At 37.9% G+C, this 72,089-nt stretch overlaps 1 long non-coding RNA gene across 1 annotated transcript; it reads left to right on the top strand.

The window, feature by feature from the left end:
- Positions 1 to 21,067: 21,067 nt before the first annotated feature.
- Positions 21,068 to 63,599, top strand: LOC138151604 (uncharacterized). The gene is made up of 4 exons (XR_011165875.1): positions 21,068 to 21,173; positions 42,628 to 42,687; positions 43,633 to 43,728; positions 63,424 to 63,599. It is a non-coding gene; the product is annotated as an uncharacterized lncRNA (long non-coding RNA).
- The last annotated feature ends 8,490 nt before the right edge of the window (positions 63,600 to 72,089 follow it).

Below are 72,089 nucleotides of genomic sequence, written 5' to 3'. Positions count from 1 at the left end.
TGAAGGGAATGAGAGGGAGGATGATGTAAGGGAGGGTAGGCTGGGGGACGGAAGTTGGAAGCACCCACTTTTGAAAAGAGACAGGATCAAAGTAGAGAATAGAACAAGTGAGGGGTGGGATGGAATGGAGGGAAATATAGTCAAATTTTCACAATACACAAATTCACAATACACAAATATTCACAATAATATTATTATTAATATAATATATTATATTATTTATATATTATTATTTAATATATAATAATTATATATTATTTATATATTATTATTTAATATATAATAATTATATATTATATAATAATATAATATAATACAATATTAAATATTCACAAAAATTCACAATACACAAATTCACAATATACACACAATACAAATTTTCACAACACTGTGGAAATGTTTTGCATAGCTACACATGTACAACCTATATTGAATTGCTTATCTTCCCAGTAAGGGTGGGTGATGAGGAAGGTAGGGAAAAAATGTGGAACTCAGAGGTTTAAAATCAAATGTTTAAAATTTATTATTATTATTATTTGACATATAACTGGGAAATAAGATATACAGGTACCGGGGCATAGAGATCCACTATGCCCTACTGGAAAGTTGGAAGGGGATGGGGGAAAATATAGGGGACAGCATATGGGGGAGGGGATATTTAGTGGGATCATTGTTTTGGGGTGGTGGGTAGGGGAAAAATGGGGAGAAAATTTGTAACTCAAAATCTTGTGGAAATGAATGATGTAAACTAAAAAAAATAAACTACAAAAAAGAGAGTGTACATGATTTAGCTAAAACCCATCCCCATTAATGGAGTGGAATAATAATCCAAAACAAATGTTCTACTGATGGCAGATCAGGAGTGTTGTCTTCATATATGGAGGGCAATGCAACAATAATGTGGTAGGAGTAGTTGTGAGGTAGGTAAGGAAGTCTGAGGAGAGTGATGGGTCCTAAACCTTCTTTATGAGACTGGACCACGTTGTTAGCTTCCCTCAAGCTAAATGAATCACGATAGGAGATATAGGGGAGTAGAGAATTGAAAGAGGACTCCCTATCCCAAGAACTATGAAACACCAATACAAACAGATGAAGCAAAAACATATATGCTTAAAAATTTTCATTAGTAATTCATTCAGTCAACTTTTTTTAAGCACTTGCTCTTCACATGCCAGGTACCATGCTAAGAACTTGGATACAAAGATAGGCAAAAATAAAAACAAACCAAAAATACTGATTACCCAACATCAGTGGGAAAAAAGCCCAACCTATTAAAAACCAGTCAATTTGCTGAAGCTTTACTTGCAGCATCTTCCTCACTCTTTGTAGCTAGTAATTATCTTTTAGTTCTTTTCTTAAGAGGGAGGAACAAAATACTTTGCCTTCAAGTTCCGATTCAACTTTTGTATCAACTGTCAAATCTATAAGTAAATGTGCTTATGTGTGGATTTCCTTCAGTAGATCTTCTTTTCATGGTTCTCTCAGCTCTTTTGCTTCATAAAATAACACCCCTCCTCCATCTTTATATACCACCCATATGGCTCTTTAACTTCCCAGGATTCTATATGGAATTTTATGCTGATGGGCTTTTCTCATATCTATCCAACCTGTTTTTTTTTTAAATCCATATAAGCATCTTTAACTGGAATTCTTAACATACATAACCACATTTGATCCTCCTCCACAGTTTTATGTTTATACCCATCAGGACATGTTAGGCAGAAATATAAACTGATGCCAATTCTGTCATTTCTTTCCTTAATTTTACTAACGTTCCCATATCCTCTCACATCAGTTTCCTCCAAGAAAATGATAATGGCAGAGCCAGGAACAAAGAGAAAAATAAAAACACAAAACAAAACTATACTCTTCCACTTTAGTGAGCAAATGAAAAGAGAGACGTAGGAGGCATAAATTGCAAAGGGAGAAAGTCAACTACTTATAGAAACAATATTCATGTTCTTTATGATCTGAAGAAAAGGAAGGAAATAACTAGTTTCATGGAAAATGATAATGATGCTAGAAGGGAAAAATAATATGGAACAGAGGCTAGAGAAAGCTGGCATTGGAGTTATCAAGATCTGAGTTCAAGGTCCACCTCTCACACATACCTCTGATGAGACAATGGGTAAATCACAGAATATCTCAATATCCCCAGCAACTATCTAACACTATTGGATTTCAGTGAGGGAGGGCTGTGCAAAATCATCAGTCTTACTTTCTCATCTGGAGCCATTTGGGTACAGTGGCCAGATGTGGATCAAGACAACTGGATATGGCCCAGGATGATGTGGGAAACCTTAACTTTTCAAGCTAAGGTCTTTAACAGATCTTAGTTTGACTGAGGTGATGCCTATTCAGTGATTAAGGCTTAATAAGAAATGAGGCAGAGAATGGCCTTTTTACCTAGTTAAAGAAAATCTATGTAGGGGGAAAGACCCTCAGGGTTTCTGGCCAGATCAGAAGTATGCTGCAGAACAACTGTCCATCTGCATTGATGGATAGTGTTTCCTCACTGGGAGTTCCCTAGACCATCTATGGAGGGGGAAAGACCCTCAGGGTTTCTGGCCAGATCAGAAGTATGCTGCAGAACAACTGTCCATCTGCATTGATGGATAGTGTTTCCTCACTGGGAGTTCCCTAGACCATTGAAATCACAGTAGGTGTTTTTCCTTCCTTCTCAAAGAGGACCATGGTATCAGGAAGGTGATGTCATGACTTGCAAGTGAATAGATAAAGAAAAAAAGTAAACAAAAATTTGATAGAACTCTAACTCCTTTTGTTTATTTTTTTCTTTCAGAAACGCTTACTTTCAATTCAGTTCAATAAATGGTTAATGTGAATCTACCAGAGCAAGGTGTTGTTCTGGACATTAGAGCAAGCCTCATTAACCTGGGGTTTGTGAATTTTATTTTTAAAATTTATTGAAAACAGTGTTTCAATACAATTTGTTTCCTTAGTAATCCTATTTATTTTATTTCATACATTTGAAATAACTATTCTGAGAATGGGTCCATAGATTTCTCAAGATTGCCAGAGGGGACCACAGCACACCAAAATATTAAGAATCCCTACAAAATTAATTAAAAATTAACAAAAAGTAAATCCCTAGTGGATGTTCTGCCTAGTTCCTTGACCCTTTTTTTAGTGATAGGAATCCAGAAGGTAGTACTCTTATCCTCACCATGAAAACTGTTCCAACAGACACTAGGGATACCTAGGTGAAATGTCAGTTTCCATGGTTCTCAGAGAACTGTCGCTTCTGTCTATCAGTTCTGGGTTTTTGTGAGTGGAAGCTGTTCACCTTGTTAGTCAAAAGTGTGTGTATTCAATGTACATTTGTCTATTAGAATCTTAACTTAAACCTCCACTCACCAAGAAAGTTCTAACCTCCTCATTGATCTCTATTTCAATAAATTGTACTTAAGTAAGCATGACTTAACCAAGTCAGCTACATAATCATGTCTTAGATGTTTTTTCCAAATGGTGACAAAACAAAACAAAAATAAAGGAATGCAACCAAAACATAACAAAGCATCGATAAGTATGTGAGCTATTGCCTACAGTCTCTCCCCAGACCTAAGTCTCCCATAAACTCAGGAAGGAAGACATCTTTCAGATATGTAGTCTCAGCCTCCCTGGAGGCTGTTCCCACTGGAATCTGTCAACTTTTCTTCGTGTTGTTCACTCGTGGCCTTCAAGATGATTAATATTTATCTGGCTGAACTTGTGTTCTGGTGGTTTAGTTATCTCTGAGTCCTACTCAAGGGAAACCACTGACAATCTGGATTTAAATAATGGTTTCTCCTCACTTTTGTTTTCTACTACCTAGGTGCTGTAGGCCCATTATTCAGCAGTCAGACAGCAATTCTTATTAAGTATTTACTATGTTCTAGGCACTGAGTCAAACAGTTGGGGTATAAAGAAAGGTTAGCTCCCAACACCACTACTTTTTAGCTCACACTTAGTTTTTCAGCAGCTCCCCATAGGGAAAGAGATTGGTTAGAGGTTTTCCAACTCTTGTCCAGCAGCCAGGATGAAAACTCGGCCAGGCATGCTGACACCATTATCCCCTATTCCTCTCTTCCAGTCCTTGAACAACCCCAAGGTTATTGTCATTTCTTTCTCTATCCCTTTGGCTCTCCTCCCATACACCTCAGTAAAGACTGGCTACTCTCCTCTTTCTCCTTCTCTCTGCTAAGTCACAGCAGGAATAAGGTAGAGCAAATACATTACCAAAAAAAAAGAAAAATAAATAGTTGTTGCAATGAGGGTCTTCCATTGGGGAATTAGGTGGTGGTGATGGTGTGTGTGTGTGTGTGTGTGTGTGTGTGTGTGTGTGTATTTGGTGGGAGGGGGATGTAGTATGATAAAGTATATACATACAGATGAGTAAATGCAAAGTCAGTAGAAGAGGGAGAGAACATTAACAATTAAAATGATAAGATAAGTTAGTCTTTGTGGAAGTCTTCCAGGAGCTAGAGGTGAACTTAGAAGGAGTTCAAGAACTTGGAAAGAGAAACAAAGAGAGTAGTTCGTGTAAATGCATAGAAGGGTGAGTTCCGGCTAGTTTTTCTGCAACATAGAGTTTATGAAGGGTGATAACAAAAAATTAGGTAGAAAAGCAAGTTGGAGTCAAATAGTGCAGGGTCTTAAATGTCAAACCAAAGAGGTTTTTTTGGATTTGGGTTTCTTTTTCTTCATAAAGGCAATAGTGACACACTGATGATCTTTGAGTGAAAGAAAGAAATGACTACATAGCATAAATTTACAGTGGGTCCAGGAAGCAATATTCTATTTATCCCTTTCCTCAATGCATATAATGTTATAGCACCCCTTCTCCCTTTGCCACATTAGAGATGGAGTTTCATACAGGTTTTGGCCACCATAAGTTAGTTTAACAAATCAGAAATCAGAAGGAGCTAGGATACTGCTTACATATAGTAATAGCATTTAAGAGACTGGCCATCATTATATAATGAAACTCCTAATTCCCTTCCTCCTTTATTTTTTGACATACCAAAAATGTCCTTTAACACTTTCCAATTTATATAATTTGTTAACGACCTGATAACATTTTTTATAGTAGGTACAATTCTTTCTGGTAGAAATATCTTCATTTCCTTTTGTTTCTTACCCCTACACTTCCATTGGACTATGTTCTTCAGTTTGGTATTTCAAGCCATATTTACTTGGCAGCCTTGGTATAGTGGATAGAGAGCTATCTTGGGAACTAAGAAGATCTGAGTCCAAGTACCACCTCCAATCCATATTGGGTGTGTGAGCCTGGGCAAGTCGTTAGACCTTTCCATGCTGTACATGACTTTTAAATGCTATAAATTGCAGAGAAGGTGCCAATCTGTATTTGCAGAGTTTCCTTATCTGGGATTTTCCTAAGTCAATGAAATGACAGGTCCAGGCCCTAACACTGTCTTTACTTAGTTGATGCCAGGTGTTAAATCACTAAAGGAATGTAGCAACACTAATCAGAGAGCAGCTAATCTCCTGAGTCATTTAATCTGGTGACTGTTTAGGGTTGCTCACCTAGAGTATTTAGAGAATGTACAATTTCAAGCAACGCCTGCTAAATAATATGAAATGTCAATCAAACTCAAGGTTGTTTAGATTTTCACCCATGGAATGGTGGTACAGGTGCCACTATTCATGATGATCCATCACTGCCTACAGGATGTGGAAGCAGAATATAAAAAATAATCTCTTGCTTCTATGCTGATGAAAAAGGAAGGTGATTTCAAATTGCTGTTTTTCTGCAGATGAAATTTTGATTAGTGCCTACTAGTCCTTTATCTGCAATGGCTTAATTGAAACTCTTTCAATGCACGTGATTGAGGCAGCATCTAACAGATGGGTAAAAGTCTCTCACATCCTTTAGAAGGCTTAAAATAAAGGACATACTTAATTTTCTTTAAATCTTTGAAGTACTGCTATACAAATTGTGGTCTGGTGGCTAACAGGTTTACCAGTTTCCCCAAAGAACTCACAATTTTAAGATTGTGAGGGAAAAGATTGTAAAGTTCTTAAAGCACAAATGTACCTATTTTTAAAGTGTTGATTTTGCCCAGTGTGAAGGGATTCTTTTTAAAAATGGAAATGAAAGTCTGAAAAGCTAAATTATAGGAGGTGGCTTCAAATTAATGAAATTGTATATTGAATTAGCACACTTCCGAGAAAAGAAATGTAAATCAAATCAACTTCTTTGACTCAGGAATAATAATGATAATGATCATAATAAAAATAAAATAATAATCTATATAATACATAGCTCGCTAAGTACATGAGGTATAAATAAATCCTTAACAGACTAGATGTACTTGCACTTTTGGATAGCCTGTGCAGTATAAATTCAACAGATATGTTGCAATAGCAGCAGTGTTCTACTGTTAGCACAGTAAGGAAGGCAGTGCAGCTGAGCTTGGATGAGTGTGTTATGAAGCAAATAACTTCTATCATCAAACTCTTTCCCACATTTGGGCTGCAGATAGCCAAGATATAAAAGGATTGAAAAGCAGGGTGTACAAAACTACTTCTAATATACTAGATATGGAGAACCTTGAAGTATTGTTTCTGTAACACTGAAAGAAAAGAAAAAGATAACATCACAGTAGAGCAGAACCACTGTAAGGTTTTTGGGTGTTCATCTCTGTAACTTTACTTTATTCTTTGTGTATCCTTGAAAAGTGTTTTATTTAATCTGCTTAAAAGATGAAAAATTTGTATCAGGCCATGTTTCTAGATTCCCTGAATTCTCATTTGCAGAGGACACCAAAGGAATTGAAAATAATTAATATATTGAAAGGTCAACAATAACCATGGCCTTGGTGACATTTTTTGAGCCATTCATTCCCTCTACCTTAGGACTCGTCAATGTCTGAGATTGGGGGACCTCGACACCTATGATGATAATTTAACAGACGGGACTGACCAGTGCCAATAGCTACAAGAACAGGGTTGAGTTGAGAAGCCATTACAATTCAAAATAAATTAGGCTTTCTTCTTCCCACTTAGTAAGTATATATCTCCCTAAGCACAGAATCCGTCAGCCTTGTTGGGCTTACTTTTTCTGGTAGACTATTACTGGCTTGTATGTTTATGCCAAGGAAAGCCTCAGTACATCCTCTCTACAAATGTTCCCAATACCTCTGATATATCAGCATTTATGTATCACTGTCAATGTTGCTACCAGTACTTTCACAAGATGTTTACCTTCTTGTTTTATTCGTCTCACATACCAGCTGCTGACTGCTCCAAACAAGTCCCTCTGTAGTTGCATCTTAGGTAAGGCAGTGTTCCTTCAGTATCTTCAGTTTCTAGCCTTTTCAAGCTCTCCTGATGTCAATGGAATGCACCAATAACCACCTTAAAGTTCACAAGATATTTCACACATTTCATCTCCCATTTTACAGAGGAGGAAAAGGAGACTCAGAAATGTTAAAGACTTGGCCGTGATCAAATAACTAGGCAGTGTCAGAGGAAGAATTTGAAGCTAGGTCTTTTTGACATCAAGGCCCAGTACTCTGTCCACTATTCTATACTGACCCTGAATAATAAGTATAGCAACTCCACAGATCCCATTGTTTACTTTAGTTACACTACATATTAACCATATACCATACAATCTTCTCAGTTGCCATGACGTAACACTCTGAAAGACCTTGTCATTTAATAATCTTTTCCAGTTAGGGAGTTGTACATATAATTATCCAGGAAAAAGATATATGGGTTAGAACCATGCAGAGATAAATGCAGACTTTGACATAGGTTTTGTCCCTGTTTCTATAAAGAGAGACCCTGAAAGGGGCTGTAGAGATAAGAAAGTTGAGGGAAAAAATTTAACTCATTCTTGCCCTAGAGAAGAACAGAAATAGAACTCGGCTCTTTGTCTACACAATGAACTCAAATGCTAGGCCCATGCAAAGAAACTTCCCTCTCAGAGAAACCAACACTAGAAAGTTTGGTGGCTTTACATCTCACTTACAAATATACACTTCTCTAAATAAACTAATTCCCAGAGGAAAATATCAAATGCAGAAGTTTCACTCCCCCTCCCCCTCCATGCTGCTAATGGTAATGAAAATTCTATCAGCAAAAGCACGTTTGATTAATCATATACATGCATGAATTTTCTCTTATACCATCTGTTTAGAAGATGAAAAATGTATTCTGTTGGTACTTTGGTGTAAAGTATATTTATAGAGACATTTTATTTATAGTCTACTACTATATTCCAAGCCTGTCATGATATAGGTTTCAGAAGGAGGTGTGCTGAATGTTCAAATATTAAAGACAACAACACTTTTATCATTGAAACAGGAAAGGTAAAATGTTTTCATATCCAGTTCATATTTTGGACTATTTTCCCCCCTATGGCTAGGGACAGCACTATCTATTTGGATCAAAGCTTAACAAAACACTGAGCTAGAACTCAATAGCCTTGGTTAGTCTCCATGATGGATGGTATATAAAAGCTCTCTCTGATTCCAGTTAAGCAATTTTCATCCCAAGATAGCCAGTACTAAGGAAAACAAGGCTTATAATAAAAAAAAAAACATTTCAACAGGATTGAACATATCCAATCACTGATTTTAGCTGTGAAGAGGCTGTATTACAAGGACTTATTAAAAGGCTCCAAAGTTATCAATCCAATGGGGACAAACCATACATAGCAGGATACAGTTATTACTTTTGGAATGGCTTTGAGGTTTATATGCCATCTCTAAATAACAGAGGAGTCTGCAAAATAGCATGCTTTATCTGGACACATATCTACATCCATATTGCATAAATAAAAGTTTAGATACTATTCAATTGTGCTGTTAGCCCACAGGGAAGCCATCACAAGCTGCCTTTTCTTCTTCTTAATAGTAAAAATAATAACAGCTAGCATTTATGTAGCACTTTAAGGTTTACAAGGATCGGTATAAATATTATTCCTTTTAATCCTCACAACAACCCTGAAATAGGTTGGGTACTATTACTATCTTTTTTAAATTAAAAAAAAATTATCACAGTTGAGGGAACTGAGGCTGAGAGAGATAAAGTGATTTGTCCAGGATTGCACAGTTATCTAGTTAAATATCTGGGGATGGATTTGAACTCAGATCTTCAAACCTTGAAATTCAGTGCTTTTAATCACTGTGTTGCCAAGCTGCCCAATAAAGCTAAGAAGGAACCTTTTGAGTTTATGATGTAAATAAAAGCAGAGGGGAAGTCACTTGGGGGGAGGTACATACAGATAACAGCTATAGTACTATTCTTGGACAGTCTTGTGATGAGATAGAGTGAAGATCAGTTACAAAATGGAGTTGGTTTGGCATGGAAATCAGGAAAACCAATCATATTCTATCTCATCAACATTGACTCCATCTTGTGCTGCCACATGTATTCTCCTCAATTTTGTTGTTTTTCTGTAAATCATCCATGGGAAACTAGATGGTTGGTACAAGTCATCTATTGTTTCATAAATGCTTGTGAATCTCTATTCTGAAAATAGAAAGACCCCAAAATCTACTCTCCCCCCTCCCAACTTGACTAAAACTCACTCTTTCTACCTCCCAACTTGGAAATCCCCAAAACTTTCCTCCAACTAGAAATCAGATAACCTAATTTTGCATCCTGTTTGATTTTTTACATTAATTATTGACTAATTTGATTAGTTGGTTTTAATATATTTTTTAAAAAACCTGTCTCACTCTGTATTCAAGGTCTTTGGACTGACAGGGGAGTCCATTGACCTGTTTATTATGCCTGTTTTGCTAATAAGTAGTATAGCTCAGATTATTTCCCTTGGTTATTACTAATTAATCACAACAGTTGTTAATCACAAAAATATCAATGAGATCTAGAGAAATGGTTGCCCTTCAGCATTTCTGTGGTCTCCTAATGCCTTGAAATGTCAGAATCCTCTAGTCATTTAAAGAGATGATTCATAATGTCTGTAGACAAAAGGCATGAAGGTGATAGGTGAACAGGAAGAAAGAGTAGGTTTCTTGGTATGGACAAATGCAACCATTTGTAACTAACCTTTTTAGACCATATACTTAGTTGACAGGAATTTCTTTAATACTACAAGAGAAGCAGCCATGTGGTATAGTGGAGAATGTTGGACCTGGAGTCAAGAAGGAGTGAGTTCCAATCCTCCATTGGAGTGACCCTAGGCAAATCAATTAGCTTTCCTCAGCCTTAGTTTCCTATCCATATAGTGAGGATAATAATAGCTTCTTTCTCACATGGTGCTATAAGAATGTAAATTTTGAAGATCTTCCCTGCCCCGAGGCTTAAATGCACCTGGAGCCTGTGTTGGGAGGCTTGTTTCTCAGGAGATACTTTGTGATTGGACAGTGGGTCAAGAGGGTTGTTACATTCTCTGAGCCTGGAGAAGGTTACATAAACTCTGATGTGAGACTTTGTTTTGGGGCTCACTTTGAGAAGTGTTCTGTGACTTGACCAGATGAGACTCTGGGCAGCTGTTGAGAGCCCCCCTGGCTTTGAAAACCCAGATGTTGATGTTTCCCTCTCTGGTAATTGTGATTAGGTATGGATGTTTGTAATGGTTGGACAGTTTGGAAGCCTGTCTGCTGAAATGTTTCTCTGTCTTGTAACTTCTGCTTGTAACCTCTGTATACTCTGAAGTTCGGGGTGCTGACCTTTTTACCCTGAACTAAGTAAACGATATATATTTGATTGATTAAAGCAAGATTGTTAAGCCATTTTGAGTTGCTTTCCTTTAGAAAACCAGATCTAAGAACCTGTGTTGGCAGCCACCCTGGGTATGCTAGGGTGCTTGCTTCTACACATGGTGGTTGTGAGGACCAAATGAGATAATATACAAAAAGTTCTTTGCAAACCTTAAAGTGCTACATAAATACTAGATATTATCAATTCAAAAATCACAAAATTTCATTTATTAATATAGATCATAGCCCTTCTACTCCATGATGGGTAGTTTAATGAGATGTTGTGCTGAAAATCAAAACAAAATGGAACAAATACAAACAAAAATAATTACCCTGGTGGCCAGACATATCTTTTTTTTTTTTTTTTTTTGCTTTTTTGAACGGGGGGAAGGCAGGGCAATGGGGGTTAAGTGACTTGCCCAAGGTCACATGGCTAGCAAATGTTAAGTGTCTGAGACTGTATTTGAAGTCAGGTCCTCCTGACTCCAGGGCCAGTGCTCTATTCTCTGTGCCACCTAGCCATCCTGACTTTTTATCTCTTAATGATCTATTGTCTTTACTTTCTATTCACACGGTAAAGAAAAATAAATTTGAACAATTTGGTTGTCTAAAATATGTGAGGTGGCTGTACCGTGTCTCATTTTGCACCCTGACACCAGTGTCTCTCTGTTAGAAGGCATGTGCTCCATAATCTGTCCTCTGGAATCATGGTTAATCAAAGTGGCCAGTTTTTTAGAGATAAGGCCTCTAAGTTTGGGTTCATCCACAGACTCTAAGACAGCACAATTTATGGGAACTACCAGGGTCTACATTGAACTGAGATAGCCTTCAGAAGTCCAGATTGACCTTCACAATCAAGATGGAGAATAATGGAAGATCACAAATTATGTTTCCATCATAGGATAAGCTCTACTAATACAAAAAGTTTTTCTGAGAAGGGCTTCTTTTAGTAGGTGGTCCTGTGTAATAGCCCTATATAAGAGAATTATAGCATTTCTGTAGAGGTGGCTACTCCAAACCCACCCTTGAAAAACATACCCAATGAGAGTTCAGTCAATCTTCAGTTGGAGATCTGCAATGAGAGAGAAACTACTGCTTACTGAGGCAACCCATTTTACTTTTTGTTTGCTTCAATTTTTAAGTTTTCATTATGTAGGGCCCAAATATGACTCTTAGCAATTTTCTACCCATTCTTCCTTGCTCTGCCCGCAGAGGCCAAACCTGAATAAATCCAACTGACAGCTCTTCAAATGCTTAAATACGATTATTTTCATTCTCTAGACTTTTCTAACTTGATACGATTTCTCAGAACTTGCATTTTCTTGGCACACCCTTCAAGAATACTGGATGACTTCTAAGCTCTGAGGGAATATTAGAGGAATAATTTAGAAGATTCTATGATCTTATGAAAGTCTTATTTGAAGAGTGCCCTTTAAGATGAAATTGATATTTTTTTTGCCAGGATCAAGAGAAAAATGGGTAAAAGGGATGATAAAGATGTTAGTAATGGGTATGCAGGAAGAGAATATGCATTTATTAGGCAACTGCATTATGCCAGTTGCTTTACAATATCATCTCATTTGATCCTCTCAATGACCCTGTGAGGTAAATGTTGTTATTATCCCCATTTTATAGTTGTAGAAATTAATATAGAGATTAAATGATTTGTTCAGGGTCATGCAGCTCTTAAGTGTCTTGAGGCTGGATTTGAATTCATGTCTTCCTGACTTGAGACCCAGATCTTTATCCATTTTGCCACCTAGCATCTTACCAGCATTACCTTGTACTCCTTGGCTACTGTACCTTTGGGAAAGGCAGTCAGGAGCATGTGTGGCATTTCTGTATTTTTCTTCATGTCTTATATGGTTCATAGTTGCACCCAAGCTGCTCCAGAGTCAGGATATACAAAACACAGCTAAAAGGGAACTTCAGGAGGGATGATGTATTCCTACAGCCTAAGACCTACAATAGCTGACAGTCCATGACTGAGCTAGTTTCTCATTAATGTGCTAGTGACCCAACTTACCTGCCTATATATTAGATTGTCTCTAAGGGGAGAGCAGCCAAAAAACTTCATTCTAGATGTGCAAGTCAGTCCACATCCATGAGGAAAACCTGGTTGTTGACTTCTGTAGAGTAAAATACCAGATGAAATGCTTTGATGGTCCTCTGGGATAATTCATTAGTCCATAAATTCCCTTCATGGGTGAGCCTCCAGGAAATTCTTAAATGGATTTTTTTTTCATTTTCATTTTTTTTCCTGGGGGAGGGAAAGGAGGAGAGCAGCTAATGAAACATATTCTTTGCCCTATACAGAAAACCTTTCCCAAGCCTGTTCTTACTGGAACTAGAATTATATAGAAAAATTGGACTGAACTCAAAGAAGTGTAAGATAAATGATCAGGAGAACAGAACAGCTGAACATTGAGGAAAAAAAATAATAACTGGATGTATATAATTTGATGAAGCAAGAATGGGTTAGGAAAAGGGTTGGGGAATGAATGAAAGAGCTGTACATACCATATGCAGCTATCTGAGAAGCAGAAACAGCAGGCAGGCATAAATATCATGCAAGAGTGATAAAGTAATAGAGCACCAAGCCCTGGAACCAGGAGGACCTGAGTTCAAATGTGGCCTCAGACACTTAATACTTTCTAGCCATGTGATCTTGGGCAAGTCAGTTAACCCCAACTGCCCTGCCTTCCCCCCTCCAAAACAAAGACCAAAAAAAAAGTGACAAAGTAGGTTTAGTAATATGAAAATCTGCTACAGAGGCTTATTTTTGACCCTAATTACCTGGTTATACTTTGGAGCATTTCTCATTTGTCTATGTAGTCCCTGGTTTGCTTTTTGCCTCCTACTGTCCCAAGATGCTCTAGGAACTTCACTGTTGGATTTACACTCTGGGCATAGTCCTCCTTATAAACCAAAAGTCACTAGTGCTTCACTCATCAGTTCCTTTGCTGTCTGTACAGCTTTGTATGAGATCTTACTTTATTGGTTGCTGTCTATCTATCTATCTATCTATCTATCTATCTATCTATCTATCTATCTATCATCTATCTATCTATCATCTATCTATCTATCTATCTATCTATCTATCTATCTATCTATCTATCTATCTATCTATCTATCTATCTACCTAAAATCTTCATCTCTTATGTTCCCATTTAGCTTCTCACAGACACCTCTAGTTTCTGCTGTCTACCAAAGGTTGTTTTTTCCCTCCCAGCATTGTGTTTTGCAAGCAGTCCGTTCCTTCTACAGTTTTCTTTAGCTTCTAGCACATGGTGGCCAATTGATGTTACCTGTCATATGCTTCATTTACCATTCTCTTGTGCAGCTTCTTTCCCTGTAGTTCTCCTCAGTTCCCAGCAGATGGCTCTATTCAAAGTTGGCTGTAGTCTCTCCCCCGCCCCCAATTTTCCTTAGCCATAATTATTAATGATGATGATAATAAATCAGTTTTTACTGAGCACCCACTATGTGCCAAGTAGTAGACACTTACCAGAGAAAAGTTATTCTTCCTCAGGGTCTTTGCTAGCCTAGGTTACAGCTCCATTTCAGCTATATTCCTAGTGCCTTCTCTTTTACAAAAGTTGCTGACTCTAGGCATCACAGACAAGAAGTCTTCCATGGGCTAGAGGAACAATTTCTCCTGTTGTTCAGTCATTTCAGTCATCTTCATGACCCCATCTGGGGTTTTCTTGGCAAAGATACTAGAGTGGTTTGCCATTTCCTTCTCCATCTCATTTTACAGATGAGGAAACTGAGGCAAATAGTTAAGCGACTTGCCCAGGGACCCCAAGCTAGTAAATGTCTGAGACCATATTTGGAAGATGAATCTTCTTGACCCTGGTCCCAGGTTCTGGCCACTATGCCACCTAGCTGCCCTAGTAGCTTACAACTTAGTCTCTCTTGCCAGTTCCAAGTTAGCTCTTGGCAACATATCACAATATACATCCTTTTACCCTTGGCATCAAGGCAGTGTGCCTGTTACCTGAGTCAGCACTTCCTGTGGTTCTACACCCTGCCCTTTCTCCAACATCCTCAGTCTACCAGGACTCCCCCCTGGATGGTGGGGTAGTTATTCAAGTTACTCAGATCTTGAAATTGCAAGGGGAAAAGGGGGGAAGGTCATATACTCCCCCAAGCACTATCACCCTGGGAGGGCAGGATTTTTTTAAAGTTCCTACTATAAGAAGGAAAAAAAATAACTAAACAGTCCCTACTGGATTCTGAGAACTGTGAAATTATTTAGCAAGGGTCTCTGACTTCCTTTCAAGTGAGTTATTTCCACTGTTTGGGTCTAATTTTCATCTTCTGCAAAATAAAGGCATTGGATTAAATGATCTCTAAGTTTCCTTCAATTTTAAAATTCTGTAATTCTCTAATTAGCTAGGAAAACCCTATAAAGGAACCTGCTCTGACTCTCCAGATGGGCTTTAGCTACCTCCAAACACAGGTTAGTCAAACTCTTAGGAAGGCTGACCACTAGGTCGAATTTCCACTGGCACAGTGAAAAGAACACAGGTCACCTTAAAGATAATTCTAGATTGTTCTCTGGGGTAGCATACGCCAGCTCAAAGGACAGAACTGGCTACTTATTTAATTTCCACCTCATATATCCAGATGCTTCTTCCCCCAAGAGCAATTTTCTTTTTTTCCTGATCTTGTTCTTTCCACCTCAAGAGGGCACCAACGTCCCATGCCTGGCAAATGTAATCCTGAGGGTTGATTTCACACTTAATGCTACAGGAAAGAATCTTGGTTATAGACCAATAGACCAATAACGAGACTTCCTATTTTAGTTTCAAATATCTCTGAAAACAAATTGCATTTGTTTTAAACCCAGGCCAATCATTAAAAAAAGTCTGGAAGTTGAAAACTGTGAGACTAGGCTGTCTGAGCTCAAAATGGAAAAGGCAAAGTCCAGAACTTTGACGATTTCACATGATTGTATATTCACATTTCAGGCTATTTTTTTTTTCATCTGTTTTTCTTGGTGCAGGAAAAAAAAAAACCAGAAAGCTTCCCCTTTTGTACACTAGAGGAGTACATGAACAGCAATCACAGGTTAGCCTCACTGAGGAAACACATAAAAGAGGGCCAAATAACAATTCATCTCTGCAAGATGGCACAATACCCACATTTTGCCAAGAAATGTTATATACCAAAGAATGTGACATTCTTCAGCATTAACTTTTATGTTACAGATGTCATTCTGTTATATCTTAATACCAAATGTCTGGCTCTGTGGGGCCAAATACACACTGGACTTTAGTACCACATCATATTTAACTGTTTTTAATTAAAGACACAGATGGCAATGTTCCTTCTGTTTTTTTTTTAATGGGACTTGATCTGACCAACATGCTACACAAACAGAAGAAAATTATATATGAGCAAAAACTGATGAAGACTATGCTTATATGTAAAGAGTTTACTATTGTAATCCACTAAGATTTATAATTTAAATTAATTTGGTGTATGGTAACATGGCTTTGATGATGATTTTTATGATCAACATTTCTTTTACCCAAGTAGCCCAAAGTTTTAGTTTTTCTCTTTTCACTTTATGAGTTTTCTAGAGTTCAATTCAAAAAGGATTTAGGAAGAGACAGTTCTGTGCAAGGCATTGGAAATTCAAAGATGAAAAGCAATGAAAGTCCCTTTCTATCTTTCAATCTAACCGGAAAGATAACGATTTGATACAATATCGAATGCGATGCAATTTGATCTGATTCAACAAACAATAATATGCAATACATTACAATACACTACAACAAATGCAAGACATTGTGCTAGTGACATAAAGACAAAAACACCAGAGTCTACATATACGTATATACATGTATGTATACATACATATGTAACACATATCTTAACATGTATGCAGCATATGCAAAGTAATTGTTCATTAGAAAAACAGAAAAAATTACCAAGGGGTTGGGAATGAAGGGAAAGGAGAAGAGAACATTTATAGATCACCTATTGTGTTGGAGGCACTGTGCTAAATACTTTATCTCATTTGAGGCAATAACCATGCCAGGAGAGGTCTTGTGGAGGCAATAAGACAAAGGAAACACCTACACAAAAATATGTTAAGAAATATGGAGAATTCAAATTGCTTCCAGCTAAGGGGATGTCAGGAAGGTCTTGTGGTTGAGAAAACACTTGACCTGTGTCCTGAAGGAAAAGGATCTCAGTAGAAAGACATGTGGAAAGAATATATTTCAGATTGGGAGGATGAGGGAGGTCTCATGCACCTTTTCAATATGTGTCCAAAGACCAAGGTCTTGAATCTGACTCTTCAACAGTTTAAATCCCCATTGCCTTGGTCTCCTTCTTCTTCCCTCCCCAGAACCTTAATGACCTACAGCTGAGGTTTTGTTTTCTGGGTAACTTTGCTCCAATTCTGGTAGGCATCTCCCATACTTCCCTGCCCTGATGCATATACACACACCTGAGGGGTCTTGGAGGATCAATTTGGCTCAGTCTTCTTCTCTCTCCATTGGGCCCACTTCCCTGGGCTTGGCACTTTGAGCCACTAGACCATGAATTGGCTGAAGGTAAGTAGGAGTAGAGGAACCAGCATGATCACCCTGCTTCAGGAAGGAGAGGGATGGGGAACACACAGGTCACTGTGGAGGAGACAGGACACATTGGAAATAGGTTCTAGATACTCTGCCCTTGGGGAACTTCTAGCTAAATAGGTGAAAAAGGAACATTCAAAGAGGCTTAACTGTATAAAAAGCTAGAGATGATGGGATGTTTTTTCCAAACTTAGGAGCAAACAGGAAGTAGACCAGCTGCAGCTAGATTCCAGACCCACTAGAGGAGCAACATAGTTCCATCAGGTAAGTTATGAGTGGGAGACAGGAAGTTGAGGGAGGGAGGGGGAGTCTGGAAAAGACCTCAGAGAACTTCAGACCAACATTCTTGAACGGAATTCCTTCTATAATGCAGCCAATAAAAATTCATCCAATTCCAAGAGACAGCCCTTTCCATTTTTGGAAGGCTAATTATTAGGGGTGTCCCCCCTCCTTTACATCTCCCCTATACCACTCTGCTCATTGCTTCTATTGCCTTTCAGGGTCAAAAAGAATGAGTCTTTTCCCTTTTCTGTGACAGCTCTTCAAACAGTTAAAGACAATTCCCTTTAAGTCATCTTTTCTCCAGGTTAAATGCCCTTTGTACTTTTAATGGATAAAGGATCTCATTTTAATCAAAATCATCACCTTGGCATATGGAAGGGAGGGAGGTTTGACCTAATTTTTTTTCCTTCCAGGTCTTGTTCCTCAAACTCTTAGCGTTTATGGGAGGAGTAATCTCAGTGGGTGGGATATGGGGAGAGCAGGTTTGCTGATATGGTTATCAAGGAAGATTAGAGGAAGGCCTGAGATTGGAGGAAGCCAGCGGAACCCAGAAATGCTCACATCAAACATATGCTAAAGCTGCTTATCAGTATGTAGAAGTCTTCACCCACTCCCCCCCTCCCCCCCACAGTCCATTCAGTGGATAAATTCATATTTGTCGAACGAGTAATTCTGTTATGCCACTTTCCGTTATTCACCATGTCTAACCCTGATCCAGCTCTTTAGCTTGCAGGGGTGTCCTAAAATGAAACCACTATTCATAACTGTGCTAGTTTACATGATCAGCCTAATGTGTTATTAGTACAGTGCAAATGAATAAAACCATTTCCTTTGCAGCCAGTATTACTTATATGCCCCACAGCTGCAAAATCTCCCAGTCACCAAGCTTGAAATCTTGCAGTCATCTTCTGCTCCTCCCTTTTCTGCAATTCCTGTCACCAAGTCCTATTGAATCTTCCTCCCGGATAGTTCTCTGACTTGTTATTCCTGCTCTCCTCCATCCCGTGTGGCTGTCATCACATCTTTTCGGGATTGCTATAATAGCCTTCTAACTGGTCTCTTTACCTCCACATCCTCACCCCTAGCCCCAATCCTCCTTGCACACAGCTGCCCCATTAATCTTTCTAAAATGCTTGCTTTCACCAAGGTGCTCCCTGCTTAAAGTCTACAAGGACTCCCCACTGTCCATTGGAGCAAGTCCAAAGTCCTCATCTTACTAACCATGGTCCTACGTTACCTTGCCAACATTTCTGTATTATTGCTCCCTTATAATGCATTTTCCATTACAGTTGGGCTGGAGTCTAAAACTCCCATGTATGTCTTGAATGAATGAATGAAAAAAGAGCTTATTCAGTACTTACTATGTGCCAATCATTGCGTTAGACAATGGGTTGTAGGGTTGGGGTAAAGGGTTAATGAAAGGAAAGGGGATAGGAGTCATACTCATTCCTGAATTTATATCTTTACTTAAACTTTTTCCCCTCAACTTGGAACACTCTCCCCAATTTTATCCTTCTTTTCAAATCTTACTACTATTTCCTTAAGTCCTATCTTTCTTTTCACTTCCTCCATTCAGTCTTCCTAAATAAGCTCAGCCAGCCCTAGTCTTTTTGATTCCTAACTACCCCAATACTGCCAATATACTTGATTATATTTCATCTAGCACTCTATTGCATAGTCTTCCATCTTTCTTTGATAGTTTCATATCAGCATTATCAGCAAATCAATGTTTTATGTATGCATATCCTCTCTGACTCAAAGATTAACAGCTCCTTGAGATCATAGCATTTTGTATATTACTGAACCAAGACACAACAGATGCTGAAAAGATAAGGGGAATAGAATTGATCAAGAAAATGGATGAGTGGCGAAAATCATATATATGTTATGACTTACTTTGAGACATTTACCTGCAACTTCTTTCTATAGTTATCAATATTCACTAATTACCTAGGACTCAAAAATTAGGGTCACCAGATCACTGGGGCCATTATCGATTAGCAACTAGCTTTCAGTCTCAGGTACACAAATATCTATTTTTAAACTAATATATAATAATAGCTTTAAGTTATATGACCCTTTTCACAAGGTTGAAAAGTAGTTAATATATGTTATCTCATTTAATCTTCATGTCAACTCTGTAAGGTAGTTATTATGGGCCTAATTCTTTCCATTTTGCAGATGAGGTTTAATGGCTTGCAGAAGTTTAATGGCTTGTCTATGATTATATATCTAGTAAACACCAAGATGAAAAGTGATAAATTCAGACAGTCAGAAGCAGGATTTGAAAACAGGTCTTTTTTATGCCACTATGGCTTATTCTATTTACTATGGCTTATTAACTTGTGGGTTGTATGAGGTGTTCAAGGAGGACTGGCATCTCTGGTGTGAGGCTTGCCAAGTCCTTTTCAGAGCTTTTCGTTCCTTCAGCCCTTTTCATCCACCTTTGGTGTCTTCTTGCTGATCAACTCTCACCTGTGGCTCCAAGAAGCTATAGCCTGAGCAGTGGCTATACTCTGGTAAAATGTGTCAGTAGATGGGCTAAACTAGACTGCGGGTAACTGACGAGACCAAACCTGTTGGTGAGTTAGGGGCGTTTCTACTCCAAGTATATGATTTCCCTTGGTTGAATGAGTAAATGAGAACAATATCCCAATTCCATGAAGGTGGATGAAGCAGGCACTATGGACTGCTTAGAGCCTAATCAGACACTGAAGATGCCAAGATCATCCATTGCATCCTGGGCCACTGCCAGGCATCTTGATTTTTGTCTTACCACTGGATTTTGATGACTCTGGAAGAGAAAGGGAGGTTGATGCCTTTGCGCAACTCTGCCTCACTTAAATCTAATTCCCGTGAGTCAAGACATTACTCCATGATGTTATTTGGTCCTCTTCTAAGATGAAGGACAAAAACAACATTAATTTGAATCATGAGAAATAGGTGTAGGTGGTCCATTTACTACACCGAAGTGCAGCATCCTGTATGCCTTGACTCCCAGCTGTCAAGACCAGTGCTATGGTTTGGTGTGGTCAAGAATTACACATTTGTTCTGTTCTTCTTGTACTATGCCAGCAATCAGGGGACTTGGCTGCAAAAGACCCCAAGCTTCTAATTTCATAAAGCTCTTGTCTGGACAGTTGCCCTTATGTGGGAGTGGTCAGTTTTCACATTTCCTTCCAAGATGATTTTGTTCTGCAATTAAGTTCCTATCCCCAAAATTCCACTCCAGTTTATTCCAATAGAGTTAAAACATTTGTCTCTGTCTAGTTTCTCAAGCATAGTTTATAGCTCTCAGCTGTTGGCCAATGTGCACAATCACTCCCTTGAATAAGAACATTCTAAATCATATTTATTTTGGTTTAGTTATAGCTACCCTACTGAAAAACCTGTTTGAATAATATGTCCAGTGATAAGATCTCATACTTTATACAATTATCCTCAGCCGTAGATAATGTAACAACCCTCCTTAGTTTAGCAAGCATGATAATGTTCAGATTTCTCCAGCCTCATCGAAACCTAAGACAACAAATCATCCATTTCAAATGGTCAGCGGTGTTCCCAATGCCCCAGCAAATTAAATTAGAAAACTATCCAGTTGGTGAGTAAACATCCCACTCATTTACCTAGTGTCTGCTTCTTTTATTTGGTCTTTAGGAATTTAAACAATTTAAGGTTGTTTAGCTCTAAGGACAACCTTTCCTTTCTGGATATTTACTTGGGCCTTCCTGATATTTATTTAAGGATATTAGAAGAGTTTGGGGGAGGATTTTTTTTTCCTGTTCCAAAGACTTGGGAGATTGATTCAGCTCTTCTATGGAGCTTGTAATGATGAGAAAAAGAATGAAGTTCTGGCCTTGGGGTTATGAGATATTTGGGTTCAATTCTCAGCTTTGGCATTTGTTAGCCATGTGACCTTGGGCAAGTCCCTTTCCTTCCCTAAGCCTCAATTTCCCCATTTGTAAAAATGAGGTTAATCATACTTGTAGTACTATATAATTGCCTTTTAAAAATATTTTAATATCCCAACTAAAATCCCACCTTTCCCAAGCTTTTCCTGATCCTCCTTAAGGCTACTCTCTTCTCCCATTGATTATCTTCTGCTTCTTCTATACATACCTTGTTTGTACATAGTTGTTTTTGTGTTGTATCCCCCATTAGATTAGCTGGTCTTTTGTTTTTTTGTGTGTGTGTCCCTAGTGTTTAACATAGTTCTTGGCACAAAGTAGGTGATAAATACTTATTGATTGGTTAATTGATAACAGATTTGCAAGAGTTAAACATGGTACAGTGGCAAGATCCCACAGAAAGGGGTTAAGTGCCCCAGTTAGGAAGGAAATTTAGGGGGTCACCTGACCACATTCATGGTGAGTAAATAAGTAACAGGGAGTAGAAAAACAGGAACACAATCAAGAAAGATCCGAGACAGGCATCCTTGAGACAACACATTTTCTCTCGTGGACAAAACATAATGTCTTTGCAAACTGGCAGTTTCCTGGTCAATTGGCCTAGGTCAGTATATTTACAATCTTGAATGTTCCCCAAATAAAGGATGGGGCAGGAAACTTTTCTGCATTTCTGTGTGGAGAGAAATATAAAGAACTTAGGGAAGAAAAAAAGTAATAAAAATTCCAGTATTAACTTTAAAAAAAATTGGTATATAAGAGATTTAACAGACCTTTCTGTTCATGACACTATTGGCTTTGTTTGCATAATACAGAAACAACAAGGTAAAAAATGACAAACCCAGACAATCAAATGTTCTTCTGATTACACAATGACAAGTAATTACTTTGGCTGATTTTTCCATTGATTTATGGGATCTTCTGACTGAAAAGACTGATTGTTCTGATGGCTCATAGCTTGTTCTCCAGCACTATAATAGAACTGTGGTCTCACTGATCTTGGAATGTTTTCCTAGGATGCAAATTGTGTCCAGTCTCTGCATTCTAGGCCATGCTTGTTCATGTCTTCCCATAAATCTGCTAGAAGAGGGGGTCCAACCCAAAGTTCTGAAAGCCATTCTTTTATTCACTTCATATATAATATAGCACCTAGCTCCCAAGTTCCAGGCATCAGGCTCCCAAGCCTTCAACAATATGTTTCTCTTTCTAACCAATAGTTAAAGGACAGTTAATTTTTTTTTTTAAAGTTAATCAGTCTAGGCAATAAACTGTTAAGAAAGGATCCTCCCATGCACACATAGGGAACACTCTTCTTTAAGTTACCATACCACCAGTGTGGAAAGATATGAAGAAAGGAAATGTAACCAGGACATATGCATAGAGAAAATACATATAAGAAATGTGTTGGTAGGATACATAGCTGGTGAGGGAACAACCCTCTCACACTGCAGAGCTGCTGATGTCTTTTGGTGATGTCAACACACTTCTCTAAGTTAGCTGACATGTTTCTTCTCTTTACTTAGAGCTAAGCCTGATGAACATCATGTCTCTGCTGGATGAGTGATGGTTTTTTGGTCACCAAGCTCTCTCTGCTACCATCTACAGGGTGGGTTGTCTGTTCCCATCTACCAACATGTGATGGTCAAAAGCTTCTCTCTGATATGATAGATCAAAGACATGCCTTAAGAGCCATTATACATATCAAAGGAGAGCTAGTACAAAAACCCCAACAAACTCAGAAACAAACAAAACACCTGCAGGATACTCCCCAAACTCAGGTTGAGTGTATTACTTCAACTGGTAATTATTGAGGTTCGTGGTCCAGGTCAACTGCTGGACTTAGGATAAAAATTCTTTATAAACTCCACTTACCCCTTAATTATGACTTCGTGTCTCTCAAACCTATTTGAAGGCTTTTTTGGGGGAAAAATCTCCTAGGAACTGGGTGGAGGTTGGAGCATCTCATTCCTAAGATCATTTTTACTTGGCATACAAATGAATTAGGGCAAAAAAAATCACACACACACACACACACACACACACACACACACACCTAGAGAACCAATGGCTATATATTCCTTCCTTTATTATGCATATTTACAAGCAAATAAAATTTAGATCCTCTTTTGTTTATCTCCAGCTAACAAAGAAATGCTGGCTCCCTTTCTGGGGCTATCACTTGTACACTCAGGCTGTTCATCCACTCTCATTATGCCTTGATCTCATTATGTGACTAGTCTATTTTTTCCCACCCCAGTTATGACAACATCCTTTACATCATTTCTGCATATTCCTCATTGTGATATTTTGCAGTCTGCCATACCCACCATGTATTTCTATATTGCCATTTAGGTGACCCATAGCTTTAAGTATTTGGAGACTTAAATAATTCATCATCATACAGTATCACCAAAAGAATATTGGTGCAAAAAAAGATGAATACCTGTTTCAGGAGGAAGTTTGGGTCATTAACAAAATTGTAGTTTTCCAAAGACCACCCAGCCCCATCTCCTCCCCTTTCTGTTCAACTCTAGGTCTAGCTCATTTTCTGTTTAAGACCAATGGATCAGCACTAAGGATTGTCCATTCACCTGCATGTCATGGTCTGGAAATAGATTTGTTTCATCCTCTAAATGGATGAACAAGCAAGCACCCTGATCTATGTTATTTTTAAAGTTCATACATAATTTTTGCAAATAGCTTCTCTTTAAAAAGAGTGAAAACAAATCAGAATAAAAAATAGTTTCCCCACCCCCAAATTTCCTTCTTCACAGAACAAAAGAATACATACATGTCTTTATGTTTTGTTCTTTGTCAGATGAACTTTAAGAATATAACTATTGACTTCTTTCCTGCATGTAGCAATTATTTTTGGATTTGCTTGCTTGGCCTTTATTAGGAATTTTTAATAAGAACCAGAGATAAGCTGAAGAGACTCAGAAAACATGTTTCCTTCCAAACTGGCAGGTGTTGTGAGACCCTCTTGGATGGATATTTGAATTCAAATTATGTCACTTCCTAATGGCCCTGCTGTGGTTATCTTTCTGAGTACTGTTTCCTATCACCCCAAATAAGGCTTCTGGGAACTCCAATGAAGCCATGAAAATGCTCATTGGCTGCTCAGCCTCGATGTCGTTAACACAAGTTCCATCTTCTGAAGGTGGTTATTCTGGAAATTATAGTGAGTGAAATTAACAATCATGCTTAATTACTTGTGCTCATGTATTGCCTACATTCCAACCCTGTCAGCCCGCCCTTTCCTTATTAAGGAGTCATAACCTTAATCTGGCCATTTCCTTTGGTTCTGGCTCAATGCCCTCTTCTCTTCTCCTAACCAGGCAGCTCATACGCTCATCAGTAAAATGTGAGAATTCAAATCTAAGGCTGAGTCTTTGTGACCCTCTGGTGAAAGCTCAATCCCAGTGGGAGCATTTCTTTTCTCTTTTTTTGATAGATTATTCCTAATTTTTTTTTAAAAAAAGATTCCCCTTTCATCTCTCCTCCCTTATTTCCACCATATACCCAAACACCTTAAATTTAAATTAAAAACAGAGGAAAGGAAGAGAATCAGTCTCCTAAGAATGACGACCATCTTCAACCTGACCCAGTCAGTAGACATGAGCCTAGATCTTAAAATCAAGGATGCCAATTAGCCTGTAAGAAAACAGATTCCATTTAACAAAGAAATATACACTTCCCACACACTTCCTCCTTCTAAGAAGCTCTCTTTGATATGTTGGCATTTACTTTATGTGTAAAGGCAAAAATCTATCTACAGGTTCATATAAAAGTGTCTATTCTCTCTGCTGAGGTTCACAGTTGGTTTTTGAAGTGATGTGTTTGCCTCTGGTATGAAATTATAAGCAGAGCAGGCATCAAGAACAAGTAGCAGGGGGGCTAAGACGTTGCATATATTGTCAGATTTTTTTGATGTATTGATTGGTTTGTTGATTTTTTTCTCTCCTTCCTCTTCTTATTTTTGAAAAATATTCTTTATTGTATGAGATGGCTCTCTTGGAGGAGTGGGGGAAGGATATGGAGAGAATTAGGGCTATGTAAAAAAGAGCAGACATCAATAATTTTTTTTTGTAATGAGCCAGGGTCCTCCTTATCAAGGACTCTTGTGGATTGAATACCTATGCTTCAGAAAATCCAGAATAAAGACTCCTATCACCTTTAAAAAAAATAAAGAGGATGTCACGCCCATTGCTTTTAATGATGCTATTTCCATTTGGCAACTGTTCAAATACCTTAATACAGCAATCATTAACCCCCTAACTCTTCTCTGTTTTAAGCTAAACAGCTGCAAAACCCTTCAACCATTTTGTTCACATGGCATGATATCGAGACCTTTTACCATTATAGTTGTTATTCTTTAAATACTTACTGGTACTTACCTTTGTGACCTTGGCCAAGTCATGGCACCTCTATGAGTATCAATTTTCTCATTTATAAAAATAAGGGCATTGGAGTAGATGATCTCTTAGATCCCCTCCAGTTTAGTATTTTATTATTCTCTGACCTTAGTTATCATGTGTCTGGTCTTGGCATATTTTACTCAGTAATGCACATATATTTCCCCTTGAAAACAAGAGAGTAATATGTTTTGATTGCAATAAATTTCCTTGATTAGTTTGGATAACTTTTAGCTTAAAGACAAATCTAAGAATCTGTATTCATCAAAATAACCACTTTGCATGAGGAATTTATTTTATGTCCTAACAGTCATTCTCAGAGAGACTAGAATACAGAAACCTATAAGGGAGATTGATGTGTTAGATTTCTGAGGGATAGAACACATACGCATGAATGCACATTTTAAAATATCTGATAAAGTTGTTGACCATGCAAGTTACAATGAAAGTATCTCTGAGACTATTGGATAGAGTTATAAAATTATCTTTCAAGGATCATGATGGACTATTCTTGGAGGAAAGTATTTTAGTCATGTTGAAATTTATGAAGGTACCCTAACTGTAATGGTCCTGCAACTGTTGACTGCAAGGGTTCCTTGCTACTTGGCAGCTACTGACATAACCATCCAAAAGAGAATAAGGAAGGCATTGTCAAGGATCCTGCCATCATTGACCCTGTAATACAGAATCATCGAATGCCCAGCCCTTTGGCAACCTCTGCCTAGATCATGGCCATTAATTAATAAAACTTTCTCTGGGACAACACATTCCAGAGGGGAATATAAAATAGAAAAAAGAAAGAAAGCCACCCAAGTCACCATGCTCCCCAGAGACACATGCCTCTGTCACAAAATGATTTCAATCTGCCTTCCTCCAAAACATACAGCTCTGTTGCCACAATATAATAGGACTGCTTAAATTATATCAGATTAGAGACTTTAGATCTTCCAGATTTTATCCATTGTTTATAGGCATCCTCAGAGTCTCAGAAAGACTGGTGCCTTTAGCAATTATTGGCAATAGTTTCTACCTTCCTGAGCTCCAGATACGATTTCAGTAACAGCAGCCAGCATACCCTAAAGGTAGACACAGGATTAGCTCCAGTTCAGTTTCCCTATTCCTCTACCTACCCCCACCCCCAAGAGAGTATGTATTTCATCATGTTACCTGAAGGGAAAGGAAAAAAAAGGAATATGACTTTTATCCCAGTGAATGTCCCTGACCAAATGATAAACTGAACCCCTCAGGTCATTTATAACATTGTTATTATATATACTATATTATAATTACCGTGTTTCCCCGATAATAAGACACTGTCTTATTAACTTTTTTGGACAGAAAAACACCAGAGGGCTTATTTTCAGGGGAGGGCTTATTTTAATGAACATTGACAGCAATTTTAATAAACAGGTAAATGTGAACAAAAAAATGTACCTTTATTCAATAAGCAAATCACTGGGGAAGAACAGGATGACGCGCTCACTGATGCAGCTCTGATTGGATGCAGCTCGGAGCGCGGTGTGTGTTTCACGGGGGGGACAGTGCATACAGAGGGTAGCGTGTAGCGCAGGGGATCACCTTCACTACAGTAGCAATCTCAATAGGGCTTATTTTCGGGGGAGGGCTTATTTTAGAGGAATCTTACACAGTAAGGGGAGGGCTTATTTTCGGGATAGGTCTTATTATCGGGGAAACACGGTATCATCTTGGATCATAGCACTAGAATTAGAGGGCTTGGTGAATAAAATTACTTACCCAAGGCCACACAGATAGTAAATATCAGAAATTAGATTTGAATCTGGGTCCTCTGACTCAAGATTCAGTGCTCTTTCCCCTAAAACATGGTGCCTCCTTCATTTCCATGCAATAAGTCACTGGGATGCATTCAAATCACAAAATCTCAGTTAGAAGGGACCTTGGACATTATCTAATTTAGACCCATTCCAAAATCCCAACAAGTAGACATTAAGTCTTCCAGTGATGAAGAATTCACTATCACTAAAGGCACCCAGCCTGTTTTACTTTGAGATAAATCTAATTGTTAAAAGGGAAAAATCTCTTATGTTAACCCCAAATTTAACTTTTTGCTGTGACCCATCATTGATATCATTCTGACCTCTGGGGTCAAACAGAACATTTTTAAATGCTTCCTCAACATAAGGGGCTTCCACATACTTGATGGCAGATATTACATCCCTCCTAAATAGTTTCTTTTTCATGATAAATAACCTCTGTTCCTTTAATCAGTTTTTACATGCCATGATTTCTAGTTCTCTCTCTATCCTAGTCTCTGTATACTTTCTAGCTTATGCCCTTGAAATTATACCCAAAATGAAGTATAAAACTCTAAACATCTTATGTCCATGACAGGGTAGTATGTGCCCATCACTGCCTTTGTTCTGGATGTTATTATAATGCCCCACAAGGTTTCATTGGTATTTGGCATTATTATACCACACTGTTGATTCATTTTGAGTTTAAGTAGCTCATTAAACCTCTGGATTTTTTTTTTCATACAAACTATTGTCTAGTGTCAGTTTCTTCATCTGTTAACATTAGCCCCAAAATCTGTAATCTCATGAATCTATACCTACACCACTCATTTTTATTAACCTTAGCATATGACTTTACATTCAATTCCATTAAATTTTATCTTGTCAGCTTCAGCTTTGGCTGTCGAGATCTTTTTCGATCAAGACTGTGCCCTCCAATGTGTTGGTTGTTCTTCCTAGCTTTGCACCATCTTCAGTTTTGGGAAGCACTCTATTCATGCCTTCATCCCAGTCATTGCTAAATATTTTTAAAGACTGCACTCTTGGAACATGTCAACTAGTGATCTCACTCCAAGTGAGCACTGACCCTTTTATGGCTACTCTATCGATCTTGCCATTCAATCAATTGAGAATGTGCCCAAGTATAGATATTAGGTCATCAACACTTTGCGTTAGTCTAGGAACTTAAGTGCTATGCTATCTCCCATTTAAAAAATATTCAAACTGAGTAGCTCTTGGCCTTTTACAGTAAACAGGTTGCCACTATTACTTAGTTCCCAGGGATCCCTTTTCTCTGGAAAATAATAGGGGCTCTTCATGTCTTGGCTGGGTTTCACTATCAAAACTTGTAGACTTGAGCATAAAATTCTTTGGAAATCAGACCTTTGAGTAATGAGCATTATTGGTTTTCCTGTGTACAATTACACTTTTACCTTAATTTTTCACAGAAACATTTTTTTTTGGTCATGACTTATGATAATGGCAATAAAAACTCCTAGTATGGGAATCACCTCTACCTTTCAGAGACAACTCCTCTGAAACGTATAGTTTGAGAGAAAGAATTGAGAGTTTGAAATGACTTAAATTATCACCTTGCCTTTCAGAAGCAACTTCTTTCAAATTCATAGTCATAGAGAGGGAATTGAAAGATTAAGTGACTTACCCATGGTTTTATAGATAGTATATGCCAGTCAGAATTGAAAGTCAGACCTTCCTGATTTCAAGCTCATTCCTCTACTCCACTGCCTCTCACACTAAAGAGAAAATAATGAAATCAAGTCCTATACAAAAATTGTTACCTTACTCATAAATAACAAAATAATAATTCATTTTAATTACATATAGATTCATCTATAATGAATTCATCATAAGTTCTAGATAAGCATGATCTATTGTTGGCACCATCACATTTTATAATTCTGCATATTCAATTCAGAATTAATAAAGAAATTCAGGCTAGATTCCTGTATGGGCTCTAGTTATAATAGATGGCTTCTGAGGTTCCTTCCAACTCTGAAATTCATGACTCCATGCTTCACTTCTTGACATCTTTTCTCTGTTTATTTGCTAGTTTTCACACAAAGGAAAGATTTCGTGCTCAGTCAAAATTCAGCTTTCTAGTCAACATGGTCTCCGGTAATGCATTATGGATAAAAGTTAGAGGGACAAACATCCCTTCTTTGGATGATAATGATGAAGGATGTAGGAGACAATGAACAAGTTATTATATTTTAAGATGAGGAAGATGGTGCACAGTGATGGGGCTGGTATATAACTATATAGAACTTCTTTTGTAGCCCCTGAAGCAAACATAAAGTCGGGTAAGAAATGCTTTTTCCAATTCCATTTTCCAATTATTAAGCCTGTATATACAAATGTGTTCTCATGGTTTAAATATTCCTATTAAATAAATATTAAATGTCTGAATCTGCCAATGTCCCTACCATTTTTTTACCCTGTATTATATTTAGTTCTCTGCATGTCATTTATTCTCTATAAAATATAATCTTGTTGAAGGCAGGGGATGGTTTAATTTTGATCTTTTTCCTCTCAGTATTTACCAGAATTCATTTCACATGATTGTAGCTTAATTGTCATCAAACCAACAAGCATTTAAAAGCCTACTATGTAGCACTGGGGTAAGTGATGATTGATGAATGCTAGATTACTCAATTTCTGTTAAACAGTATTAAGTTAAATGTCTTTTTAAAGGTCTAAAATGATTTTACAGGAGAGAAACCTGTAAGAAAAAAATTTAATTGTAGCTCAATTTTTTATGCTCGATCCCAAAGGATGAAACCATGTCTGAAGCTATGTCAGAGAGCTGAATAGATGGAAATTTTAGCAAAAAGTTGATAGCTATTTGTTGAGTTTGTTGTACAGGGGGTTCTAGTTTAAGAATGGATTGAATAAATGGTTACTGAGAATCCTTCCAACTCTGAAATTCTTTGGGATTTTGCAACCCATCAAGAACAGAAAAAATAATCATGGCAATATAATATTAAAATGTGTGTGTGCCTATGTTGTGTTATAATGACATTTCGTTGATGGCAGTGGGAAGGTCTTGCTCCCATTCCTGCTCATGTTGGCCATCCTTGTTGTAAGGTAGAAAATGCAATAGGAAAGTTAACATGAGATCTGAATCATAAATAATGTGGTTTGGTGGGGGTGGGGGGGGTTGGGTGATGTGCCACATCTATGCTTTCGTAAGTATAAAGAACTCCTCCAAAGGCCTTCCTACCTCTACCAATGCAGATAAGCACCTTTTGCCTTAGAGAGCTGCCTAGAGCACTGAGTGGTTGTGTGTCTGCCTCAGGCTCACAGATCATATGTTTCAGAAGCAATATTTGAACCCAGATCTTCATTACTGGAAGGCCAGTTCTCTATCCCCCTGCAATGCTATCTCCTTAAATTCCTTAAATGAAGAATTTAAATAGATTTACTATCACTACATTTTCATAAATTACCCCTAGGTAATAATATGCATAACTACAATAATCCTAAATAATGAACGAATGACAAGAAATGACCTCCAAAAAAAGATGTCTCTCAGCACTAATCATGTTATTTGCACAACTATAGAATTAATTCACTACCAGAATATCCTAATTTACAGGTCACCTTTCAAGTAACCTTAATATAGTTCATTGTTTTTAATTTTCCTTTGTTTCCCTCTTGGAGGGAGTATTTGATGCTATGTATGAGACCTTTTTCCATTTGGATTGGATTTGCTCCAAAATGGGGATTTAAGAGAAAATGATCAACTACTCTTCTTCGGCCAAGATCAGGGGGTCAAACAACCCTTTTCCAAGAGCAATACAAATGTGGCTTCAAAAGGCAGCCAGAAAGAAAGTCTATCACCAAGGATAATACTTCCTCTTCCACTCACCAGGCACTTTAATAATTCCAAAATGCACTAGGGCAGGGATCTCTGTAGGCAGAGCTAGGACTCTTAAGTTACCAAGAGGCATGAGCTCAAGAGGGTGGGAAGATGAGCTGCCACTGCCATCTTCATTATGAGGTAGGTGCTATTATGGTAATACTCATTTTTCAGATAGGGAAACTGAGGCTAAGTGGTATTAAGTGACTTGCATAGAATCATATAGCTAGTGAATTTCTGAGGTAGAATTAAGAGTTGGGTCTTCATGTCTCGAAATCCAGCACTCTCTTTACCATAGTGCACTATCTTTTCAGCCCACCTTTGGAAAGCAATAAATGTTAGGAACAGTTTTTCCTATATTCAGCCAAAATCTGTCTCTTGAAAACTTCACTTCACTGCTGAAGGAGAACAAATTTAATCCATTTACCAGAGAGCTGAGTCTGGGTCAGGAGAAAAGACATGCCATGCAGAGATATCTGTTGAAGAAAAAACACCCAGAAGCAGAAAGGCTAAGGGCACTGTGAGTTTTTCAACTGATATCGAGTGTAATAATAATAGCTAATATTTATATCAAACAAGACTGGGGTTTGAATTCTGGTCTAGCTACTTACTCATTTCTCTGGGCCTCAAATTATCCTGTGTAACTGAACGGGGTGGACCAGATGACCATTAAGGTCACTCCCAGTTCCAAGTCTATGATCATATAATCCTAAGGAAGAGAGTAGAGATAGGAAAGACTATGAGGTGGTGGCCATCATCTGGGTGGGTGGCAATGAGGGTCTGTAATAAGGTGGTAGCAGTGTGAGGAGGGGGAAGATGAAAGATGGAACGATATTGTAGGAGCAGAATCTTTATCTAAAATTAAGATAGTTAATATATAAGATATATATTAAAATTAATATATCTATTGCCTCATCTATAAAATGGACATAATAACAACTACCCTACCTACTTTTCAGGATTGGGAAGAAGTCTGAGAGTAATAATGTATGTGAAAGTCCTCTCTGACTCTAAGACATATGAACGTAAATTCTTGGTGAGTGAGAAACTAACTTTCCCCTCATTCTGAATGACCATGTTTGGACTTGGGAGAGGGAAAGCAAGGTAAGATGTGATGTTCCCACAAGAAGAGGAGCAGGACTCAGTACAATAAAATCTCATGACAGATTCTGAAAGAGAGTTGGACATTGTATTTTATCTGTTGGGCCAAATTAAGCCAAATGGGAACAAGCTGTTACTGAGCTTTTAACTAGAATGTTTGATTTGCTCTGTCCCCTTACCTCCTCCCTTGGAAGGTGGTTTGCATTAAAAATAGCTCCTTTTGCCTTAAAGGAGGTGTGTGTTTGACTTTCATATCCAATCTTCCATCCATCTTCACTTCCTCTCAGTGTCACTACTCTGAGAAATGTCTCCTTGCCTAGAAAAACCCATTCCCTCCACCCGTCATCAGTTTCTCATTCCTAGTTCCTTTGGCTTTGGGTTAAGCTTCACTTGCTTGAGTTATGGGAAGCTATTGAAGCCTTTTAACTATCCTATTGGGTAAACTCCAATTCCAGTAATAAACTATGCGCTGGATTCACTCATTACATTCATGGAAAGTCATAAAAAATTGGTGTTTGGAATACTCTGCTGGCGCTTTAGACTCCATTTCTGGTACATTTAAAAAAAAAATCTATTTGGGGACTCTGCTTTTCCCACTTTCTCCATCCCTCCCTTTGACAAAATTGGAGCTCCTGTAAGTTAAATTAATGCTTGATGTAATTTCCTGTAACAGAAGAGCCAGACTCCAGCACTAACGACAGTTTCATGGAAAAACATCTCATTGCTCATGGACATAGAGTTACACCCTTGAATTATGGGTCTGGATCACTCAACGAGATGGGATAGGAACAGGCTGAGCATAACACTTTTTAGCCAGGAAGCAGGGTAGTGGTAGAAACTAGAGGAGCATGAAAGAGAAAGGGCTTGCTGAGAGTGGGTGCCAGAGATTGTCAGAGGAGACATAGAGAGAAGGGACATTGAAGACAAGGTATCTGACATGCACACAGTGGAAGACAAGAATTGGAAATCAAAGGCCTAGGCAGACTTAATATACATCAGAATTGCATCAATGTATTTTTTAAATGCTATTGAGATTGAAGCAATTATATAGAGTAAGGAATAAAACAATGTTACAGACCACAGTCTGTGGGAACTCTCATGGTCCAGAAAACTGACAAGGCAAAATGTTCCAATTTATTGGCTAGGTTAGAGGCAATCCTTAAACATCTGTAGGTCTGAGTTTGGAGGTCTTTCTAAACTCATCCCTAATCCCTTTGGTCTGGAAAGTAAGCCTGCCCAACAGGCTTTTCTGTACTGATTTACCTGTTTGTTTATCCTGGTGTGGGCCAGGCCAAAGAGCTGTACAAACAATACTTATCTAGTGGTGAATTATTGGAGTTTGTACCACTGCCTGTTTTAGCTTATACACAGAAACAGATACATTCAATCATGCCATTGTGGTTGGGTCCATGAAATTTTTGGGGGCTTGAGGTTTTGGTTGGTACAATGTTTGCAGACGGGTCAGAGTGTAGGTCATGCTTTCTTCTTAAAATCTTTAGCACATCCAGACTCAACCATCGTTACTCAACAGATGGTAGAGTTGCAATGGAATGCATACTTAAATCACATGGAATAAAAGACCAGACCACATGTAGATAACTGAGGGGAAAATACTAGGAGTAGTAAATCTTTAAAAGCATGATATTCAAATTAAAATAACTTTTTGTGTTAGGTAAGTTATTTTGATTCTCAGTTTCTTCATCTTTAAAATGAGAAACTTGAACTATGTAATCGGCTTGTTGTTGTTCCATCATTTTTCAGTCATGTCCATCTCTTTGTGACCCCATTTTGGGTTTTCTTTGCAAAGATAGTGGAATGGTTTGCCATTTCCTTCTCAAGCTCATTTTACAGATGAAGAAACTGAGGCAAGCAGAGTTAAGTGAGTTACCCAAGACACAGCTAGGAAGTGTCTAAGGCTAGATTTGAACTCAAAACAATGAGTCTTCCTGACTCTGGATCCATCACTCCATCCTCTTTGCCACCTAGCACCCCCCTAGGTAACCTAGAAAGGCTAAAATTCTGTGATATTTTGATTTTTTACTTTCATATGATGTAAGTGACCCATAAGAGTCTGTGAATAGGGGAAGGGAGAGGTGACTGCTATTAAGCCATCTATTGTGCTCTCTCTCTTCAGCTATGACTCTCATGACTTCCCAAAGAGGATGATAACCAAGGCAACAAGAAAAGATACATCAAGATGATCATGGGGCCTTGCCAATACAAAAATTAAAGGTGGCTGAAAAGATACCATTCCATTATATTGGGCTAGAATTCATAGCCATGGTAGTTCATAGCCAGAGTAGAGCTATTGATGAATCAATAGTCATCAAGGTGCTGGGGCGCTATCACCACCAAATGGGTCAGAGAATGTTGAGATGGCTTCTGTAGGATTATTCAAGAAGCCAAGAAAGTTTACTGCTCATTTATTAGCCGCCTACCATGGTAGCTGTGATTTGTGCTGATTAGCTCCTACGCCTACTTTTAGAAATACAAATTGTACATAATAGATTTTCAATTTCACATGCACTCATCTTTTTTATTATATGATATTATAGAAATGCTTGTTTTATTCCATAAATTAAAAATAAAATTAATAATTTTTTAAAATAAGAATTATATTACTCTTCTCCTACATGATACCTGAGGCAACACAGCATTGAACTCAAAAGACCTAAATTTGAGGTGGAGGCTTAGGTGGCGCAGTGAATAGAGCACAGGCCCTGGAGTCAGAAGGACCTGAGTTCAATTCTGGCCTCAGACACTTGACACACTTACTAGCCCTGTGACTTTGGGCAAGTCACTTAATCCCAATTGCCCTCCAAAAAAAAGCAAAAAAAAAAAGACCTAAATTTGAGTTCTGGCTCTACCATTAACTCATGTAGCCAAAAACATGCCATTTAAACCTTTGTGAACTTCAGTGTCCTCATCTGTACTCTGGGGGTAATATTTTTTGCACTATTTTTAAATTAAATTAAATAATGTATATAAAATACATCATAACTATAAACCACTATAAAAAGCAAGGTCTTATCATAAATATAAAATGATTGGGTCTCAAAAATGCTTCAAAATGTAGCTATCTTTCCAGAAATTAATTTTTATATGTAGTAATGCTGATCACTTCTCATGGTGAAAAGGCTTCATAATCATTCTCTCAATTAATCAGGAAGACAAAAAGTTGGTGGAAACCCTGTTGATCAAGGAAAGAAGGCAAGATATCAAACATAAATAAAGAAGAGTTTGTATATTTTCAAAGGGCAAAAATAAGAGTTTAAAGAGATACCACCACTTTATAATGAATTCTGACTCATTCCATTTTTTAAACAAACTCAGTATCATGAATACCGATCTTTTTCTCTTCCTATAAAAGTCGAGTCTTAGTTCCTTCTATTTTCCATCTGAAGAACTGAAAATGTTCAAAGAAAAAAAAAGAAAACCTCCTCCAATTAGACAGGAATGTGCAAACAAAGGGAACAGGGGTAATACTTGAGATGTCAGGCTATGTGAATGAGTTGGCTTGATGTCAAGACAAGACAAATTAAATCATTTGGGATATACATGATGCTCTGTCTATCTGAGATAGCCAATTCCTTAGGGCAAAATGTTTCTCTCTCTCAAGTAACCTATTCACTCACAGATAGGTCCCCCCTCAAGGCTACTTTCTTTATTCTACTGCAAGGGAAAGATCCCACATCAAGTACACCTTCCAAATGTCTACATTGAGGTATATTATGAATACACACATGCATTCACACAAACACACAGACACACACAGTCTCCTATAATTTAGCTAACCAATCACCAAATGTTATCCCTTTGAGACATACTCCATTCTATTTCTAGATATTCACACCCAATATCTCTGACTGTGATCTCTGTGCAGAGACAGAATCTATTCATGGGACATGGTACATTTTCTATAAAATCCCACATTCTCTTCCTCAAAGGTCTACATTGTAGGACATCTTCTCTTAAAAAAAAATACCCACTAGGTATATATCTTTTCCCATTAGATCATGTGGTCTCTTTGGTTACTAACCACTGGATCTCTTTGTTTGAAAGATGAGACCAAATCTCTGAGTTCTGTTAATATTTTAGAAGAATGTTTCCTATTTATTGAGAAATTGGAGAAAGAATATGTTGAGTTTGAGGTGCTGGTAGTCATCCAGGTGATATGTCCAAAAAGTAATTAGAAATGCAGGTTTTGTAATCCAGGAAAAGTTTAGGCTGGATATATAAAATTGTGACTCCTTGGAATAGAGGTGATAGCTGAGTATCTAAAAGAGGATGAAATGCCAAGACAGAGATTGTAGATAGAGAAGAAAAGAACTGAGGACATGTCGAGCATTGAAGGGCGCCTGCCCTTAGAATAGGGGAAGAGGAAGGTGAACCAGTGAAGAAACAATCAGAAAGGTAGGAAGAAATGTAAGGAAAAGAAAAGTCACAGAAATCAAAGGAAGAAAGAATGAGTAGTCAACAGTAAAAACATGCTGCAAAAAAGTCAAGAAAAAAGTTATTAGATTCAGTAAAATAGATTATTTTGATTATATAAAATTTAGATGTTATCCATGAAGAAAATCAAAGCAAGTTCAATAAGAAGTGAAACCTCTGAATGGGAAGACAATCTTATCAAATATATCTAATAAAAGTCTGATATCCAAGATATATAGGAAATTGATACAAATAATAATATTAACTAACAGTTCTTTTAAAATAAGTAAGGGATCAAAGGCTAAGAACAAATCATTTAAATGATCAATAACTATATGAAAATAATTGTCCAAATTATTAATAATAAGATAAACACAGGCAATGCCTGCTCTGTTGCTACCTTCCTAATTCCCTCTTGAGCTGACAGATTAGGTGCCCAGGGTAAGGTTATTCTTTAAAAGTCAAAGGAAGAAACAAAGGCCCTATATATACTAATATATCTACATAAATATTTTTTGTCATAGCAAGAAAATTGGGAACAACGTGGTGATCCATCAGTTGGAGAATGGATGATAAAAGTGTGGTATATGGCTATAATGGAAGATTATGGAACTACAATAGATAGTAAAAAATAAGAATTTGAGAAGAATTAAATCAACTTATATACAGTAGAGAAAGATGAACCAAAAGTACACAATGACTACCATAAGTAAATCACCAATGAAGAAAGACTAAGGCAGCCCAGTGAGTCATTTGCACTGGAGCCAAGGATAATACTTTCAAAGCAAAGCCTCATTTAACCCCCCTTTAACCCCTTGGGAGAGAGGATTAATGACTCCAAAGCAGTATTGGGAATGTACAGAGAAGCAAAAGAACCAGAGAGTTCAAGAAAAAATATCAAAGCAAAATAATCTTCAAGACATGGAAAGAAGAGGGAGTCTATGATAAGACCATTATGGGCCATGGATCCATTAGTAGTCCTGGGTCCATGTTTTAGGGCAGAAGAGCAGCTCTGGGGACTCAGGCATTTTATGAGAATAAGAATACCCTTTCAGGTGGGTCTGATTGGTTCACAACCCTTTAGGTCACAGGCCACTCTCTGAACCAGTCAGCTAGGAAACTGGGAATTTCTATCCTTCAAGCTTCTAGACACAGAGTATTCAGAAAAGTATATTTCTAGGAGAGAGGCAAGGCAAGAATAAAGAGTAAGGGGATAGCATATATAGTAGAAGAGGGCATGCATAAAATAGACAGCTCTTTGAACAACAACAACAACAAAATTGGGCCAGAAAAAATAGGGAGTTTTTTTTAGGTAGAAATAAACTTTTTTTTAAAAGAAGCCATTGGAGACCTTGGAATAAACTATTTCAACGGAGTGATGAGGGACAGAAACTAGATTATTTGAGGTTGAAGAATGTGTGAATAGTGAAGCACGGGAAGCAATGATTGTAGACTCATTTTAGCACTGAAGAGAAAAGATGTAAGATTATGAGAAGAGTTGTCTGGCAGTAGTGTTTTTAATTCTTCCCTCCCTCACCCCATATGTATTACCCACACATGTTCATAGGCTGGAAGAAGGGAGATAGTAGAGAGAGAGAGAGAGATTAAAAATGAGGAGGTCGGGGGGAAGAGGGCATCAACTTTTTAAAGGACAAGAGGAGAAGAATGGGTACTAGAAGACTTAGCAAAAAGGAGAACTATCACATTTACTGAGACTTGGGAGAAGGAGGAAGGGACAAATGAGGACACAGAATGGTTCTGAAGTCTGAAGAAGAAATGAAGGAACTCTCCTTATTGAAGCTTCAATCTTCTCAGCAAAGGAAGAGTCAAAGTTATCAGAGAGAAAGAAGGTGAAGATGAAGTCAAGAGGTTGGGAAGAGCAGAGATCTGTAATAGTCATCATCGGGAGTGTGACAGAGAACTAATCCAAAAATAAAAGAATGTGCCAGTAGGGACCTAGCGTAAGTTAGCACCAATTTTCAGTGGATCCACTTGGCAGTTTTGTGACTCTCTCTAGCAACACTTGGCAGCTTAGGAGTAGGAGTAAAAAAGGCAGATGGTGGGGGTTATACAGATTTGAAGATAAGTAGAGTAGGAACAAATGAGGATGATACAGGAGATTCAGCAGAGGGGAACACTAGTCCAGAAATGGAAGTCATTGAGGAATATGGGAGAGTGTCTATGAATATATCTATGTGTACATACATATATGTGCATATGTATATGTATGCACACGTATTTCCATTGCAATAAAAAATAAGACTGCTAATGGTATGTGTACCTAATACATAGTTTTGCACAACATAAGCATGCATGAATGTTGACTGTTCTGTTTTACAAGACACAAGAGTCAGTCTTTTCATAAGAAGCAACAACTGCAAGATCTTTTGCTCTTGATATTGTTTTATGTGCCTAATGGTGCCTATGGATAAAATTCACATTACTTAGGTGTATGAGTCTTTTAATTTAATGAATTTTTTAATTAAAGTTTTTATTTGTATTTTTCTATATTATGTATAATTTGATCTTTACAATCAAGATAGACAGGACTAAGACTCTTTTGCTCATTTTACAACTCAATCAACAATTACAATTAAGTGCCTACTATGTGCCAAGCAATGTGTCAGGTACCGAGGATCCAAAGACAAAAATGAGTCAGCCCCTGCTTTTTAGGAACTAATTTCATAAGATAAGAAAAATGAGACACAAGAACCAAAGCTATTCAAGAGAAAGGTAGTTGGGGGCAGCTAGGTGGTGCAGTGAATAGATCACCAGCCCTGGATTCAAATATGGCTTCATTAACACAAAACACAAAATATGGCCTAATTAACACAAAAACTACCCATGTGACCTTGGGCAAGTCACTTAACCCCAATTTCCCTCCAAAAAGCAAAAAGAGAGAGAGAGAGAGAGAGAGAGAGAGAGAGAGAGAGAGAGAGAGAGAGAGAGACATAGAGACAGAGACAGAGAGAGAGAGACATAGAGACAGAGACAGAGAGAAAGGGAGTGACAGAGAATGACACAGGAAGTTGAATCTAGGTTTTCTGACTGCAAGAACCATGCTCTTTCCATTAGTAAATGTTGTCCTGTCATTGTCTGTTTGCTAGTTGCTATTCAGTTTTCAAAAGCTTAGCATTCCTGCTCATATCATGACGTGAAGGTCTGTCTTTTCATATCCTCGTTGCATGGTCATTTTGACTTGATATTCCTATCCCTCAGTGCCTTAGACAAATTGCTCTTCATCTCCCTCCCCAGGTGACCAATCTTTTATTGGAAATATTATGAAAAGTAATCCTGTTTCAGTCCATCAAAAGTTTATGTTCTAGAAGAGGGTTTGAGACAGACTTCTCTATTATATATAATATGGAAAAAAATGTCAGTGGATATAAAATAGCTCGTACATCTAAATGATTTAAATTAAGTAAAATAAAATTTTGGACTCTTTCGAATTAGGTCATTAAAGCAATAGCTGAGTACAAGTACAGTATTAATGAGCAATATCACAAGAACAGTATTAATTTTGCATCTCCTGACATAAAAATTTAAAACATGCAATTTTAACTTAGCTTTAGGTAATATTTTGCATTCGCTTGACTTTTATTTTTGAAGCTCCAAAATGAGATTTCTTAAAAGTTAAAGACAAAAGCTGAGGCATTGTGACATCATATAAGTTTATTCTACTCTGGATTCAGAATCCAAACTAGGCCTAATGTAATGTGAGTTCAGTTCAATTCAATTCAATAAACATTTCATAAGCATAACTGTGTGCAAAGGGACAAATTAGAAATTGTATAGTATTTGGCTCTTTCTTGCTGTTACATTGTTATTCAGTTGCTTAAGTCACGTCTGACTCTTCGTGACTCCATTTGGGTTTTTCTTTGCAAATATACTGCAGTGTTTTACCATTTCCTTCTCCAGATCATTTTATAGATGAGGAAACTGAGGTAAACAGGGTTAAGTGACTTGCCCAGGGTAACACGCCAGTAAGTATCTGAGGTCAGATTTGAACTCACAGAGATGAAGCTTCCTGACTCCATGACAGGAACTCTATCTACTGTGTCACCTAGCTGCCCTAGCCTGGCTCCTAATAGGTACTTAAGAAATGTTTGTTTATTTGAATTAGTATTTCATAATTTCAAAGCAGCACAAAACATAAAAACATACCTTGCTATTTTAATAAAACTGACAATTTTATATTTAGGGAAAAAATTATGAAATTCTAGAGTTGGAAGGAACTTCAGAGATCAATCAAAATAACCCTCTCCACCTGCTAGGGAGTTTTACAACATCCCTGGAGAATTGTTATCTAGATTCTCTACCTGACCATCTCCAAAGTCAGGTAATTCATGACCTTCCAAGGCATACCATTGCATCCCCTTTTTTTTTGGAAAGCTTTTCTTTCCATTCAACAGAATTCTACGTCCCTGTAGCTTCCATTCATTGGTCCTAGTTCTGTCTTCTGTGGAGTCTGGAGTGAAACAGGATATTTCTAATTTCTCTTCCTCATAACAGCCTTTCATGTGCTTCAAAACAGTGATCAAGTCTCCATCCTCAAGTTTTCACTTCTTTAGGCTTAATTTACTTGATTCTTTTCATTGATTTGCATATGACAAATCCTTCATCAACCAATATCTCTTCTCTTTGGACATGCTGCAGTTTATCAATGCTCCCCTTCACCCCAAATGCAGCAACACGATACTCCAGACCTAACCTGTGCAGAGCATAGTGGGACTATAGCCTATGTAATTATGGGTTTTATATATATAAATTATATATATATTATATATATCAATTCATGTAGTGGGTTGAATTAACTTTTTTGACTACTGTGTTACTGAGGACTCATGAGGAGCTTTGGACTAACTGAAGTCTCTAGGGGTTTTTTATATTAACTATTGATAAGAGGTAGCATGGCCCTATGGATAGAAAACTGGCCTTGGAGCCAAAAAGACACAGGTTCTATTTCTCACACCTACTGGCTGTGTGACTCTGGCCAAGTCACTTAATCTCTTAATACCAGGCAACTCTCCAAAACCATGCCAATCTGTCTTGGTAGAGGATGTTTCCTCACTTGGCAGTTTCCTATACCAGTGAAACTACAGGTCCAAATCTTATCTCTATTAACCATCTAGCCATATTTCCCCCACCCTGTATTTAGACATGTCCATTCATCTATCCATCCATCCATCCATCTATCTATCTATGTCTAATTCAATTAAATACTTATTAAGTATTTGCTAAGTGGAATCCATTTTCCTATATGCTAGATGCACAAAGATGAGAGATGATACAGTCCTTGCCCATGGGAAACTAAACTAATATTTGTCTTCATATCCATCATTACTGAATTTCATTTTGTTAGGTTTGGCCCTATCATTTTGTTACCATACCTTCACATCATTTGCACATTTGCTAGAATTATATTTTCTATTTTTTTAATCCAAGTCACTAATAAAATTGTCAGACGGAGCAGGGCCAAGAATATAGAGCTGTAGTAGATACTTCCTTCTCTGTTCACTTTAATCAACATTGCTTAACTTTGGTCCTTCAGGTGTATCTCTATGAGAATGGTCCAAGAGAGAAACAAAGAACAATGTCCATAAGTTAACAGGTACTCACTGGGGCCCTGTGGGAGTAAAGTATGCAACTTCTCCTCAGCTTTATTTCTGAAAGGGGTCTGTGGGTGAGATACTAGATCTTTTCAGAATCCAGATGTGTGAGAAGGCTATTGGAATTCTTAATGCAACTCCCATGACCCTTAGTTACTCCAGGGGAATTCAATTCTCTCTCCTGTTATCTCTGAGCTAGAGAAAGTTTTTGAGGATTGTGTGAAAAGGGTGAAGTATTCAGATTTCCCATTTGTTTCCTTGTGATTCCATGAGCCAGTATTTTCCCTAAAGTCCCCTACCTAGGATTTGGAGACTTTAGACTCCATTCTAGGAGTCTCCTTTTGCCACTAGGGAAATCTTGGCCAGGAAAATGTTCATTAGGGAACAGCAGCCCTATCCTTTAATCATGCAATCAAATTACCCACCTGCAAACTATGATTGTGAGGTATCTCAGTACAATTTGTCCACAAAACATTTGAAACCTCCCATATGACTTAGAAATCAAGGAAAGGCCATTTCTTTTTTTTTCATTTTTAACTGAAAGTTGGACATTAGACAAATACAAAGTGAATGTTTAAAACAAAACATATTTGAGCAAAGACAGAATCTGATATCTCAGCCAGAATTTTGTTTAAGTTGTGTGTGAGAAAAGAACATGGTAGGCAAGATTGGTGGTTTGATTGTATAGTGTTCCCCAACAAGAGAAGGCAAATATTGTATCTGATTTTTTTAAAGGATGTCTTATTTTCATTGTCATCTAATCATGCAGTGAAAGATTGCTTGTCATAGCCCACGGCACTGTCAGTCACAAAAGAGCAAAGTTAAGTTTTCTATAGAAAACTAAATTCTCCATTTCCTGATCTTTGCAATGCAGAACAAAAAAAAATAATGAGAAAGCTAATCTGGTGAAGAGGTTAACTGATTGTGGTTTTCTCTGTGTTTTACAGGGTTCTTTACCATAAATACCACAAACACCTGAAGAGGAAACAGCATTACCAACCTCCCAGTTGACAATGTCCCTGTTTCTGATCCATGAACTAGAGGTAAGAGTTGTTAGTATGGACCTAGAGATCCCACAATCCATTGGAGAGCTAAAGTAGCAGACTCATTTGCAGCCAATTAGGGAGAAGGAGGCAGAACCTGGTGCAGTCAGATCACATCCTCAGGCTCCTTGAGGACAAGTACCGAATATAATAATAATGATAGCTAACATTTATATGGAACTTACTCTCTGCCAGGAACTCTGCTAAGTGCTTTACAAATATCATTTAATGAAATCCTCACAACAACCATGTGAAGTAAGTGCTGCTACCAACTCCACTTTACAGTTGAGGAAACTGAGGCAGACAGAGGTTATATAACTTGTCCAGGGTCAAACAGCTAGTAAGTGTCTGAGGCCAGATTTGAACTCTGTTCTTCCTGCCTCCAGGAGCATCTTTCTATCAGCTGCACCACACAGTGGGCTCTTTGTATCTCCAGTGTTTAGCATGGCACCTAACGTATAAATGCTCCATAAATGATTTCTTTCATTCACTCATTTTTAGATGCTACTTTTAAAGAAGGACAATGAAAAACCCGAGCATGCTCAAAGGGAGCTGAAGGGTTTGGAGAAAATACCATTTAAGGACTTAGGGAATCAAACCCATGATTTATTGGCATAAGGAGCTCCTGATGAGGAAGTACGTCTGTCAGCACAGGCCGGCATCTTCTCTGCAACTTAGCCTTAGAGAGTCCTGAGATACAGAGAGGCTCAGTGATCTTTCCAGGGTCACACAACCAGCATGTGTCAGAGAAGACGTGAAACCAGGACTAAGCCATGCTTGTGCCTGCAGCTTTTAACTTCTGTCTCAGGGAATAATCATCAAACTATAACCATGGCTACTGAAAAAAGTGACAATCGACTCCCTGTCCATTGGCAATCTGTGTGACTGCCTAGACCAGTAGTTCTGAAGCTGGGGTCTGTGAACTACCTACACACACATATATGTATATGTATATGTATATGTATATGTATATGTATATGTATATGTGTATGTGTATGTGTATGTATACATATGTGTGTATGTGTATGTATTATAGGTATACACACATATATACATGTCTATGTAACTCTATTTCAATATAATTGGTTTCCTTTGTAATCCTATATATTTTATTTTATGCCTTTAAAAACATAATTGTAAGGAATCCACATGCTCTGTGAGACTACCAAAGGGGGTCCACAACATGCTCTCCTTTTCTCTCTCTCTCTCTCTCTCTCTCTCTCTCTCTCTCCTCTTCCCCCCCCCCCCCCCCCCTCTCCCCCCCTCCCTCTCCCCCCCTCCCCCCCCTCTCTCTCTCTCACACACACACACACACACACACACACACACAAGGTTAGTAGCCTCTGGCCTAGTCCAAACTCTCTTCTTTAGCTATTATTCCCTACTATGTGTAATATTGATTTGGTGAAATAAGAGATCCTTAAACAGAGGTGGGGGTGGTAGGGGTGGTAGTATGCCACTTTTATATTTACATCCCCTGTGGCTAGCACAATACTTGACATACAGTAGGTTCTTAATAAGTGTTTTTTTGGTTGATGAATTGACTGAGGCTCCATCCAATGCTAAGATTCCAGAATTTTTTTTTACCTGAAAAGAAATGAAATATTAAAAAGTGGCCAGAGTAAAACTTGGGATGAACCTCAGTGGTTATATAATATGATAGGCATGTCTGAATAATAAAACTGTTTATGAAAGACCCTCTCCCCCCCAAAAAAATCTCCATATAGGCCTAGCTCTACAAATGGATAAACTAAGAGTGAAGCTCTGAAAGAAGAAAGACTGAATAAAAATTCAGAAAGGTCACAAGACATTGAAAAAGCATTGTACTATGAAGGAAAATGAAAGAAAAATGTCTAAGGAAAGAGAGAACTCTGCAATCTCCTCAGAGATCAAAGAACAACAGAAATTCCAGAACAGTTCAAAAGAGAAATAAATATTTAAAAAATAAAATGTAAATTATGTCAAAAACCAGAGCTCTCAAAGCAAAATTAATGATGATAAAACTTGAGATAGCTAACATTAAAACATACAATGAACAATCTCTCCAAATAAGTACTGATGTGGGAAAAGAGTATGAGATATTTAGAATTTTAAAATACAGAAATAGTAGAACACTTGGCAGAAGAGAAGCAAAAGTTAATGACTTTGAGTGGACACATGGATTCCTAGATAAGTCAAAGTGCCAAAGTGACAATATCTTGAAGAAATGATGGAATCATCTTAGAGATGATAGATATTTTGGGGGAACTTTTTATTAAGAACTTGAGTATAATAATATAGGAAATGATACAAGGAAACTGTCTGGAATATTTGAGAACAGAGATAAAACCCTGAATGACCACATCTATAGACTGCCAACTAAGAAAAGCCCCATGGCTGAAGCTCCAAGGCACATAGTTGCTTTGGTTCCCACTTGGTTCCCAATCCCAAAACACATTCTGCAAGTGGTAAGGAGAAAGATACATTCAAGTAACCCAGGATTATTCTGTAGTCGTGAATAATGCATTCGTATACAGGCATAGATTGGAGATATAAAGCAAGTAGTGTAAGAAAGTCACATGAATTTTTTGGTTTCCAGTAAATATAAAAGTTACATTTATGCTATCCTTTAATTATTATGGTCTATTTAGTGTGCCAAGTAGCATTATGTCTAAAAAGAAAATGTCTACACTTTAATGAAAAGTACTTTATTGGTAAAAAAAAAATACTAACCATCATCTGAGCCTTCAGTGAATTGTCATCTTTTTGCTGGTAGAGGGTCTTGCCTCCATGGTGATGGCTACTGACTGATCGAGACAGTGATTGCTGAGTTTAAGTGTGGCTGTGGCAATTTCTTAAGATATCAATGAAGGGTGCCACATCGATTGACTCTTCCTTTCAAGAAAGAGTTCTTAATAGCATGAAAAGTTATTCGGTAGCACTTTACCACAATGGAACTTCTTTCAAAATTGGGGTGAATCGTCTCAGACCCTGTTGCTGCTTTATCAACTAAGTTTATGTAATATTCTTCAATATTGTTGTGTCTCAGGGAATAGAGAGGCTCAAGGAGAGGAAAGAGATGGGGGATTGGCCAGTTGCTGTAAGTCATTAATTAATTAACATTTATTAAGTTTGCTGTCTTATATAGGCATGGTCCATGGCACCCCAAAACACTTACAAGAGTAACATCAAAGATCATTGATCGCAGATCACCATAACAGATACAGTAACAATGGAAAAGTTTGAAATACTGTTAAAATTACTAAAATATGACACAGAGACACAACGTGAGCACATGCTATCAGAAAAATGGATACACTTATATCACACAGAGTTGTCACAAACCGTCAGTTTGTTAAAAAAAATCTGAGAAGTACAATAAACTGAAATACAATAAAATAAGGGATGCCTGTATTCCACAAAGCAGCAGAGTTCAAAATGCAACTTAAACTAACATCCTCCAAAGCTGAGCTAAACCACAAACAGCAAAAGTTAAGCACTCGATAAAAGTCAGGCATTTGAAACATGTCTACTAGAAAAAGCCTTGAAAGGTGAGTAGAATATTTCACTTGTAAACACCCCCAAATAGCAGTACTGCAAGAAGGGACCCTGGTTTAGTCACTTAACCCTATTTGCCTCAATTTCTCATCTGCAAAATGAGCTGGAGAAGGTAACAGCAAACCAGGATCTTTGCCAAGAAAACCCCGAATGGGGTCACAAAGACTTGGACATGACTGAAAACTATTCAACAACAACAAGCAGGGGTTAAGCAGAGAAAGAGAACTATAAACAAATATCAATGAATATAAATGCAAAAATTATGACCATGTTAGATTTATACCATAGGTGTAAGGATGGTTCAATATTAGGAAAAGGATTAATCTAATTATCTTAAAAACAAATACAACTATAACAATGTGATTAGATCACAAGGCAAACCTATGTCTCAATTCAGAAATAAGATTTCTTCCTTTTGAAGGAGTACATTTTTATTAAGACAAGTCCAAAAAATATCAGTTGCTCTGTTTTTGGCATAGAAGATTCCATCTGATGTCTGGATATTTGTTTTTCATACTTTCTGAAAGCAAGATCTTCAGCTCTTTTTGATGTTCTTACTTAATAGATTTTTTAAAAGCTTTATTGATTCCTTTTATTTTCACGTCAGTTCTTTCTGGATACAGCCATCCCTCACCCACTAATGAATCTTCCCTTCTGTCAAAGAAAAACAGTTAAGTAAAATCTACCTCTACTTGCCTCTATCAAGTTTAAGAAATCTCTCTTTCATCTCATGAACTCAATGTTAACCCTATCTAAACTTTATAATTTAATAAACTTTGATTTTATCCCTTCTCAGCCTTTATCTTTCCAGCCTGAAAAGTTTCCATCTTCTAAGTATGGCTTCATGTGGAAGCCTCTCCATCACCTTAATAAACGGCATTTCCCTTCTCTGGGCCTTCTCCAGTTCCATCATGGCAATGAGAAAAGTGAAGCATGTTAAGGTGAAGGATTCCCAGAAGTTATTCAGTGAGTCACTGCCCTAAGTGGGAACAAAATCCAGGTCTTTTGATTGCCACTTAATTTTTTCAAACAACAGGCAAGATTTTTACTCCATAAACTCTGTTACTGGTTTTCTTCTAAATAAATATTCTGATGGTCCAATTGGCAACATTCTGTTCTTGTGAGATCCAAGTCAAAACTCAAATGTTGGTATCCTCATCTTCTAAAATGAAGGAGAAATTTAATCTTTAGCCCCGATAAAGAGGGAAAGAATTTCTGTAGTTGGAAAAGAATAGTAATTTTTGAGGGTTCGCCCTGAAGAACAAAAGCATAGATACATTTTATTCCATAATGTGTGATGTTCAGGGTACTCTGAATTTAATAGGCTAAACATTTCTAACTCTAATTTTCCCCAAAACCTGGACATCAGAGACCAGACCCATTGGAGCAGGAAAGGGGCTAATGTCAGAAGCATTCAGAGAAGGGACAAGGAAAGGTGAACATTTCCACTGACAGTAAAACACTTGAACTTTCCCCTATTACCATGGGAAGGGATGGAGGGGGCAAGCATTTATTAAGCATCTACTATATGCCAGGCACTGTATCAAAATACCTCATTTTATCTTCACAACAGCCTGGGGGAAGATAGGTACTATTATCATCTCTATTTTACAGTTGAGGAAACTGAGGCAAATAGAGGTTAAGTGACTTGTCTAGAGTTATAGTGTTAGCAAATGTCTGAGGCTTCATTTGAACTCAGGTCTTCCTGCCTCCAGATCTGGTGTTCTATTTACTGCTTTGCCTAAGCTGCCATTTGAATCCTATAGCAGTGAACCAAAGAAAGACAGGGTCAGCAGAAAAGGAGTGACAATGGCTTAGAGATCTACAAATTGGGGGGCCCCAGAAGTGGGTGTAACAATAAACATCAAAATTATGAAATCCTATTAAATAAGCTACCTAATTTGAAGCTACAATACACCCACACATTAACCATTCTGCAATCACGGTTGCTAGCAATGCCTGTTTTCCTGTCATCCTCCACATCAACCCACTCCTCCTTTCTCTTAAAACATGCAAAATTTTCTATTTTCCTTATAACTATGTGCCCGCCTCCCACCTCCACCTCCAAACCCCCTACCTAGCTTTTGGCTGTCCTGTGTACCTACATTTGGTATGGCACCGTTTTCATCAGCATTGTATTTTGTTTGGTTCCTTTTCTTAAAAAAAAAAAAAAATTTGGAGAATTTTGTATAGGCAAAGATAGCCTGTCCCAAAGATCTGATGTGCCTTCAAGCTCTAATGCATTAGCAGGTTTGAAAATGCTAATAAGTCTGTGAAAAGTATAGCTAGTTAAACAAAAGTAGTGAGCATTGGAGTTGGGGGAAGGGGAGGTAGCGGAAGCAAATTTTGCAAAGATGAGAAAAGTGTTTCAAAGGTAGCTGTGGTTTAATCTTGCATAGGGGAATTTCATGATGGAAGGGAGAGAGGTGTTTAAGGTGGAGCTGGGGAGGCCCAAGTCAACACTCTTTCCAATACGATCAAAAACCCTGTAGGTCTATTAAACCAACCTCATAGAAAACTGTCATCACACAGAAAAACAATAGGGATCACAAGTGTGTGAGCATATTTTCTGTTCACTTTGACGAGGTGTTAACTTCAAAGGCTAAGAAAACATATTTAAATGTTATTAAACTTGTCAGGGCACAGAATAAAACTGGGTTTGGATTAGCAAGAACTCTCCCCCACCCCCAACTTTCTTTTAAACAGCCATATTGCTATGTGGCTTCTTGAAATTTGGCAGCAAATTTCAACCTATTGTAGATTAGGAAGAATGGAATGTGAGGTCTTGCCAGACCTATCCAGTGCTGCAAGGGAGTGTGACCCAGATATATACTCCATGCTTCATCCAGGATGATGATTCTATAACCAGAATGAACCAGTCATTTGCAAAAGTAGTCACCTTTTTTAAGACAAGAGAAGAGTCTGAATAGTGATTGTCTTTTCTAGGAGCCACAAAAGATTCCTATCTGTTCTATTATTTCATGCATATTCACAATCTCCCTGTGACAAAAATAAAGGGTAGATGGTGTTAACCTTCAGTAGCTAAGTGGTTAGATCTCTGGGCCTAGAGTCAGAAGGGCTCATTTTCCTGAGCCCAAATGGACCTAGGCACCTAGTAGCTATTTGACTTTGGGGAAGTCATTTAGTCTTTTTTTTTCTTGGAGGGGAGAAGGCGGGGCAATTGGGTTTAAGTGACTTGCCCAAGGTCACACAGCTAGTAAGTCTTAAGTGTCTGAGACCAGATTTGAACTCAGGTCCTCTTGACTTGAGGGTCGGTGCTTTATTCACTGTACCACCTAGCTGCCTCCTGGGAAAGTCATTTAACTCTGTTTACCTCAGTTTCCTCATCTGTAAAATGAGCTGAAGAAGGAAATGGCAAACCACTCCAGCATCTCTGCCAAGAAAACCCCAAATGGAGTCATGAAGAGTTGGACACAACTGAAAAAACAATTAAACAACAAAAAGACACTAACCCTTTTTGTCTGTTTGTTTGTTTTAATTGGGATAAGCAAGCTGGAAGAGAGATTTGAAGAAGTTCACATCCACTTGTACTTTAGAGCTAAACTCTTGCAGCATAGGCCATTTGATCAACTTCATAACATATGATTAATATAATGGGACTATACCTGTGATTTCATTAGTACAAGCAATTATACCAACTGTGGAGACTCTCTCTTCAGCAATGCAGATCAGCAACACAACTGCAATTTATATTCTCAGAGCATCGCCTGGACCACTAAGAATTTAAGTGATTAACTAAGCTGAAAGGAAACATTCGGGGTCATTTCGTCTAACTCCATGATTTTACAGATGAGGAAACTGAGGCCCAAAGTCATTCAATGCTTTGACTATGAGTCATGTGGATAGAAAATATCAGAGATGTGATTTGAATTCATGTTGTATAATTCCATGTTCACAGTTTTTACCCCCCATTATACCATGTGAGAGGGAGGATTTGAACCTAGATCTTCCTAACTTCAAGGTCAGCTCTGTATCCATTACACTATGCCGTGTCCCCTATAACTTATAGTTGACAGGTTAGTACAGTTCCAGATATCATTTATTATTGTAACCTCTTCCCTGAACTGATATGTAGATGTACATGGGTACATATCTATGCTGGTCATGTCCCCCTGAGTATAGTGAAACAGACACTTTGCCTGCCCTTCTCAGTTATTCAGAAGTCATAGTATGGATGATGTGTATTCTGCTGAGCTATTTAGCTCTAGCATTCTATGATTCTGTTATAGCAATGCTGTTTGTGGGCTCACTTTCAAAGTCTATACTGGCTGCGTCCCAAAGCGAGCAAGTCAGGATGGTGACAGAAATTCTGAGTTTGGATGTAACTATTATTTCAGGCAAGGCTTGAACTGACTGCCTTGTGAGGGGGCCTAAGGTGTTTAAAAGACCCTGGGAATTGTATTCCTTCCCAGCTAGAGAAGAGATGAAGCTACAGTGGGATTAGATCTGGAAGACAGAATTTTCCACTGTAGCAATAGTTTTAAAATCTCTTTGAAGAATTATATGCAGAGAAGATTGGAGGGAAAGAGCAGCAACAGCAGCAGCAGATGGGGGTCACTCTCCAGAAGACTAACTAGGCTTTGTTTTGACTGGAGTCTTTCCCTTTCCTTGGCTCGCTGAGAGAATTTAGTTCCAATTCTGCATTTTCTGGGTCTCTTTCCTACTTGAGAAGGAATATAACTCCCAGGGTCTTTTGAAGTTACAAGGCAGATAGATGGTCCATGTGTTACCTGAATGACAGTTACACAAGGCTTGAGGTGTTGCCTTCGAGATTGACTTTTCCATATTTAGGACATCCTTGAGTTACACCAATGGTGTCAAGTTCAAATAGAAATGGAGCTGCATATTGACTTAGAAAACCACGCAGATTTTTATGTTTCTTTTGTTATTTATTTATTCATTTTATATATTTCCCAATTACATTTTAATCTGGTTGGCCCACATGTGGCCTGTGGGCCACATGTTTGACATCTGTGCTTTACACTATTTCACCCCCCCCACCCAATTAACTGTCAAATCATGCTGATTTCTTCTGTGTGACTTTACCTTTTAGATCTCCAGGCAATTCTAAGATATTAAATCGCAAACAAGTGACTGAGATGCATTGATGAAGGGATTTTTCCACACCAGGACTTCCTTACATGAATGAAATAACAAGTATCCCCCTCCTCCATTGGCGATACTGATACTTATACTACTTACTTCAAGTAGCTTTGATGATAGCAGTTCTTAAACCTTAAAGTGCTATAAAAATGCACTCTTTTTATTATCATCATTAATATTATTGTGTACATAAAAATATCCATACAGATAGCCAGTCACAAGTTAAGAAAATCATTATTTCAGACATGCAGAGCTCTTCCTTTTTCTTTCCCCATATGGAAGTTTGTCTACTAGCTGTTGTGATTTTCATCCTTTTAAGTAAAAAGTCCCAACTGACTTCGTCTACCCTTGAGCTTTTGACTCCTTGCCCTATCACCACTCATCCTTTTCCAAACCCAAATCCTGGATTATTCCAACCATCTGCCTTCTCTGTTCCTACATGCTTGCTGATGAACACAGATGGAGGAAGTCATATAACTGTGCTGACTGGGTCCACTACAGATTGATGCTGTATGACCCCAGCCTGATGCTTTGCCTCAATCCTCTTACACTTCAGTAATTAACTATAACTGACTCCCTTCAGCATCTGTTTCAAACCCCATCTTATATCTGAAGTCCCCTATGCCACCCCTTCCCTCCTCCCTCTTAGAAAAGAATCTAAGCAAATATTTCATTGGGAAAATTGAAGCCATTAGTTAATGTCCCTCATGACTAGGATACACTCCTTCCTCACCTCTACCTTTTAGGATCTCCAGTCTCCTTTAAACTCAGCTTAACCACCACCTTTCTCCTGGTTCCCATAGTTGTTAGTGCTTCCCCCCCCATTAGCTTATATTTAAAAATACATTTTATAATATATTTCATATGTTATATATTTATAATAAATATATTTTATAAATATATATATATGTTTAATATGCCTTTGTATATTTTATCTCCCTCATAGAATGAAAGCCCCTTGAGGGCAGGGACTCTGCTTCATTTTGTCTTTGTAATCCCAGCTCTAAGCACATTGTCTCAGACATAGTGGCTACTTATTAAATGTTTGTTGGATTTATTACACGTTCCCTCTTTTCTTCAATTCTACGCTTCAAATCCCCTCAGTATTATTCCTTACTCTCTCCCCCTTTTCTCCAGTCTCGGAGAAAGAGGTGTCTCTTTTCTTTGCAAATGTCAACACTTCAATTTGAGTCCTTGTTTTCATCTCATTTCATCTGCTATAACAGCTTGGCTTTTTGACCTTCCCTTATTCTCTCCCTGATTTTCTATCTCTGTCTATTTTCTGGTTCCTTCCCTATTGCCTAAAATCATGTCTGAATTTCCCCTAGTCTTCAAAATGCCTGCACTTCACTTCACTTCACTTCACCTATTGTCCCCTCAGACTATTGTTTTGGTCTTTCTTTTCATAGCTGAATGCCTAGAAACTGTCTCTATTCACTGCCTCTTCTGTCTTCATTGCCTCCCTTGAAATATCTCCTTCTGTTTCCTCTATATATTCTAAACAAATGAGAAGCAAGGTGAGGAGACAGTGTAGAGTATTCACTTGGGAGTGAGATGAACCGAATTCAAATGTTGTCTCTATCACTGACTACCCATCCTTTAAAGTCTCAGGTCAAATGCTTCTTCCTTCACTAATCCTTAGCGAAGCCATCCACCAAAAGTCAGCAACAAGCTCTTCCGATCAGTCTTCTCAGAGTACCATATACACTTTTCTTTGTACCTTCTCCTGGAGACTGTTCAACACACAGTAGATACTCAACAAACATCCATAGAACGGATTGTCAGATATGATCTTGTCTTATTGTTACTAACTTATATGAGGGTGATCTTTATCAGCCCCAAGCACAGAGCTTTCCATGTGGAAGTTTGTTCTGCCTGTCTGTGCCTTCACTGTTATAGGAAACTTCCTCTTGATACGTGCTCCATATAAAGGAGGCAACTAGATGGTTAAATGGTTAGAATATTGACCCTGGAGTTTAGAAGACATGTTTAAATCCAAGTTTGGATACTTACTAGCTGTGTGACCCTAGAAAAGTAGCTAAAGTTCTATCTGCCTCAATTTTCTCATCTGTAAAAGAGGGATCACCATAGCATCTGTCTCCCGGGTTATTTTGCAGATAAATTGAGATATTATATGAAACACACTTGGCAAAGTTTAAAGGGTTATATAAATGCTAGCTTCTGTTGTTCCCCACAACTGTGCCACCTTTCTATTTATGAACTCTGACATTCCTTTATCTGATCATAATCTTTTACCATTCTATCTTTCCTTGTCCCTTACAACTTCTGGAGAAGAGGGAGCTCTTCTTTCTGAAGCAAATACCTTTACTGTTAGATTGAATTGCATCCTTTTATGGCTCCTCCAGGGCAGCTAGGTGCCACAGTGGATGGAGTTCTGAACCTGGAGTCAGGAGGACTCATCTTCCTGAGTTCAAATCTGGCTTCAGACACTTCCTAGCTGTGTAATCCTGAGCAAGTCACTTAACCCTTCTTGCCTCAATTTCCTTGTCTGTAAAATGAGCCAGAGAAAGCCCCAAATTCGGTCATAAAGAGTTAGATATGACTGCAAAACAATCCAACAACAACAGTGTCCTCTCCAACAGATTTTTCGCACCTTCATCCTTTTTCTTTCTAATCTTTAGTCACTCCCTATACACCAGCTCTTTCCTCACTGCCTACAGACACGTCCCTATCAACCCCAACCAGTAAAAACCTTCACTTGACCTGGCCACCCCTGCTAACTCTTGTCCAATACTTTTCTTCCTATTTTTGACTAACCTCTTTGAGAGTGTCCTCTAGCTCGGTGTCTCTACTGCCAAGCCCCTCACTTGCTTTTAAACCCTCAGCAATCGGTTTTCTAACTTTATTAGTCAACTGAAACTTGTCTCTCCAAAATCAATAATGCTCTTTTGAATTGCCATATTGTCATTAAAAGCAAGGCAGATTAGGGGCGGCCAGGTGACTCAGCGAGTAAGAGCACTGGCTCCAGTGTTGGGATGACCTGGAGATAGAATCCTGGGCCAGCACCACACCCATAAATAAGTGGCCGTGTAAGTTTGAGCAAGTTACTTAACCCCGATTGCTTAAAAAAAAAAAAAAAAGCAAGGCAGATTAAAAACATACTCTTCAGATTCTAAGATGCCTTATTTAAAAAAAAAATAAATTCCATTCCCCTTAAGGTTGCCTCTAATATTTATTTTAACTTGATTTCCTATAAAAGTCCAAATCTAATGGCCTTTTTTGGTCTTCATCCTTCTTGACCCTTCTACAGCGCTTAACACTGTTGATCTCCCTCTCTTGGATACTCTCCCCTCTCTAGCTTTTCCCAACATTGCTTTCTCCTGGTACCTGTTTGACCACTAATTCTCAATATCTTTTACTGGATCTTCACCCAGGTCATGCCTACTAACTGTAGGTATTTCCCCATTTCTCTGTACTGGGTCTTCTTTTCTTCTCTCCCCACACTATTTCTACTGGTTACCTCTTCATCTCCTATGGGCTCACCTATCATCTCTTTGCAGATGATTCACAGGTCTTTATATCCAGCCCTCGTCTCTCTCCTGAAACATGATATCACACACACACACACACACACACACACACACACACACACACACACACCCTCCCATTGATTTTTCCCTATCTCTTACCAGATATCTAGTAACCATGTAAAACTGAACAATGTTGCAATGAACAATGTCCCAAATGGGACACACCCATTTCCTTTCCTCCCTTCAGCCCTCATCACCTTCAACTTTCCTATTATTATTGAGGGCACTACCATTTTCCTAGCCCCTAAGCTTACATCCTTGGTGTTATTTTTAACCCCTCACTCTCAATATCATCACACATTCAATCTTTTGTCATATTTTGCCATCTCTACTTTCACAACATCTCCTGGATACATCTACTCACATAAACATCATCCTACTATAGACTCTCATCTCTTGTCTGAATTATTATGCATTCTTCTAATTGTTCTTCCTGCCTCAAATCTCAGCCCGGCCCTTTCTCCATACAGCTGCCAAAGTGATTTTCCTTAAGTTCAGGCCTGACCATCACCTGCCTATTCCTGTCAGACTATCCCAGAAGTACTATTTTTCAGAGACGTTGGGGCCCACGGCCAAAACTCAGCAGCATGCAGGGCAAATCACGTTACCTGCATTCACTCACTGACACTTTTATAGGAAATCAAGTTAAAATAAATATTAGAGGCAACCTTAAGGGGAATGGAATTTATTTTTTTTTAAATAAGGCATCTTAGAATCTGAAGAGTATGTTTTTAATCTGCCTTGCTTTTTTTTTTTTTTTTTAAGCAATCGGGGTTAAGTAACTTGCTCAAACTTACGCGGCCACTTATTTATGGGTGTGGTGCTGAGTGTCTGAGCCCGGGATTCTATCTACAAGTCATCCCAACACTGGAGCCAGTGCTCTTACTCGCTGAGTCACCTGGCCGCCCCTAATCTGCCTTGCTTTTAATGACAATATGGCCAATCCAGGGCTTTGACTAGGAATTTTTACACACAAGACAAGTATTTCAAACCCCAATTGGGTCAAGAAGCATGACATTTGGGCTTTTGTCCCAATGATCCTATGCGATGGAGCACTAGGATATCAGTCATTGCTGGTTTGGCTAACCAATGGTGGTGTGAATGGAGGAAGGAAGGTGGCAAGGAGAGTAGGGCAAGGGAGATTCTTATTTTAATGGATTGTCCTCACTAAATAAGTTGCCGAAGTTCCACCACATTCACTCCTATCAGGACCCTCTATATTTGGTTCCCTGGGGCAAAATTCTAGTCATCTCACCCTATTTATGACTCTGACCAGAACTCTCAGATAACGTGTTTCCCTGATAATAAGACACTGTCTTATTATTATTTTTTGGACAGAAAAACACCAGAGGGCTTATTTTCAGGGGAGGGCTTATTTTTATGAACATTGACAGCAATTTTAATAAACAGGTAAATGTGAACAAAAAAATGTACCTTTATTCAATAAGCAAATCACTGGGGAAGAACAGGATGACGCGCTCACTGCTGCAGCTCTGATTGGATGCAGCTCGGAGCTCAGCGTGCGTTTCATGGGGGGGGACGGTGCATACAGAGGGTACCATAATGTAGCGTGTAGCACAGGGGATCACCTTCACTACAGTAGCAATCTCCATAGGGCTTATTTTCTGGGGAGGGCTTATTTTAGAGGAATCTTACACAGTAAGGGGAGGGCTTATTTTCGGGCTAGGTCTTATTATCGGGGGAACACGGTAACTTCTAGTGTCAGCTCATCAAGTCTTCTCCTTCCATCATCTGCCAGCCAACGAAAGCTGTCCAGAGCAATGTTCACATTTGTCCTTACTCTTGGGGGACAGGATATCATGTCATCTACTACGTTTCAGCACTTAGTACATCGCCTAGAATATAGTAGACACAGTAAATGTTTGGGACTTGACTCTCTGTTTTCATCCTTCCTCATTTTAATTAATAGCCCCAGTGTCAGAAGAAAGCACCCAAAGAATAATCTTTTCACAAATTGTTGCAGTTTTTTTTTCCCACCAGTCCCCATACAACTATCCCTTGAAATTGATTTTAACCCCTTAAGTACTGCAGCTGCCAGGTCCTGGGCTTTACACATATAAATCAAGTAGGGGAGAATGAATGGCTTCCTATAGCTAGTTTCCAGGCAAAGGTAATTTTCAGAATAAACAGGCCTCCTGCCTCCTGAGATGTGAGACAGTTATTCCCCGAAACACATTTTTTTGTTATCTCATGGTGTAAACACACCATTTAGAGCAGAGCTTATCTGAGCTCTCTTCGTCATGCTTAGAGAATTTCAAATGTGCACTTCATTCAAGAGGATATGGCTTTTCTAATATTTCATATCTTCTTAGCACAACTCAGAAATAATTTCTGATATTTATTGATGAGAACTCTCTGGAATCTCATTCCCCTCCTCCCCATTCTCCTAGTGTAACTTGTTAGAAGATCTATCGAGATTTTTCAGTGATCATAAGTATTCTCATGCTTAAGAAAATGAAACAAAACAGAACCAGGTGGCATTGTGGACGTTTGGGGCTCTTAAGGTATGGCCAAGATAAAAAGTGATTTTTTTGAATTGCAATTCTTATTTTTTAGGAGATATTTCAGTGTTGTAAAAGGCAAATATTATATCCTAAGGTGAATTCTCTCATTCATGACTAATTTCCTCTCTCTCTCTCTCTCTCTCTCTCTCTCTCTCTCTCTCTCTCTCTCTTTCCCTCTCTCTCCTCTCTCTCTCTCTCTCTCTCTCTCTCTCTCTCTCTCTGTCTCTCTCTGTCTCTCTCTCTGTCTCTCTCCCTCTCTCTTCCCTCTGTTTGTTTCTCTGCCTGCCTCTGTCTCTCTGTGTGTATCTCTTTCTGTATATCTCTTTCTCTGTTTCTTTCTCTCTCTCTGTCTCTGTGTCTCTCTCTCCTTTCCTTCCTCTTCACTCCCCCACCTCACCCATCAGTGCATTTAAGATCCAGTCTTCCTATGGGACTAAACTGAGGCAACACATTTTAAAAATACCATTCCAAATGTCTATGACTTGGTCATCAGTGGTCCAGTTATTCATTTTTAAGTGTTTCTGACTGAATGTTAAGAACAGATGTAAGAGCACCATCCATAAAATAAGGGGAGGGAGGGAGAGTAATAGGACTTAATGATTATAGCAATTAATTCTATAAATATTTATTAAGCATCTACTATGTACATGCTATATCTCTTGTAGGAGCACTATGAGAAACACATATGAATAAGACATTCCCCTTATGCTTGACATTTATAAGCTAGTATTCTTTGTATGTATATATATATATATTATATATTTAATTTTGAAGAATATACTCATACAGAGATACTACTATACAGAGTGTTCAGGGATGTTCTGGTAAATGTTTAACAATCAGCTCTCTGTAAAAAGATTACAAACAATATACTTTTGTTTATTCTGTATTATTAACATTTCCTCCATCACTTAATAATAATTAACATTTCTCTAGCACTTATTACCGTGTTTCCCCGATAATAAGACACTGTCTTATTATTTTTTTGGACAGAAAAACACCAGAGGGCTTATTTTCAAGGGAGGGCTTATTTTAATGAACATTGACAGCAATTTTAATAAACAGGTAAATGTGAACAAAAAATGTACCTTTATTCAATAAGCAAATCACTGGGGAAGAACAGGATGACGCACTCACTGCTGCAGCTCTGATTGGATGCAGCTCGGAGCGCGGTGTGCATTTCACGGGGGGGACGGTGCATACAGAGGGTACGTAATGTAGGTGTAGCACAGGGGATCACCTTCACTACAGTAGCAATCTCAGTAGGGCTTGTTTTTGGGGGAGGGCTTATTTTAGAGGAATCTTACACAGTAAGGGGAGGGCTTATTTTCGGGCTAGGTCTTATTATCGGGGAAACACGGTATGTGACAAGTACTGTGCTAAGTGCCTTAAAAATGATTATCTCATTTGACCCTCACAACAACCCTGGAAGGTAGATGCTATTATTTCCACCATTTTAACAGATGAGGAAACTGAGACAAATACAGGTTAAGTGATTTCCCCAGGGTCACACAGTTAATAAGTGTCTGAGGCCAGATTTGAACTCAGGTCTTCCTTACTCCAGGCCTGGTACTCTCTTCACTGTACTACCTAGCATGATTGTCTAGAATTTAATCTAAATGATCAACAAGAAAATAAATTAAGCCCTGATTTGTTTACTGATTTCCAAAGTACAAATGCTCATGCAAAAAAATATAAGAATTGTTTCTCCTGAGAGGGATTTGAGTTTGTTCCAGAATGACTTAGTATACTAAGACTTTTGGAACATTAATTTATACACACACACACACAAACATACATATATACATACCCATACATACATACATATACATACACACATATATAGCTGGTAGCAAAACCCATGAAAATAGGAAAAATACTGCTGTTTACATAGTATTTATTATGTGCCACACACTGTGCTAAGCAGTTCACAATTATTGTCTTATTTCATCCTCATAACAGCCCTAGGAAATAGATACTATTATTATCCCGATTTTACAGATAAGGAAACTGAGGCAAACAAGTTAAATGACTTGCCCACGTTCACACAGTTGGTGTCTGGAGTCACATTTGAACTCAGATCTTCTTTACTCCAGGCTCCACGCTCTACCACAGAAGAATCTTAGAATGTTTTGTGAAAATTACTCTGGGGAAAGGGGTAATATGTAATCATTCTTTAAATTTCAAACTAGTCCGTTTCATTATTCTTGAGTCTTATTTTACTAAAAGGCAAATTAAAAACCGTCCTCTTACAATGGCAACCCAATTTGAAAATCAACTGGAAACTGGACTCAGGGGTGAAGGGGGTCTGCCAATTCAGCTTATTGTCTAGCAAAGGAAGCATACCACCTGACTATTTGGCTCAGTTCAGATTAGGCAATTAGTCCTTCATTATGTGAGTACCCAATTTACTTGCACATTTTAAAGTTGTAAAGTATAAAATGATTTTTTTCATTTCCCAATTACAAGTAATAAAAATTTAAGGGAATATAAAGCTTAACTTGTCCGTTAATTGAGGGGAAAGAGCCATGCTAAATCAGTCAAAAAGAGCGGTCACTGAAAAACTTTGATAGAAGAACTACCAGGGGAGAGTGGGTATGCTATTTTAATTAGTATCTGTCAATGGGAAGAAAATGACAGAAAAAAAATAATCCTGATTAATGAAATCATCAGCATAACTTGAAAGGAAAGGTGAAAATGAACATGTCTCAGCTGACACCACCTTGCCAATCTTTTACTTCGAATTTCTAGAATCCTCTTTCAGACCCCATCAGACCGAACTGTTCATCTGGCTCCTCAATTAACTTCAGGCATAATTAAATGCTTTCAAGGACCTGCCTCTACAAGGACTGAAGCTCTCAGTCAGCAAGAATGGGGTCTGCCGGCTTGGGGGTGGGGGGTGCAGACACAGCTTCCCAGCACGAATATAGGTTGGAGGTGAGAGAGGAGAGACACTGCCAACAATTTTCCAATGTGTTTCCCAAAACCTGTATCTGTGAATCAGGGCTGCTGTATGAGTTACCTCATAGCCTGAATGGAACCTGGAACAATACAAATTTGTACTGTAACAGTCTAGTTTGATGTACTAAATTAGAGGCTAAAATGTTCTAAATTATGTAAGGAAATCTTTTAAAGTGGTAGTTCCCAATGTCTGAGACAGCAAGGAGTACTAGCCTAGGAACCAGGAAGACCTCAGTTCTAAACTTAGCCCAGACACTTATTAGACACTACTGTGTGATCCTGGGCAAACCACGGAGTCTTTCAATCTTCTTATTTGTAAAATGGGTGTAGTAACAGCACCTGCTATACCTCACAAGGTTGCTGTATCAAGTGAAAGAACATATATAAAATACTTTTTAAAACCTTAAAGTGTTATGGAAAATCTATCATCATCATTATTAGATGGGTCATTAAGCTTTATTGTAAGTCTTAATTCTATATGTACCTATATAGACCAAATGTCACATGCATATGTATTGCCATTTTAAAATGTATTTAGCTACTATTATGACAAATATAATAAAAATTCACTTAAATCATTATTTAATAGATATTAAATTTTTGGACACTTTTTTTTTCAACCAACAGATATTCATCATCCATCCAGCAATAAGCAAGCATTTATTAGACAACTACTGTATGCCAGGAGCTGAAGATTAAAAGACATAGAAACAATCTCTGCTCTCAGATTGCTTAGTCATCAGAATTACTTTATTATGTCTGCATTTGTTTATGTTATAGAGGCCTCCTATGCAAAATGATTGGAAACAACTCAAGAATATTTTTGTTCCCCCGAAAAAGGTCAAGAGAATTTTCAGTGAGTGACTTGTCTTTGAAGTAAATTCAGCATCTCTCTCTAAGCATTATTAAACATTCCACAGACACCCATCAGAATACCTTTGCTTTCTTTGTTAATGTCATTCTTATGCCACAGAACAAATGAATGACAAGTTACCACCTCTGACACTCCATTTTCTCTAAGCCCACATAAAAATTAACCTTTATGTAAATACCAAGATTTAAAAACTCAAGGAATTGAAGGAAATGCTTTGTTCCAAGAAACTGATTCTCTGATAGATACCTTTCTATCAATGTCAAATTACCACCCCCCTCTTAACTTTCCATAGAAGATAAAAGAGTAAAGAGTCTTATCAGGCTCCAATGGACATTTTAATTGTACGTGTTTGGGAATATCCTGAAAACTGCATTTTTCAGATCCTAAGTATAAATTCAATTGAACAAATAAATAAGTTTTGTGTTTAGAGTACTAGATGTGATATTTAGATGACAGGATCCCTTCCTTCTTATAAAAGCCATCATGGGATCATGGATCTAGAGGTAGAAGAATCTAATTATTTTACAGATTAGGAAATTGAGCTCTAAGATGTTAAGTGACTTGCCCAAGTTCACATTGGCAGTGTCAAAGAAGGAATTTGAAACCAGTTTCTCTGACTCTGGAGATAGTTCTTGCCACTATATCATGATATTTGAAAAGTTTTAAAGTCCATGCAAATACAAGGCATCACCATGACTATTATTATTACTGCTGTTATGTTAGGCACTGGGTAGATGGGACTAAAGACTCTGGGGAAAAAGATATTGAGCCCCCCAAAATGAGACCAACCTAGTGATCATTTTAATACCATCACTACACTTCAATTTAAGAGTACCATATTAAAATGCAGACTCATCTATGGAGAGAATTCTATACTTGAAAAAAAAAGATGAAATGAACTCTTAAAGGCAGGGTAAGAAAAAAATCACTGTTGCAAATGCAAGAATATGACTTGTTTTAATGGCAACTGACAGGGTGATGTGAAATCTCTCACAATTATCAGATTGGTTTAAGATTCAGAAGCAGGAGCTGGTCAAGAAAGTCTAAGGGGAGTACAGTTAGAAGTGAGGTTTTGAAATCCAGCAAAGAAAAATAATCACTTCTATTGTTTCCCTCCCATCAGAACCTATTAGCTCATGGAACAGGAACAAAAGGTGGCAAAACCCTTATTGCTTGAGGAAATTCCACCTGGAGAAGAGTGGAGCCCTGTAAAATCTGAAGCCAGAAAGAACAGTGAGAAAGAAATACTCCTAAACAAGTGTGAATGAAGTTCAAGTCTACTGAATATGGTTTCCTAATAAAACCAGATGGTTTTCCTAATTCACTTGATATATTCTTAATCCATCTATTCTAACCTTTAACATTCCCTTCTGCACTTGGAGACACTAGAGATGAGAAAAAGCCAAACTCAATCCAACCTACCACTCCAAGTGTTAGAGTAAACAACTTCCTTGCCTGGGCAAGGACTCATGTTAAAGGAGAATTGAAAAGCTCATTGAGTCAGATTTGTTCACCCTGACACATTTTTATAACATCTCAGCAGAGATGGGGAGAGTCAGGAATATTGATGGAGTTTGGTAGCAGGGGTGGGGAGAGGAAGGATGGAAAAAGAGACAGAAATTTATTTTTAAGTCAAAAATCATCTAAGCCACAGTTGAGGGTTTTAAAAGTAAGTGAAGGGTCAGTTCATTGAAAGCAGGAGAAAGTCTGTTTTATGGGTAAAATAAATTATCTCTTCAAGATGATGGTAGTAAAATTTTAATGGGGGCACAAAATAAATATGGGCATTGGGATGCGTGGACTATGTTCCCTGAATGCTAAGCATGGAATGGGCTTATTCATACATAGCCTTACCTGACTAAAAGAAGTTACAAACACCTTGCTTTCTTTTCAGTCCTAACTGGAAAGGGTTACCATGCTGCTTTTCTCTCTAGCCATTATGATTCCTGCATAAGGTCAAAACACTTATTCTGTCTTTAACCACCCAGCATGCCTAGGACTGTTCTGTAAAGCAGATCTCTGGCCCTTTGTACTGTTCGATCTTGTCATGCCTCATTCTTGAGTGGGTTTGGGAAAGCTTAGTCGGCCTAGTATGCCATTTTGGATGAACAGTCTTCTCTGCTTTATAATTTAAAACAGATTATTTTCTTTTCCAATTAGAATAATGTCAAGAAAATGCTGGTCTGTTGGCAGTTACTATGGTAACCAGCAGCAACTTACTTTTCTTTTAGAAAAGTGGACACTAACCCCTAAGATTGCTTTTTATGAACCCCAACCCAGTAATGTGAAATAGAGAGAATGCATAGGCTATTATAAAATGCATATATATACATATGTGTACATACACATGCATATAAATACATATGTGTACACACATGCATATTATATATGTGTATATATGTATGTATACATACATGAGTATATGCATACACATACATATGTATGTGTGTATCTATTGTTATGAAATATTAAATATTAATGAGAACCTAGTCACAACTCATTTTATGAAATACGAAGGTTACTTCATTACAGAGATCTACAGAATTTAATTGAGATGCAGAAGAAAACCAAGAATTACTCTCAAGGCTGTACCTCCCTTTAATGTGATAGAATAGAATAAGACAGAATGCAAACTACCTAGGACAGAGACTGCTGATTTTTTTTTCTTTGTATGCCCAGTGCCTAACACTGTGCTTGGCACACAGTAAGTCATTAGTAAATGATTGATTTAATATGGTTTTAAAAAACGTTTAAAAATAAATTATTTTCTCTTTTAAAAAACAAGCCAAAGATTCTTGATAACTTTGGGATAAGCAAATTATTTATTTCAGAAAAAGAAGCATTGATTGACTGGAATTTAATAGAAAAATCATGAACTGTATGTACTCTTTTCAGTGGCACCATTACTAGGCATTAGGTGCTAAGGATGTCAAAGGCAGAGAAAGGTACCAAATATACCAAAAATATTTATAGTGGCAGTTTTGTTTTTGTTTTTGGCAGCAATGAAGTAGAAACCAAGTGAGTGTTCCTAAATTAGGAAATAATTGAAAAATTTGTGGTATATATGCATGCAGCAGAATTTTATTGTGCTATAACAAAGAGTGAATATGAAGAATTCAAAATAAATCGCATCCAAATTGGTGCACAGTGAAATGAACAGAACCAGGAGAATAATCTACACAATGGTCTCAATAATATGAAGGAAAACAGTAGTAGACTTCAGAACTCTGATCAATAAAACCAACAGCCACCTTCAGAAGGCTGATAGCAGCAACGTTCTATGGGAAGAGGTGGTGGGATTTGAACTCAGGTCCTGAGACTGATAAATCAGAACTCTTTCTTCCACTGTACCATGTTGCCTCGATACTTATATGACAAGGCATTTAGTATCATATATGGGCAAGGTGTTGCTTTGTTTTACTTAGCTATATTTCTTTGTTACTAGGGAGAGTTCAATAGGGGTTAAAGGGAAGAGATCCTTGGAAAGTAACAGCAATGTTAAGAAAGCATCAACAACATTTATTTTTAAAAATACAAGGGTACCTCTATATCGCAGAAATCAGATTGCTCATAGAGTAAACATTTACATTTTTTCCTAATGGATAGCTATTAGTGAGTGAATTATTAGAGACTATTGGGGTGGTGAGGGAGGTCTGACAAGCTCACCTATTATTATGTCAAACAAAATAAACTCCAAGAGGCAGCTTAAAATGTTAATTCAAGTAGGCCAGAATTTCAAACAAAAATCTCCTGGATAAGTGGATTGAGTTTGTGAAAGTTCTTTTCCAGCTCTTAGAAAATGTGCTAAAAATTATTCAATTTTGAAATATAAGATGATGGAAGACCTTTGCCATTCCTTTGCTATTAATGAGAAGATTCCTGTTCAGATCTATCACAGCGTTTTAAGGAATGCTGACTCTATAAATTTAGACTTTTATCAACAGTGTTTCAATAATGTTCAGAAAATAAACTTCACAGGAAAACCTCGGGTGTTCAATTAGTTTTAAATGTTTTAGGGCAGAAACTGAGATAATGAAATTATGAGGACCATGGCAGCTTAACGTTTTGCAGCTCACATGAGATTTATGTGTTCCAATATAACCCCAAGCTATGCATATGGCATAATAAAAAAGAATGGATTCCTGGCTGGGGCAGGGTAGGGAATCTGACTGTATTACTCTCAATATTGGGCCTTTGTCTGGATAGAAGGACCAGAAAATCTTGTGTCATTATACTATCCCCCTAGAAAATGAACTCTCAGGACAACAGCTCACCCTTGCTGTCCCCTCTCAAATCATGTAGAGTATTCACAAAAAAAATCTGAAGTAGAATACAGCTTCTTTCAGGAGAAGAATTTCCTCCCTGTTTAAACAGCATTAGGCTCACAGGGGATCCTGTGGGAATAGATGGTCTAAAAAAGCCAGAGAAGAAATGTCTGGCTCCTTCCCAAGCACTGTAAGAAAAAAGAAGGAAGAACCTTGATTAGATGAATCTTCCAGAGTTTCAGTGAGAGATGAAAGCGAAAGCCATAATGCTGGTCTTAATGCCAATAACCTCTTGTCTCCTCCTTGTTCTGTTTTCTGGTTCTGTTTTGGGTCACACCCTTTCTTCAGACTGGAGAGGTCCTTCTTGGAGAGCCCCATCTAGTTCTAAATTTCCTTCAGGGTCATTAGTTCACAGGATGGCTTAGGGAAAATGGAAAGCTAATAGGAAAACTTGTGATCACTGGCTATCAAGACCATCTTTCACAGCATACATAAGTTAGAGGAGTTAATGAAAAGAGGTTCTGGAAGTGGATAGCACAGAAGATTATGTGATTTAGAGATAAAGGGCAATACCATGAGCAAATTAGGGGAGCATGGAATAGTTTTCCTGTCATTTATATGGAAAAGGGAAGAATTTATGACCAAATACAGCCAGAAAACATGACTGGATATAAAATGGATAATTTTGATTACATTAAATTTAAAAGGTTTTGTACAGACAAAAAACAAAGCAGCTGAGATTAGGAGGAAAAACAAAATTGGGGAAAAAAATTTACAGCAAGTTTCTCTGATAAAGGTCTCATTTCTCAAATATAGAGAACTAAGTCAAATTTATAAGAATACAAGTCATTCCCCAAATGATAAATGGTAAAAGGCTAGGAAAATGTAGTTTTCAGACAAGAAACCAAAGCTGTCTATAGTCATATGGAAAAAAAAAAAGCTCTGAATCACTATTGATTACAGAAATGCAAATTAAAATAACACTGAGATACTACCTCATACCTATTAGATTGACTAATATGACAGAAAAGGAAAATGACAAGTATTGGGGGGGGGATATGAGAAAATTGGGATACTAATGCACTGCTGGTAGAGTTGTGAACTGATCCAACCATTCTGGAGTACAATATGGAACTATGTCCAAAGGGCTATAAAATTGTACATACTCTTTGACCCAGGAATACTACTACTAAGTCTGTACCCAGAAAGATTAATAAAAAGGATAAGTACCCATATGTGCAAAACTATTTATAGCAGATCTTTTTGTGGTGGCAAAGAATTGGAAATTGAGGCAATGCCCATCAACTGAGGAATGGCTGAACAAATTGTGGTATATAATCATAATGGAATACTATTGCGCCATAAAAAAATGACAGGAACAATGCTTTCAGAAAAACCTGGAAAGACTTATATGAACTGATGCCTAGTGGAGTGAGTAGAACCAGGAGAACATTAAACACAATAGTAGCGATATTCAGCTGTGAATGACTTAGCTATACTCAGCAATATAATGATCTAAGAAAATTCTGAAGAGCCTATGAAAAAATGCTATCCACCTCCAGAGAAAGGACTGATAGAATCTTAGTGGATATCAAAGCATACTTTTTAAAAAACTTTATTTTTGGGTGGTAGTGGTGGTGGTGATCTGTTTTCTTTCATGATGTGACTAATAAGGAAATATGTTTTGCATGACTATAAATGTTTGTTGTTGTTGTTATTAAGAAGACCAATGACACCAGGAAGGTGATGTCATGACTTGCAAGTGACGTGGGGCTGTGCAAAGTCATCAACCTCACTCACTCCCTTCCCCAGAGTCATCTGGGTCCAGTGGTAAGATATAGATCAGGACTACTGGTGAGGTCTCTGTCTGAGACATTCATTGATTAAAGCTAGGTAAGAAATGAGGCAAAGAATGGCCTAGGTGGGGAAGACCCTCTGGGTTTCTGGCCAAAACAGAAACAACTGCTATTTACACTCCCTTTAAGCTATCAGAATCCAAACAATGACCAAGTGAGGCTTGGGCTGGGACCTATTACCATGTTTCCCCGATAATAAGACACTGTCTTATTATTTTTTTGGACAGAAAAACACCAGAGGGCTTATTTTCAGGGGAGGGCTTATTTTTATGAACATTGACAGCAATTTTAATAAACAGGTAAATGTGAACAAAAAAATGTACCTTTATTCAATAAGCAAATCACTGGGGAAGAACAGGATGACGCGCTCACTGCTGCAGCACTGATTGGATGCAGCTCGGAGCACGGCGTGTGTTTCACGGCGGGGGGAAGGGACAGTGCATACAGAGGGTACCGTAATGTAGCATGTAGCGCAGGGGATCACCTTCACTACAGTAGCAATCTCAATAGGGCTTATTTTGGGGGGAGGGCTTATTTTAGAGGAATCTTACACAGTAAGGGGAGGGCTTATTTTCGGGCTAGGTCTTATTATCGGGGAAACACGGTATTGGCCAATCAATGAGAGCCAGAGTGATCTGGTCTTTAAAAAAGAAATCCAGCCAGTAAACCCCACCTATATGAGATAACTTGTCTTATCAATGAAGGGGGAGAGGAAAGAAGAAAGGAGAGAGAAAATATAGAACTCAAAATGTTTAAAAAATATAAAAATTGTTTTTATATAAAAATACAATTAAATAAAAGTACAGAAGGAAAAGAGGTTTTTGATGGATCATAGGATTATATGATTTAACAGCTTGAAGATATCTAGCCCATTCCCTTCATTTTCATAGAGGTGGGAGGTTTAGAAACTTAACATTATTTATACATGCTTTATGGACTTTCTATCAAAGCAATGGATTTGCAAAAAACTACTTGGGGAAAACATAGCATGGCTTTTTCTTTCCTCTGAGGCATTCTTTTTTCCAACTTGATCTCCAGATATCAGGCCCAAGCTTCCCCCTTCAAGCCAAGGAAAAATCTGCAAATTTCAATCACTATTCACACACAAAAGGTAAGCTACTAGATCAAATGATATCCCACCATCTTAATTAAAGTTATCCCAGTGGAAGGGTAACTAAAACATGATCACAGAATTGGTTCCTAAAAATGTTTTTAACTTCTCAATTTGTGAGTCATTGCAGAAAAAGCCATAATCTCTTTCAGAATCAGTCATGGATGGAGACAATCTAGGCAGCTGCTTTGGGCCATGTGCTTAGCATACACAATCTTTAGTTCCCTTGGGGGTGGCTGTGTTGGCATATAGATACCCCAGTACAACTTTATTCTTTTGCCTCTCCAACAGTGTTGACAATCCTATACCTCCAGGGTCAGGACTTTTGAAAGAACCTGGTTTTTCATTTAAAACCCAGACATGAAAAGGGCCTCCAGAGATTATTTGATTTATCCAACTGTTTCCAAAAAAAGAGAATTCCTAACCAATCAAAAACAAATCTATTACCAATGTCAGGAGACCTGTTGTCAAATCACAGCTCTGCCACTAGGCACCTTAGGCAAAACATTACATTCTCTGGGTCTCAGTTTCCTTATCTGAGTATGAAAGAGTTGCATTAGAAGGTCTAAAATTTCACTTTCAATTCTAATATTCAGAAGTCTGATTTCTAAATTCTTCCCTATATTCAGTTGTATTTTTTTCAATGTAATTTAAGTGTATTTGTCTTATTGATTTTTTGTGGGCCTAGGAAGATGGAGAATTAGTAATTATCTTCATTAGCCAAAAACCATTTTTAAGTATATGGAGGGCTAGGTGCTCCTTGGATTTCTTTTCTTTAAGGGAAAAACCTATTGCTTTAAACTTTTCCTCATAGGAATGGACTATCTCTCCAAAAAATTTTATTATTAATTTCTGGGCTGTTGCTTCATATTCCTTTTAAAATTATGGAGACAAGGGTAGCTAGGTGGTGCAGTGAATAGAGCACTGACCCTGGAGTCAGGAGGACCTGAGTTCAAATACAGCCTCAGACACTTAATACTTGCTAGCTGTGTGAACTTGGGCAAGTCACTTAACCCCAATTGCCCTGCCTTCCCTCCTCCAAAAAGCAAAAAATAAAATAAAATAAATACAATTGTGGGGACCAGGAAAAAGGACAATTAAATATACTTCCCTCCTTTTGGTAGAGAGGTGGGAAATTATTAATGTGAAGTGTTATAGATTCTATCACATATAGTCACTATGTCAGTTGATTTTGCTTAAATGTTCTTTGTTATGAGAATGTTCAATGAGGGATATGGTTTAAGGAGAAGTGACTCTGGGGCAAAAATGAAAGAAATAATAATACTTTAATTTTCCCCTCCAAATGTGGGAACTAAAGTCGGTCACAATGCCTTAGTACCTGGTTCAAACCAGGCATAATAAAATGATTACTTCCCAATTTCACACGTGCTGTATTTCTGTTAGTGTATGTCAGTATCACCTTCATGCTTTTGGTAGAGTCTACATTCTCCTTGTCTGAAATAATCAGGCAGAAGCTTAATTACCCCATTCCAGCTTAACTGCCTTCCATTTTACTCTGCCACCACACAGATTGGCAAATAGGATAAAGAGGTCTTGCAAGAAATTTACCCACTCCATCATCTATCAGTAAGTTTTGGCTAAAATATCTCCCGTGTTTCCTTATTGGGATTATTTTCCACCGTATAAAAATAAAAGTTGACATATTATATAACATACACACACTTTTTAAAAAAAGAAAAGTCCTTATTTTCTCTTGAATAATATTCCAGGACCAACTAGTGAGCTTACTCCCATATCAAATTTAACCAAAACCGTTTTGAAAAGACCACACAAATTCATCATTACTACAAAATATTGCTATTGTAGGCATGTTCAGAATACTAGAATGGGAGTTAAAGGAATTGACAAAGGCCTGTCATATGAGTTAAACACCCACATGAGGCAAATTGCCCCAGGCTCTGATAGTGAGGGTCTGAAATCTTCTTCAAATCAGGAATGTATTTTTCTTTTCTTTGATAGAACACGGCTGTCAGGGTTGTTCACAAAAGTGTTTTCTAATTTGAAAATAACAGCATGACCCTATAATTGTTAGTGGCCTTATCACTTAGCATCACATGGAGAAAATGCAGATGAAAAGTACTTGCACTGCCTAAGTGCAGGAAAGCAATCATTCCTTTGAGGTTCTACCCATGTGCCGTAGATTGGGTCAAATCCACATACTCTCACTGAACCTAATGGGAGCCACCGATGTGCCTCTTTGGGGTGCCATCTAGTCCATTTCCCCCTGTGTGCATCCCTGGAATAACCAAAAAGACAATATCCAGTAACACCTCTGCTGGACTGAATCCAGGATATTTGAGGTTGCAGAGTATTTCCAGAGTGTTAACTGTCATCGTTAATTTTGTACAATGAACTCATAATCCAGCACTTGACTTGAATACTAAAAGAATTTCCCTCCTCTCTTACAACATATTCATTTTGTACCCTCTGGTTTGCACATGTATCTACATACTGTTTATCTGCCTACACATGTGTGTGTCTTTCAAAGCAATCTTAGCTCTATTATTTCCTCCAAGTGGGGAAATCAGAATAACCC

This window comes from Petaurus breviceps, unplaced genomic scaffold (assembly GCF_028583685.1).
Source record: "Petaurus breviceps papuanus isolate PSGF00001 unplaced genomic scaffold, PetGlider_PUasm1.0 90903, whole genome shotgun sequence".
Taxonomy (NCBI): Eukaryota; Metazoa; Chordata; class Mammalia; order Diprotodontia; family Petauridae; genus Petaurus; species Petaurus breviceps.
This window is presented reverse-complemented; position numbering and strand designations above follow the sequence as displayed.